Here is a 68,393-nt window from a genome sequence, read left to right on the forward strand (position 1 = left end):
GTTATATTGTTATAATTATGTACTTATGAGCTGCACAGCTTAAGGTCAATAAACAAATACAAATACAGTATCCATTGATGTACCCACTGATTGATTATAATCGATAATTGATCTGTTGAGCTCTACCGATGTGATGATTGATTATAAGCATCTTTAATCAATTGTGTGGGAAAATGTTAACTGTAATTGTTCCACCGGTCTTGGTGGTGTTGTGGTTAAGCCATCGGAGGACATAAGGCTGGTAGGTACTGGGTTCGCAGCCAGCTGGTGCCGGCTCCCACCCAGAGCGAGTTTTAAGGGCTCAATGTGTAGGTGTAAGGCCACTACACCCTCTTCTCTCTCACTAACCACTAACAATTAACAACTAACTCACTGTCCTGGGGCCTAATTCACAAAGCTCTCTTAGGCTCTGCTAGAAAACAAAGCATCCTCTTTGTAAGTCTTTTAGCATTGCACTGCGAGTTCACACAGTTGTGAGAGTTTAGTAAATTAGGCCCCTGGACAGATAGCCCAGATAGCTGAGGTGTGTGTCCAGGACAGCATGCTTAAACCTTAATTGGATATGAGCATGAAAATAAGTTGAAATAAAAGAATGCGTTCTAATAAGCTCAAGTGTTTTGCTTCGTGAAACATGACGTGATTATCTGTAAGATGTAAATATTTTGGGTTTGGTGTTTTTGTTCATGTGTATGAAACATAAAGAGAAAAAGATATTAAACAGTTATTAAAAGTAAAATTAGTAAATTGTCCTCTGCCGCTAATAAAGCTGGTCTGACCCACAGCACTAACTAACAACCGCCAGTAGTAGGGGTGCATAGTAGGTGGTTACAAGTGCCTTTTAACAATGCTAGAAGTAACTACTGAACACTTTCCGAAGTGGTCAGACTAAGCCCACAGCTAAAAGCTTATGGGGAATGACAGGTGTGTGGCACAGATAGCCACAAGAGACAAGCACCCGTCGCGGTTGGAGAGACAAGGACTGGGATGTGGAGGTGGACAGCGAAAGAAGCTGAAAGATAGGAGTTGCCAGATCGGGAAGAAATGAGATGGAATTGAAAGGAGAGAAAGAAAAGGGGGCAGAGAGATTTAAAAAAATAAAAATAAAAATAAATAAATAAAAATTGTAGGGTTTATCTCGGTGAACACAATACGTTCTTCTAACCTACATATACTTCTAGCCGATTGTGTAATCAAAAGTTGATCAGTTGGTGCAAACCGATTATAAGTTGAAATATAGCGGATAATCTGTAATAAAGGAAGGAAATGTTTTATTTATTTAACGACACATTCAACACATTTTATTTACGGTTATATGGCATCAAACATATGGTTAAGGACCACAGATATTAAGAGAGGAAACCCGCTGTCGCCACTTCATGGGCTACTCTTTTCGATTGGCAGCAAGGGATCTTTTATATGCACAATCCCACGGACAGGATAGTACATACCACAGCCTTTGTTACACCAGTTGTGGAGCACTGGCTGGGTCCACCGACGGGAATCGATCCTAGACCCACGCGCATCAAGTGAACGCTTTAGCACTGGGCTACGTCCCGCCACTAATCAATAATGAAATGCCAAGAGTTAAAAGTCTGTTTGGTACCAGTAGAGCACATTGATTTTTTTTAATCACTGGCTATAGATGTCAAACATTTGGTAATTCCAACAGTCTTAGAGAGGAAACCTGCTACATTTCTCTATTAGTAGCAAGGGATCTTTTATATGCTTCATCCCACATATACTACAGTCTTTGATATACCAGACATGGTGCACTGGCTGGAACCAGAAATAGCCCAATGGGCCCACCGACGGGGATCGATCCCAGACTGACCACGCATCAAGTGAGCATTTTACCACTGGGCTACATTGTGTACGTCCCGCCCACATTCCAACCGATTGCCAACATTAATTTGTAGTCCATGTATGATTATTTTGGTAATTAATAAATACTAGGCTGTATCCTTGATGGGAAACATTTTGTTCAGCATGGTGTAGCGATTCACTACACAAGTTTCAGATATTGCTACACAATTCTGTAATGTTAATACTAGTTGCTAATCACAGGCATGTCAGACATGCAGGGCAGGGCAGGGCAGGGCAGGGCAGAATGGAGATGAAACTTATAGTTAGTTTTGTTTAACGACACCACTAGAGAACATTGACTTATCAATCATCAGCTTTCGGATGTCAAACATTTGGTAATATTTGACATATTGTCTTAGAAAGGAAACCCGCTACATTATTTTTCATTAGTAGCCAGGATCTTTTATACACATTATCCCACATACAGGATAGCACATACCACAGCCTTTGATATATTGTACCAGTCGTGGTGTACTGGCTAGAGGAAGAAATAGCCAAATGGGCCCACCGACCAGGGATCGATCCTAAACGAACCTTGCACCAGGCAAGGGATTAACCACTGGGCTACGTCCTCATTACAAGAATGAGACGAGACGTAGCTCAGTGGTACAGCACTCGCTTGATGTGCGATCGATCTATTCCTGTCGGTGCGCCCATTGGGCTATTTCTCGTTCCAGCCAGTGCTCCACACCTAATGTAACAAAGGCTGTGGTATGTACTATTTTTCATTCCAGCTAATGCTCCACAATTGGTACATCAAAGGCTGGGCTATGTACTATCCCGTCTGTGGGATGGTGCATATAAAAGATGTCTTGCTGCTAATCGAAAAAGAGTAGCCCATGAAGTGGCGACAGCGGATTTCCTCTCTCAATATCCGAGTGGTCCTTAACCATATGTCTGATGCCATATAACCGTAAATAAAATGTGTTGAGTGCGTCGTTAAATAAACCATTACCTTCATTACAAGAATAGTATCATTCTTTAAAAATGTAATCATTTGATTAAATAATTTACCTTGTGTTTCTTTTTCAAAGTATCATTCTTTAAAAATGTAATCATTTGATTAAATAATTTACCGTGTGTGTCTTTTTCAAACTTGTTCACCATGTTGTTCTGCTAATCATGTAGGAAAGTCAGTGTTAAGAAACAAACATTTGTCGTGTCATGCACTATACACCCACAGCAGAAGCTACTCACTGCTGCAGCACATATTCCACTTAATGATCACACCGCACAGGTATATATATATATATATATATATATATATATATATATATATATATATATATATATATATATATATATATATATATATAACAAACATTTGTCGTGCACTATACACCCACAGCAGAAGCTACACACCGCTGCAGCACATATTCCACGTAATGATCACACCGCACAGGTATATATATATATATATAAATAAAAATGATAAAAGAAACAAGTGTACAGTATATATGTATTTTAAAAAACAATTTAAAGAAATAATGATCCTTTTACATGTTTCAATGTTATCTTCAGAAAGGATCTGCTATATAACTGCTAAATATGACGTCATACATATTATGACGTTACTGTAGTAGAAGGGGATTGATTTAATTACGTCATTGTTGCTTTTATCTAACGAAGAGCATTAAGAAGTGGACAAAACTTTCTAATAAAACACATTTCCTTTGTCTTTCTTTTCATTTCATCATTGGTATCTATGTGATAAAATGGGAAAATGGTGAATTTAATATCTTTTTGTGCCGCACATGTATTTAAATGTGAACTCAAGGGTATGTATCTTGTTTCAGGTTGTTTTATTTGCTGTTTGTGTACGCGTACTCTGGCTCTCAGCTGATTGGTATGACCAATGTATTGTTCTTTGCAACCTTGGCATGTAATTACATAAATAACATTGTTAACGGAACAATCCATATCCCTGTGTACCCAAAATAAACCTTTGTGGTTGAATTCTATATGTGTGCCTTCTAAAATATGTTGGCATGTACCACAGTTACTTCGGTTACACTTTTTGACACTGCATTTATGTTCTACTGTTGTAGATTCAAATCGTGCTTTTGTCAGTATCTGTTTCAAGTTTTTGCTTTGTCTCTTACTATTTATAATTGAAATAGAGTCTAGTATGGATGACATTTTTTCATTTTGTTTTAAAATGTGCAATTCTGACGAGATCTTTTTATATATATCGGGGTTCTGCGGGTTATGGGTGGATACAAATGCCAGCGGCCTTTTCGCTGAAACGATTTGTTTTGGTTTTAAAAGATATTTTCTATCTAATACTACCGCCTTTTCGATACTATCTGATATTAGCTGTTGTGGATAACCTCGCGTTTTAAGATACATGTTGAGTTCCCGGAGACGTTGGTCACGTGTTTGTATATTTGACACAATCATACAGATACGCCGTACTAGGTTATATGGTAGGCCTATACTTCTTCTCGTATGACTCGGATGACAGGATGAGAAAGAAAGGTACTGTTTGCTATCAGTTGGTTTGTAAAATATATCAGTTTCTATTATGCGTCCACATTTGATTACTAAAGTGTCTAGAAAAGGAATTTTCTTTGCGTCTGTTTCCATAGTAAAGTTTATGTTACTATTCAGTGTGTTAAGTAACTCGTGAAATATATATATAACAAACATTTGTCGTGTCATGCACTATACACCCACGGCAGAACCTACACACTGCTGCAGCACATATTCCACTTAATGATCACACCGCACAGATATATATATATATATATATATATATATATATATATATATATATCTACACACCTCCAGAAGAAACATTAATAAAAACAGATGGTTTTTGTCATGTTGAACATCCATCATTCCAAAGGCAATTTAATTAAAAACATGCGCCATGTGTCGTGTCATATTATGCACCCAGAGCAAAAGATATCATTAAAACAAATGTGTCATTTGTCAATTATGTCATATATCATTTATCCCGAAACAAAATTGATGAAAAACATGTTCCTTTTGTCATGGCATAAACTGTACATCCATTACTTTAGAAGAAAGGTTGAAAAAAACAAAAACATGTTCATTGTTTCGTGTCATGAACTAAAACTCCAGGAGGAATGTTATGACTAGAAATATATATCCGAGTTATAAAGATGTACGGTACATGGTGTATACAACCGGGTCTTGAAAAACGTAGCACAAAACACGCGTATGGTACACAGGTCTTAAATGTTGTAGCACAAAACAGTTATGTGCTTTTTGTGATCTCATATATCTATCATTCCAGAATAAAGTTATGCCATTTGTTGTGTCATAAACTACAACTCAATAAGGAATTCCTAAAACAATTATTTTCCCTGTTATCTGTACATCCAAATTTATAGAAAAGTTGTAGATAAAATGTCAGGTGTTGTTTGTTATGGCTTGTACTATAACTCATTAAGTTACTTCACTTGTGTTATTTCATTCCACGGGATAGAATAGAATAGGTGTTTAACGACACCCCAGTATGAATTCATTACACGGGATAGAATAGAATAGATGTTTAACGACACCCCAGTATGAATTCATTCCACGGGATAGAATAGAATAGGTGTTTAACGACACCCCAGTATGAATTCATTCCACGGGATAGAATAGAATAGGTGTTTAACGACACCCCAGTATGAATTCATTCCACGGGATAGAATAGAATAGATGTTTAACGACACCCCAGTATGAATTCATTCCACGGGATAGAATAGAATAGATGTTTAACGACACCCCAGTATGAATTCATTCCACGGGATAGAATAGAATAGGTGTTTAACGACACCCCAGTATGAATTCATTCCACGGGATAGAATAGAATAGGTGTTTAACGACACCCCAGTATGAATTCATTCCACGGGATAGAATAGAATAGGTGTTTAACGACACCCCAGTATGAATTCATTCCACGGGATAGAATAGAATAGGTGTTTAACGACACCACAGTATGAATTCATTCCACGGGATAGAATAGAATAGGTGTTTAACGACACCCCAGTATGAATTCATTCCACGGGATAGAATAGAATAGGTGTTTAACGACACCCCAGTATGAATTCATTCCACGGGATAGAATAGAATAGGTGTTTAACGACACCCCAGTATGAATTCATTACACGGGATAGAATAGAATAGGTGTTTAACGACACCCCAGTATGAATTCATTACACGGAGGAAGTTTAAAGTTTTTAAACGATACGTTGGGGTTTTGAGATAAGTTTTAAAACAATTTTTTAATTTTTTAATTTTTATAACTCAATAAAGAAAGCTAACCCTATTACTGTATCTTCCGTCTGTCATTCTAACGGCATACGACATCCAGTTTTATAAGAAAAGTGTAGCTAAAAACATTGTGTTGATCGTATACTATATACACATATATCCATTATTCCAGAATTAAAGTTGATAAAAACACATGTCATTTGTTGTGTCATAAACTATAACTCAATAAGTAAGCTATTCTTATCTTCCATTTGTCATGCTGTACAGTATATATATATATATATATATATATATATATATATATATATATATATATATATATATATATATATATATATATATCCAGTTTCATTAGACAATTAAGCTAAAAAAAAAATTGTTTGTGACGTCATACTTTTCACATACATAACTCCAGAATGAAAGTTTATAAAAGCATACACTGTACATGGATGTGCTATTTGTTGTGCCATGAACTATAGTTCAATAAGGACAGGTATTCCTTTAAATTTATTTTCCATTTGCCATGCTATATAGCACACATCCCGTTTTATAAGAAAATTGTCACTAAAAACTTGGGTTGTTTTTTGTGGTGTCATACATTATACATTCATCATTCCAGAACGAAAGTTGATGAAAAAAACATATGTGCCATTTGTTGTATCATAAACTATAATTCAATAAGAAAGCTATTCTTACAATAAGTATCTTCCACAGAATACATCCAGTTTTATAGGAAAGTTGTAGTTAAAACATGTCATTTGTGATGTCATACACTATACATGTAGATCCATTAAATTCCAAAATGAAAGTCGATGAAAACTTACGTGCCATTTGTTGTGTCATAAACCGTTGAAGAAAACTATATTTTTAAATTAAATACCTTCCATAGCATATATTCTGTTTTATCAGCAAATTGTCACCAAAATAAACCCATGTTTTGTTTGTGGTGTCATACATTATACATCCATTATTGCAGAATGAAAGTTGATGGAAACCATTTGTTGTCATAAACTGTAACTCATTACTTTAAACATTATCTTCCATTTGGTAAGCTATAGAATATACATCTATAAGTACCGTTTGTTGTGGCATACACTGTAACTTGGTGAAGAAAGTTAACAGTGCATTAAACATAATCTTCGTATTTGTTAATCTATAGAGTATCCATCCATAAACGTCATTTGTTATGTCTTTGGTTATACAGCAAACTCATGTTACTATGAAAACAGATCTATACTTAAGAGCTACATGTGTGGCTGTGAAATATATCTGTATCACGCAACTGTCACTGCAACAGTAATTATAATACCGGTGTGCAACCCGCCTGTAATAGGTCATACATACACTACACACCTGACCGTGCGCCAGGTGTTTCGATTCTCATAGCTTTGAAAATAATCAATAAAACATGTTAAATGTAGCCATAACAAAAACAAAAAAACCTCCAATATTATAGTGCCATAATAATAATTCATATAGTGGCCATTCTATGGTATTTGGTCCATGGGTGTGGAAATTTCAAAATGATCTGTTAAACTAAGTTTTTATTATAACTTAAAGTTAATACCCATAAGCATATAAAAATATATATTTATTGCCAATTTACTTACCAGTATGTCATATATGTCAGTGTAGATATCTTTGTTTTGCTGCATACGTTTTACAGGAATGTAGCAATAATTAAAAAAACAGAATGTTAAAAGTGCTATAATAATAATTAATTATTTCAATATAAATATTTTTGTTTTGTTATATAACTTTTACAGGAAAAGTAGCCATAACAAAGAAAAAAAAAGAAAAAAAAGAAGTTAAAAGTGGATGGATGGATAGATGGAAGGATGGACCGATATTGATAGATGGATATAGATGGATGGATGGATAGATGGATAGATGGAAGGATGGACCGACATTGATGGATGGATATAGATGGATGGATGGATGGATAGATGGAAGGATGGACCGACATTGATGGATGGATATAGATGGATGGATGGATGGATAGATGGAAGGATGGACCGACATTGATGGATGGATATAGATGGATGGATGGATGGATAGATGGAAGGATGGACCGATATTGATGGATGGATGGATAGATGGAAGGATGGACCGATATTGATAGATGGATATAGATGGATGGATGGATAGATGGATAGATGGAAGGATGGACCGACATTGATGGATGGATATAGATGGATGGATGGATAGATGGAAGGATGGACCGATATTGATAGATGGATATAGATGGATGGATGGATAGATGGATAGATGGAAGGATGGACCGACATTGATGGATGGATATAGATGGATGGATGGATAGATGGAAGGATGGACCGACATTGATGGATGGATATAGATGGATGGATGGATGGATAGATGGAAGGATGGACCGACATTGATGGATGGATATAGATGGATGGATGGATGGATAGATGGAAGGATGGACCGACATTGATGGATGGATATAGATGGATGGATGGATGGATAGATGGAAGGATGGACCGATATTGATGGATGGATGGATAGATGGAAGGATGGACCGATATTGATGGATGGATATAGATGGATGGATGGATAGATGGAAGGATGGACCGACATTGATGGATGGATATAGATGGATGGATGGATGGATAGATGGAAGGATGGACTGACATTGATGGATGTAGATGGATGGATGGATGGATAGATGGAAGGATGGACCGACATTAATGGATGGATATAGATGGATGGATAGATGGAAGGATGGACCGACATTGATGGATGGATATAGATGGATGGATGGATGGATAGATGGAAGGATGGACCGACATTGATGGATGGATATAGATGGATGGATGGATGGATAGATGGAAGGATGGACCGACATTGATGGATGGATATAGATGGATGGATGGATAGATGGAAGGATGGACTGATATTGATGGATGGATATAGATGGATGGATGGATGGATAGATGGAAGGATGGACCGATATTGATGGATGGATATAGATGGATGGATGGATGGATAGATGGAAGGATGGACCGATATTGATGGATGGATATAGATGGATGGATGGATAGATGGAAGGATGGACCGATATTGATGGATGAATATAGATGGATGGATGGATGGATAGATGGAAGGATGGACCGATATTGATGGATGGATATAGATGGATGATGGATGGATAGATGGAAGGATGGACCGACATTGATGGATGGATATAGATGAATATGGATGCATATGGATGAATGAATGAATGAATGAATGAATGAACAACATCCCAGTACAAAAACACACATTGGGTATTAGTTATATGTATATGAACATGATTATCTTAAAAATAAAACTTATTTAATTATATATAAGAAAGAAAAGTGTAGAGCTGTGGGGAAAAAGCACAATTTCAGAAGATCAGTTTATTGTTCAACCGATCAATTTTTGATTACACAATCGGTTAATATTGAAATATAATCACCATACATCTACTGTCGTCTTCACCACCTGGACTGACCCTAATTGCTAATTTACCTTTAATAACTATTTAAGATCTTTTTTTTTTTTTTTTTTTTTACAAACCCATAAAAATAAAACCACAACCACAACCTCAACATGTTTACATCAATCAGGGTTCATAGCCTTAACAACCAAACAAATTGAAAGACTTTCAAATACTTTTACCTACTGGTTCCATTTTCAAAGACTTTTACACAGCAGTCAAAGACAACAGAATGCAATAAAAATAGCAAATCAGTTCGTTTACATTGTTGTCCATGGCCATTTTTTTTTTTTTTACATGCATCATGACAGGTTAAACCTTGTAACTGGAAAATATCAAATGCATGCATCTGTAAAAGTTTCCGACACCATATAACCGTAAATAAAAGGTGTTGAGTGCGTCGTGTTAAATAAAACATTTCCTTCCTGTAGAAGTTTTTATCCTAGCTTTGGCTATGATTTGTGAGAATTTAAACAATTTTAAAGACTTTTATTACAATTCAAAGAGTTTTAAAGAATTTAAAGATCGCTATGAACCCTGTCAATTCCATCATTTAAATGTGGAGAAACACTTTGATTATAGATGTTTATAATCAATCGTCACATCAGTAGAGTCGCGGTGACCAATGTTCGTTAATAATCGATAACTGCAGCCATGCTTCCTACTGACCTGATAACCCCTACCTGATAATTCAAAGTGTTATCGTGTCACTAGGAAGTGTTATCATGTCACTAGGGAATGAGTTGTGCGCATGACGAATGTTTGCTCAATTTTCAGGTAGATGATTTTCTCATTTTTGAAACATCCATTTACAACTATAATTGTTGAACTGCATAAATAAATATAACATTTACACTTCCTGTAACGTCAAATTGCCTCTTATTTTTCAATTCTCCATTATTCGCTCCCATTCGAAACTAGCCAGCGTTTTTAATTAAACATTTTAAAACAAAAACGCAAGTAGCTTCCTGCAAAGAATGTTGACATTGGGAACAGCGTCCGACATCACAGTCACTAGCAGCCAGTGATGTAGATCTTCTTCAGGTCATACATAAACTTGAGTTTATTTTCATAGAAAAAAGTACAAAAATTGTAATGTGACACAAGAGACTTTGAAATATAATGAAAGTATTTTATTTAAAATTTGGAAACACTTAACTTTTAGGCTGGCTATGCCATTTCCAAGATGCTTTTGGGCACCTGCTATTGTTTTGATATCGCTCACTGAAGCTCACCTATTTCACCATTATCTAAACCTCGCCAAATAACTGCAATATCAAAACGTAGTAACCTGATCTCTCTCTCTCTCTCTCTCTCTCTCCTCTCTCTCTCTCTCTCTCTCTCTCTCTCTCTCTCTCTCTCTCTCTCTCTCTCTCTATATATATATATATATATATATATATGTAATTATGGCTCTAATGTGAGCTCTGTGGTTCAGTGGATAAGCTGCTGGACAATCAAGATGACGACAGCAGGTTCAAATCCCGTCAAGACCGGCTCACACTTTCATTCAGCTTTCTCATCTATCACCCTCTGTGGGACAGGATGTAGCCAGTGGTAAAGCTCATGCCTGATGCGTGGTCGGTCTAGGATCGATCTCTGTCAGTGGGCCCATTGGACTATTTCTCGTTCCAGCCAGTGCACCACGACTGGTATATCAAAGGCTGTAGTATGTGCTATTCTCTCTATGTGATGGTGCATATAAAAGATCCCTTGCTACTAATGAAAAAATGTAGCGGGTTTCCTCTCTATGGATGTGTCAAAAATGACCATATATTTGACATCCAAAAGCCGGTGATTAATAAATTAATGTTCTCTAGTGGTGTTGTTAAACAAAACAAACTTCTTCTTTTTTTATCACCCTCTGCCTATCATTGTCAAGGGACATGCCCGAGTTTGCTGCAATTTTTAAGATGTTATCGACTAACAGAGACTTTTTAACGATTGTAGTTAATATCAAATATATTTTTCTGCATAAAATATTAGTGGCTGTATATTAAACGTGTTTCCGATCGTTCTAATATTTGTACTAGGTTAAATTTCATTTTATTTCCAAAAAATATAATTTTTTCGTACGTACGAAATTATTTGAAGACAAAATCCAATTTGGGCTTCTTACAAATATTAATATGACCAGAAACACATTGAATATACAGACACTGATATTCTAAACAATAAAATATATTTAATATGTAAGTTTAATCATAGAAATATTTTATTTGTCAGAAACATATTACAATGCAGCAAACTCAGGAATGTCCCTTTAATATGAATTTGTTCGACCCTGTCTGTTAAGTTTCATCCAACTCTGTCTTCTTGAGTAGTGATATTTCTAGTCAAGTGAGAATTGATTAGCAACTGCTGTTTAATGTTTTAAAAATGGTGCAGCGTTATCTGAAACTTACGTAACAAATCGTGACGAGATACTGAACCAAATGTTCCCTGGTAGTGGGATAAGAAGGAAATGGTTTATTTAACGATGTACTCAACACATTTTATTTACAGTTATATGGTGTCGGACATATGGTTAAGGACCATACAGATATTGAGGGAGGAAACCCGCTGTCGCCACTTCATGGACTACTCTTTCTGATTAATAGCAAGGGATCTTTTATATGCACCATCTAACATACAGGATAGCACATACCACATCCTTTTCAATTAGCAGCAAGGGATCTTTTATGTGCACCATCCCATTGATAGAACAGCACATACTACAGCCTTTGATGTACCAGTCGTGGTGCACTGGCTGGAACGAAAAACAGCCCAATGGGCGCACTGATGGGGATCAATCCCAAACCAAGTGCGCATCGAGCGAGCACTTTACCATTAGGCTACGTCTCGCCCTTTATGTGACCGCGCATCAGCCTGGAACACGGTAACAATAGTATTTACAAATCAGGCCCACTGACGGGGATCGATCCTAAACACACCGTGCATCAAGCGAGTGCTGTACCACTATTTCTCGTAGGTACGTACATTTTTAACAGAAAAAAACATTAAACAAAAACAAAAAAACATGTGTGGTATTAGAAACAATAAAAAAAAAGAGAAAAAAGGAAATGTTTTATTTAACGATGCACTCAACACTTATTTACGGTTATATGGCGTCAGACATGGTTGAGGACCACACAGATATTGAGAGGAAACCCGCTGTCGCCACTTCATGAGCTACACTTTTCGATTAGCAGCAAGGTTGTTTTTTATATGCACCATCCCACAGACAGGGTAATACATACCATGACCTTTGATATACCAGTCGTGGTGCACTGGCTGGAACGAAATAGCCCAATAGGCCCACCGACAGGGATCGATCCCAGACCGATCGCGCATCGAGCGAGCGCTTTACCACTGGGCTACGTCCCGCCCCTAGAAACAACATAATGACCAGAAACAATTCAAATATATGGCAATGGATAATCTAAACAATAATATTTACGTAATGTCCGATTTCAAGTATCAAAAACTGGTCTAATAGTGAACAAATACGCCGTAGTGTTTAAAAGCTAGAGTCTATCGCTTTAAAATCTGCTGCGGTGTCAAACTAATATTCGTTTTCTCTTCTGATTAGCGATTATATAAAAGAAAAAAAGAAAACCTGAAAGTGTCAGGCATCGATACGATGTTTATTACATGCACTACATCAATATTGCATACTTAAATAATACAAAAGTACTAGAATTATTTACATGTACTTCCTATATACACACACACACACACACACATGTATATATATATACTGCAAACAGCATTGCATGGTGAGCTATTACATGCTAATAAGGTGGGTGTAAGATGGGTAATAATCAGAGAGGGGTAACAAAACGCTCTTTTTGTTAAATAACCACACAAAGCATAAAGGGACAGCTAAACATTGCAATATGTTTTCATTTACTTGTGAATTATAAAGATTATACCTCAAATTACATCCCCACAAAAAAAAACCCCACAATAACAATAATAACAATAATAATAATAAAACAAAAGTACCGGTGAGGCAAATGACACGCCCGTCAGGAGTTTGATGGAAAACCATATCTATATTAACGAATATGTTACACTTACGATTCTAATTATGTGACCTTTTTGCAATGGGATGGATGAACAGTTCAAAGGCTAAACAAGATTTTCCTATGATGTTCAGAATATAGACAAATTATTTGATTTATTTGTAGGACAGTGACCTAGTAATTGTATGTGACACACCACCATCCAAAGAGGTCTGATGGTCCTGTATGCAATATAATGATCCAGACAAGTATTTACTGTCCTGTGCAGTAGACCGTGAAAAGTAGGTCACAGTGACCTAGTAATAGTACGCGACAAACCACTATCCCAAGTTGTTTCTACCTGTGAGGTTTGATAGTCCTGTATGAAAGACTGGTCCAGACAAGGATTTACTGTCCTGTGCAGTAGACCGTGAAAAGTAGGTCACAGTGACCTAGTAATAGTACGCGACAAACCGCCATCCCAAGTTGTTTCTACCTGTGAGGGTTGATAGTTATCCCTAACAACTGGTATCGGTAAATCCCTACATGCATCTCCTGGGGCCTAATTCACTAAACTCTCGCAACTTTGCGATCTCGCGGTGCAACGCTAAACGACTTGCAAAGAGGATGCTTTGTTGTCTAGCAGAGCCTAAGAGACCTTTGTAAATTAGGCCCAGCCCTCTCCGTTGGAAATTGCATGAAAACAAGCCATTCCTCTCTGACAATTCCAGATGAGAAATTTGAAATAAGGAGACCAGTTTCACACTTTTAAAAATATAAGCACCAATAACAACACACACTGAAGCAAACTGATAAGTTGCGAGTGCAGAAACATTTGCCATTTTCCTTATTTGGGCGAGTATAAGGAGTGTATGCTTAACAATGCTTAACAATGCTTAACAGAGAATTGCAAAACCAATGATTGAATCAATACAAATGAAAACTGAAGTTATAATGCTGAAAGTTAATTTAGAACAATCAAAGGTATCCACACACAATCAAATCTAAAGTTCAGTTTGTATTTGTGCATTAACAATTAAAAGGACAATATTAGACTAGCCCAGGGTTAATTGAACAGTCGTTGCTATGCTTTGAACAATCGGGCTCGGGACTTAAATGTCTCATTACAATTTCAGCACATTGTAGAACTAAAAGAATCAAAGAAAGCGGTTCACCTGTAATGCTTTGACATGGATGACAATGGCTTGATATGACATACATTGAAGATTACTGCGAACACAACTGGCAAGAGTGGGTTATGTTATTAAATGCTGAGGGGAAGGTAGCTAAAAACGTCCAGTTTTATACTACATAATAATTGTTGGAAATCTTCCAAGCCATCGAAACAGACATTGATATACTTAATTTGCACACAATTAGCCATCGAAACAGACATTGATATACTTAATTTGCACACAATTAGCCATCGAAACAGGCATTGATATACTTAATTTGCACACAATTAGCCATCGAAACAGGCATTGATATACTTAATTTGCATACAATTAAATTATCTGGAAGTACAATGTATAGTAAAGCAAGGAGTTGGTGAATTAGGCAGTGCCTTAAAGTCTAAAAGTTACATACTGATCAAAATATTATCATCTTTTTTTCTTCTTTTTTGTTTGTTTGTTTGTTGAGAATTATAAACATTATACATGTGCCCTGATACATGCACACAGAACAAATTACATCCAAATAATCTCAATTGCAACTATTATAAAAGGTTAAGTATTGCAAAATCCAATAATGATGACCAACAGAAACCCGCTGAATCTTTGAGAAGTTATCTTTAAGACAAGTGACTTCTAATACGGCCAGGGACCTAATTCAATGAACTAACCTCCACCCACCCCCCCCCCCCCCCCACCCCCTCAAAAACAAATAATAACCTAAAAAAAAAAACCCAAACTAAAACAAAAATGAAAAAAACTTGCAGACAGAACATTAAAATTAGTTTGCTTTTGTTTTATAACGAGACACAACTAGAGCACACTGATTTATTTATCAAACGCTATTGGATATCAAAACATATAGTAATTTTCACATATTGTCTTGCCTCTAAAAACGATAGTTTCTTAAAGGGACATTCCTGAGCTTGGTGCAATTTTAAAGATGTTATAGACTAACAGACTTTTTAACGATTGTAAAGAAAGAAAGAAGTGTTTTTATTTAACGACGCACTCAACACATTTTATTTACGGTTATATGGCGTCAGACATATGGTTAAGGACCACACAGATTTTGAGAGGAAACCCGCTGTCGCCACTACATGGGCTACTCTTCCGACTGGCAGCAAGGGATCTTTTATTAACGATTGTAATTACATATCAAATATATTGTATATTAAAAGTTTTTCGGATCGTTCTAAAATTTGAACTAGGTTAAATTTCATTTTATTTCCTAAAATATATTTTTTCGTACCTATGAAATTATTTGAAGACAAAATCCAGATTGGGCTTCTTACAAATATTAAGACGACCAGAAACACATTGAATATACAGACACTGATATTCTAAACAAGAAAATATATTTAATATGTAAGTTTAATCGTAGAAATATTTTATTAGACGGAAACATCTTACAATGCAGCAAACTCAGGAATGTCCCTTTAAAATACACACCAGTATGTAATATATTACAGTATTTCTAAACAATGGCTTAGGTTAGGATTGTAATATATAACATACATGTATACAACATGGAGGGATGTGACTGTGGTGAGGGCATACCCCCCATATGTCCTGCCCCCACCCCCACCCCCCAAATGCCTATGCCAATGTTTTAAAGCCTAACCAGGCTGATTCTTAATCCATATAAAAAAGCAGTAACATATTGAACATCTCTTAGTTGAATGAGAAAACAAACATTAACAAATTGAAATTTAATCTTGAAAGGAAGTTTTGACAAGTTTGTGGATGCTCCCATGCAGCACTGTTAATGGTTTTATCAATACGACTGGAACTCCCAGCACCATGCATCCTTCTGTCCTACATCACAGGTGGACACAGTAAGAAGGCAGACAGGTGGCTGCTAAAGAGAGGTGACCCTTTGAGCAGGTTTACAATAACAACAAAGCACTATATACAACTCAGTGTTTTCTCTTTTCAATAATAACCCTTATCCTGGCATCATACACTGATGTTGTCCCCCCCCCCCCCCCCCCCCCCCCCCCCCCCAGTGTTTTAATAATGAATTGGTCCAAACATTTCAACAGCCAATCGCAAGACATGGAGGGGAGAGGAACTGCATTGTGGTATGATGTCAGGAGAAATATTATACTTAAAAAAAATATACACAGAAGAAACCACTGTCACTGTCAAAGAACAAAACCAATTCCAGTTCATGGCAGGAATATATGTTTGTTATGAGGTCTCACCTCACACTTTATCACAACTGATCTATTGGAGAACGAACTGGCCAAAGAGACAGAGGCACAGTATTTACTGCTGCACTACAGGGTGCTCTCACAGTTTGCAGAAGATACGATTTGCAAATCCAAATCACACAAATGTAAGTAGACTAAGGGTAAGCATGAAACTTACCAATTATTATTTTTTTATATCTTATTTTGAAAAAAATATCAGGATATCAAACATAAATATGAGTCAAGCTAACTACATGTATGATGTCCATGTCCATTATTACTGTTCTATTAATATGATATATAGATATATATATATATATATATATACAATGTATATATATATATATATATATATATATATATATATATATATATATATGCTATTCACTTATGTACAATGTAAATGACTGTAAAGTAGCGATACCAGGGCCCCAGCCCTGGCACTACTATATTTGTTTTCTGGGGTCATAAACTTTATTTAAAAACAAAACAACAAAAAAAAACATGATATCACCATGTTGACTGCTAGTGTAAAGAACTGGCATGTGATAAGTTGGAATTTTTAATGAGATTCCACAAAAAGCCATTTATAATGTGGGAGAACTACACATGTACAAGACTAGCTCTGGGTCCACCGAGAATGTCGCCACATTATCCATTAATCTTCACAAATTGCAGAAACCCAGTAATATTGTAACAAAATATCAATTATTACATGAAATTATTTTGCTAAATTAAAATAAATATCGCTAATTGTTTTTGAAATTCGCAAATGGCAAATTTGGCGAATGCCAGAGTTAGCCCTGATTTAAAAGGACTTAAGACACATGTTCCCCTGTTACAGGATTTTAAATCCCATAAAAATCTATTAATATAAAATTAAAATATAAATAATTCATCTGCCAGAAGACTTTTAACAATTTTTTCCTAAAGCTTGAGGGGTGTCGTTGGCATGATAATAAACTTAGTGGGTTGAATTTATAAACCTATACATTTATAATGCTAAAACAGCTGTTTGGGGGGGGGGGGGGGGGGGGAACGGGGGGGGGAGGGGGAAAGGCTTCATAAATTAGGTCCAGTAAATATTATAATCTAATGAATTTTAGTACAGCAAACTGCGAGAGCATCTGCAGCAATTAAAATGCAAATACTACAGCCCTGGGCCTCGTTCCAAGAACCGATCTTAGCACTAAGATCATCTTAAGTGCATACATTAGTTATGAACTTAAGGCGATCTTAGCGTTAAGATCGGTTCGTGGAACGGGACCCAGCACATTGGTTCAAGTATTCCTGTAATGTGAAATAATCCTAATAATTAATGAACATAGATCTGTACTATTGATTGAGGCCGACTAACATGATACACCATTGAAGACACTGTGGAAGGTTGTAACAATGGAAGCCAATTCGAAATGCACTCATTGATCTTTTGTCCCACTTCTGACTCTCTCTCTCTCTCTCTCTCTCTCTCTCTCTCTCTCTCTCTCTCTCTCTTCTCTCTCTCTCTCTCTCTCTCTCTCTCTCTCTCTCTCTCTCTCTCTGACACACTTTCTCTGACACACAACACTCTCTCTCTCACTTTCTCTGACACACTTTCTCTGTCACACAACACTCTCTCTCACTCACTCACACACTCTCTCTCTCTCTCTCTCTCTCTCTCTCTCTCTCTCTCTCTCTCTCTCTCTCTCTCTCTCTCTCTCTCTCTCTCTCTCTCTCTCTCTCTCTCTCTCTCTCTCTCTCTCTGACTTAGATACTGACTTCACGAAGATTTAAGGGTCACAGAACACAATTGCACACAGGTCTTCAGCTAAATCACTCTAGCCACAACACAGGAAAACTTCAAATCACAAAGTTGTGTCTTATTAAAACCAGAACGAGAGCGCCATTATCTTCTGGCATATTGAGATATATAGTCTTTTACTTTGGCCTTGAAGGATTCCTAGGAAAAAAAGGAAAAACAAAATCATGTACTGTAAACCATGAAATACAGAACAAGACAAAAATGTGTGCAGCATCAGAATTGGCGCATATAGACATTGCAGTTTTAAACACTTTTAAATGACCTTTTAAAGAATACAAACATCATCGTAACAAAAAATGGCTGATAAAAACTTCAAATATCTGCATGTATGCGCACACACACTTACATATACATGTACTTGTGAAAAAAAAAAAAAATAATAATAATAATAATATTAATAATATTATTATTATTATTATTATTATAATATTATTAATATTATTATTATTTATTATTGTTATTATTATTAATAAATGCATGATCCTATATGAATTGATAAGAAAGATATGGTCCGGACAAGGATTTTCTCTCATGTGCAGTAATGTGTAAAATATAGGTCGCAGTGACCTACATGTAGTTATGGTACACATTACACCTCATCCCAAGTTACATGCAAGGTTTGATTATCTTATATGAATTGGTAAGGAAGATATGGCCCGGACAATGATTTCCTTTAATGTACAGTAATGAAAATTCAGTGTTCGAAATAAGCACTTATCTGTTTGTCCTGACAAGTGATAATCTGCTGGGACAAGCAGAATGAACCTTAGTGGTTGTCCAGTGGACAAGTAAAAAATTATAATGCTGTTTCATTTTGAGCAATCAAAAACATTGTCCTTGCTCTTGAATAAAACTAACCATTTTTTTTTAACAAGTAAAAATATTGATGGACAAGTAGATTTGTAGATGTACTTGTCTGGTGGACTAGTGAAACATTCGGCTTATTTCTATCACTGAAATTATTTATGGCACATGACACACTGATATACCAAGTTGTATTTTCATGAATACTCAGGAAATTAATTATCCCATATCCTAGACAATCCCATACCATATTAAGACCCGTCAAAAATACAAATCCATAATAAAAAGACTAATAATCACTATAACAGTATTAGGTCTATACATGTGTGTACATATTTCAAACATATTCTTGAAAATAACAAATCATGGCTTGTCTAAAAATAATAACCCTTAACTGTCAGGGGCTCGGAGACAAGGACAAGAGAAGAGATATATTACATTACCTAAAAGGCAAAGCATTTAGCATATACTGTTTACAAGACACACACTTAACATTAGAATTAGAACCATTCATAGAGGCACATGCATATTTAGTTCTTATACTGGAAACGCACGAGGAGTAACTATAATGTTCAATAACAATTTTGAATATAAAATACATAATATGAAAAAAGATAACTTAGGAAACTATATTGTAATCGATATAACAATAAAGGGAGAGAGAATTACTTTGGTGAACATATATGGACCGAATGCAGATAACGATATTTTCTATCAATATATTTTAGACTGTATTGAAGAATTCCAAAATGAAAAATATATACACATGTACTTTGTGGAGATTTCAATTTAGTGTTAAACCAGGATCTCGATACCAAAAAATATAAACACATAAACCATCCAAAATGTCGGATTTTTTTTTACAAAAATATGGAAACATTTGATTTAATAGATCCTTTCAGAGAATTATACCCTAATCTCCGAAGATACACATGGAAGAAAAAAACTCCATTAAAACAAGCTAGAATTATACCCTAATCTCCGAAGATACACATGGAAGAAAAAAACTCCATTAAAACAAGCTAGATTAGATTTTTTCTTAATATCTAATAATCTGATGTCTATGGTGGAAAAGGTTATAATCGAAAATAGCTATCGTTCAGACCATTCAGGAGTAGTTTTAAATATAAAAATGAGTCATATAGAAAAAGGCAAAGGCTTGTGGAAATTCAGTAACTCTTTGTTACGTGATAAAAAATATGTTAACTTAGTCAAGGAAACTACTACTAAAATAACACGGCAATATGCTTTACCAGTTTATGATTTAGATAATATCGATGCAATACCGAAAGATGAAATCAATTTTTCAATAAATAGTCAACTCTTTCTAGAAACATTACTCATGGAAATAAGGGGGAAAAGTATATATTTTTCCGTGTATAAGAAAAAATTAAACACCGAATTAGAACAAACTATATGTGATGAAATAAAAGCTTTAGAGGAAAACGAACATGTAGTTGACTGGAAAAGAATCGAAAGCAAAAAGTCTGAATTATTAGAATTATGTAAAGAAAAACTCAAAGGTCATTATATTAGGTCAAGGTCACAATGGATAGAAGAAGGCGAAAAACCAACTACGTATTTTTGCAATTTAGAATCTCGTAATTATTTCAGTAAATTAATATCAAAAATTCAGTTAGATAATGGAATAGAAATTAAGGATCAGAAGCAAATTTTAAAAGAAACAAAGAAATTTTACCAAAATCTTTATTCCGCACCATCATGGCAAAATGATGATATTATTAAAAAACTATCTCACTTTAGTTTTAATAAATTAACTGATAAAGAAGCTGAAGAATTAGAGGGTGAAATAAAATATACGGAGGTATTAACATTTCTTAAAGCTATGAAAAATGACAAGAGCCCGGGGTCTGATGGATTTACGGCTGAATTCTTTAAAATGTTTTGGATGGATTTAGGACACTATATAATTAGATCTATCAACTATAGTTACACTATTAAAGAAATGTCTCATGTACAAAAGCTAGGTATTATAACATGTATCCCAAAACCTAATAAATCAAAAGAATTCTTTAAAAATTGGCGACCTTTAACCCTTTTAAACTGTCAGAATGTATCGCGAATAGAATTAAAACCGTTTTGGATAAATTAATAGACAAAGACCAAACTGGTTTCGTTAAAGGAAGATACATTGGGGAAAATACTAGATTAATCTATGACATTTTGTTATACACAGAAGAACATGATATTCCTGGATTACTGCTACTAATTGATTTTGAAAAAGCATTCGATTCTTTATCTTGGTTGTTTATATATAAAGTGTTAGATATATTTAACTTTAAAACATCCATTAAAAACTGGATAAAAACGTTTTACAATAATTCTTTATCTAGTGTAATACAGAATGGATTTTTATCTTAAGCTTTCAAATTAGAAAGGGGTTGTAGACAAGGAGATCCTCTGTCTCCTTATATATTTATTCTGTGTGCTGAAGTACTTGCAATTATAATAAGAAACTCTAGCAATATTAAGGGAATCAGTATTGATGGCGAAGAATATTTAATTTCGCAATATGCAGAAGACACAAGTTTCATTCTTGATGGTTCTCCCGAGTCTCTGTACAATACATTGAAGGTTTTAGATTATTATGCATATATATCAGGCCTAAAAATTAATTTTTCTAAATCAAAAGCTATATGGATCCGAAAGAAAAAGTTTTCTAAGGATGTGTTCCATCGTACGCGGTGGAAGTTAGAATGGGGCGCAACACAATTTAATTTGCTCGGTATCAACTTCGCAGTTAACATGGAACAAATAATTGCACTGAACTATGATTCTAAAATAATAGAAATGCAAAAATTAATGAGGATATGGTCTGTTAGAAGATTAACAGTTTTAGGAAGAATAACAGTACTGAAAACTTTAATAATGCCAAAGCTAACCCATCTGTTAATAGCGCTACCAAAGCCAAATGACAAATTGATAAAAAATGTAAATACATTATTTTTTAAATTTATCTGGCAGAGCAATACTGAAAAACTGAAACGGAATCTAATAATACAAAATTACAAAACAGGTGGTATTAAAATGATAAACATATCAACTTTTATAACAGCCTTAAAATGCACGTGGATTCGAAGAATGTTTTTAAATAACTCAAAGTGGATAACTTTGTTTAAATCGGTTACAAACATATCTTTAAAAGACTTGATTATACAAGGCGATTATTTCCTAATGCGAAATATTGAACATGTCCGAAATACGTTTTGGAGAGACACCTTGAGACACCTTGGTTAGAGATACACAAATATTAAAAACCAAAAAATTTTGAGGATATTTTAAGCATTAATATTTGGTATAATAGCAAAATATGTATAGGTAACAAACCATTTATATAAAAAATTTATATAGATAACGGTATTATATTTATAAATGATTTATTAAATGAACAAGGCGATTTTTATACATACGAACAGTTTGCAACAAAATATCATATAAATACAAACTTCTTAGAATATGCTTCACTTACAAGTGCTATTAAATCATTTATAAACAAGCTTGGAACAATAAGGGATGACACGTTCACAATTCTAAAAAAAAACGGTTTTTCCGTTTAAACTAAAATGTTTATTAAAAGACAAAAAAGGTTGTAAAGATATTTATGATATGATAACTTCACAAACTACATGTATAACCCCCAAAGCACAATTAAAATATGCGAATGAAGGATTTATGTACGATACCAGGCAATGGGAAAAATATTATGCTATTCCTTTTCAATGTGTAAAAGATTCAACCTTATCATGGTTTCAATACAGAATACTGCATAGAATCTTAACTACAAATAAAGTTTTACACATGATACATTATGTTGATTCAAATGCTTGTGACTTCTGTCAAAATTCTCCAGAAACGATACCATATCTATTTTTTGACTGCAATAAGGTTAACCACATTTGGGGAGCTACAAAACATTGGATACAGACTGAAACTGGAAATGATATTTGTTTTAACTGAGATATTGTTATGTTTGAACACAGCAACTTTGTAAATTGGTTAATTATCAATATTAAATATTATATCTATAGTATGAAAGTACAGAAAAAAGTATTAAATATAAATGGAGTTAAAAATATATTGCGAAACAAATTTGAAATCGAAAGGTTTATTTCATACAAAAATTGTGAACATGAAATTTTCAATAATCAATGGACACAGTGGCTTAATCTTTTTAACTGAAACTTCTTATAAATAGCTCGTTTCGAATTACAGGTCTTTTCGTTTGTAATTGCAAGTTTTTTCGTTTCGAAATATAAGTCTCTTTTCGTAGCATAGATTTTAGGTCCCCCCCCTCCCCCATTATTTATTTATTTATTTATCTATCTATCTATCTATTCATTCATTCATTAATTTCTTTCTATTCTATTGTATTTTCTTTCTTTCCTTCTACTTTTCTCAACTCTTTCCAAGATATGAATCATAGCATCTTGGCTTTCTTTGCCAATCCCCAACCATATGGGAACACTAAAAATATATTTATATGTTAAATTACTATAATATTATGCATTTTCACCTATATAGCAACTCTATTGTAAGGCCATGAAATCAAGGCTCTCCAACCTTGACATGGTCAAACTTGGCTGGGGATAATAAATGATTAAAAAAAAAAAAAAAAAAAAAAAAAAATAATAAAAAAAAAAGATAAAAAAAAAGACCCGTCAAACACAGGCAGGTAATAATAATTGTACTGCCAATAGAAACAGGAAGGAAGGAAATGTTTTATTTAACGATGCACTCAACACATTTTATTTACAGTTATATAGCGCCAGATGGTTAAGGACTACACAGATACTGAGAGAGGAAACCTGCTATACCTGTATGTACTATCCTGTCTGTGGGATGGTGCATATAAAAGATCCCTTGCTGCTAATCGAAAAGAGTAGCCCATGAAGCGGCGACAGCAGGTTTCCTCTCTCTATATCTGTGTGGTCCTTAACCATATGTCTGACGCCATATAACCGTAAATAAAATATGTTGAGTGCATTGTTAAATAAAACATTTCCTTCCTTCCTGGTTATGCTATACAAACTCACCTTGTCTCTTGAGTAATGTTCAGCAGCATCCACGTTCAACGGATCATCAAAATTGACTAAATCCTGAAGAAGGAGAAGAAGAAGAAGAAAAGAGGCAATAAGCAACTACAAGGTGTTCGCGTAACCTTGATTAACCCAGTGGGATCATTCACATAATACACAAATGGCAATCATTGCTCTTTCTTTTAATTCAGCAACAGTTCACCCAGAATTGGGAATTTTCAGTTCATCTTCAGATACAGGTCAGGGATTTAATCATTTATCCAGGTGTTCTGTTCTAAAAATTCCCAATATATATATTTAATTATGTCTGTTGTAATGAATTAAGGTAACAGGACCTCAGGGTTTCTGCCAGTGGGTAAAACGGGTATGGCGCCATACTCCAAAAAAAATTGCAGATATTATTAACCTTTTGACAAAATTAATTACTCTTATTATTATTGTATGATTTTCTTAACCCTAACCCTAAAATTAACCCATTTTCTTTCGGGGGGAGCCCCCCGCCACTAGCCCCTGTTGTTTGTGGATGCATTCAATTCCATAGCGCCATACCTAAAAATTTCTTTCTGGCAGAAACACTGCCCATTACTCAGGTATATGTATATGTTATTTAATTACAGCAATAATTACCCACCCCAACCCACATATACTATGACCTAACCAACTACCAAATTTCAGCCAAATCGGCCCAGAACATTAGTTACAAAGAACAATAATACGTTTATATAAAAAACACCTTACCGACCCTTTATGGGACAGTGCTAGCTGTTGGTGGCTGACCTCTGATTGACCTCTTATTATTGCCCATGGTTTTACAGTTCTCGGCCGTACAAAAAGTAGCCACGCATGCAGAAGTATTTTGGCTAGGCAGTTTCATTAAATGTCTTGCCATATTAACAAAAACAATTGCACTTGTTTCATATTTTACACATTAATACAGCAGTAAATGATTAATCCTAACATATAAATTCAATTTTTATCACCGTAATAGATTTAAAGACACAAACTGCAGAAATATGTGCAGTTTTCATTTACAAAATCAATCTGAAATTTTTAAAAATGTAAATCAAAAGTTTATTACGCTCTAAGGTGCAGATTACAACAGTGAAAACAATACTGTCGTAACGTCAGAACTTCTCCACTTTCATGTTTTAAAAATGAAAATATTTGTCTGAAACGGGCTGGACTTAACATTAGACATCCCATTTCCCCCGGAAGCAAGCAGCGGATTAATTAAATATTTTGACACTTTTATGTAGATAGGCAGTAGAAATTAAATCTAAAATTTCAAGTTTTTACCTGTAAATTTCATGAAACTGACATACAGTATGAAATTCGTGATAGAGGCCAATACATATAACCAATACACATTATTTTTTAATACAATAAATCTCCCTGGTGGGCATAACTATCTACTAAATTTCACTTAAATGGGCCCAGAATGTTTCTTTAAAAAGGACAACACAGATGGCACAAAAATATTTTTTTATACAAAAAACAACAAAATTTGTGATTAAGTCCAATACACATAACCAATACACATCATTTTCTAATACAATCAATCCCCCCCCCCCCCCAAGTAACCAACTACCTACCAAATTTCAGCTAAATCGGCCTAGAACCGTTCTTACAAGATAACACAACAACAAAAATGTTTTTAATAATAATAATAATCCCATCCAAAAACAGCAGGTTCCTCAGCCTTAGCTTGGGAAGCTAAAAATAATACAAATAAAAACACCAGCCTTTTGCAGGCTTACAAACTGATATTAAATATGAGAATTTATCAAGACCGATGTGAAAAAAGGGGTACATTGTATACTTACTGAGAAGAGAGAGTTCAAACCCCATACTACATCTTTTAGAGCTCTTGTTGGTGCCCATCCTGAAAAACACACGAACACACCAACAATAACAAGTAGAAATTGGTGTATGTCAATTATGCATTAACATGACTTTATTCATCCAAGACAAATAAATTTGGGTTTTTGAGTATAATAAGCACACAAAAGCATTTATAATTTAACAAATAAAGCAAATCCAGGTGACACCATGTTTAAATCTTACTTTGATACTTATTGACAAATAAACAAAAATGTACATGTATATTGTTTTTCATTTGTATGTAAAAAAAACCCTGAACTTCTGTCAAAGGTGGGCGATCACTACATCTAACAGACTACCAAGATCCTGGGAAAAACTATTTTCAAAACAAAAAAATTGTTTTGTTTAACAACACCAATGGAGCACACTGATTAATTAATCATCGACTATTGAATGTCAAACATTTGGTAATTCTGACTCATAGTCATCAGAGGAAACCCGCTAAAAAAATTCCTTATGCAGCAAGGGATCTTTTATATGCACCATCCCACAGAAAGGATAACACATACCACGGCATTTAATATACCAGTCAGGATTCACTGGCTGGAACGAGAAATAGCTCAATGGGCCCACCGAAACTATTTTCAAATTGCAGGGCACAACTGAATATTGATCAATACCATCAGTCCCATCTGTTCCATTTACAACAAATAGTTTGTCCAGTATCTACAACACTAAACAGTATATGTAGCTGGTGATTTACGTGCAATTATTAGCAGCTGTCGCTAATGAAAATTTTGAAAAACAAACGTTCCCAGCAAGAGTTGACAGATGCAGAATTTTGCATAGGAGGAGCAACGTTAGAGGGCATCTATAATATTCCATAGATTATGATTTTGTAGTATTACCATATCTCAGTGGTACAGTGCTTACCTGATTGATCCCACAAATGCAGCGCCCTCAATAGTTTAAGAAGTAGCAGGCTACAACAGTGATGATAGCAGGGGGCAAAGCGGGGGGTCTGGGGGCCCTCAGTCACGTGTAACGACGAACCAACCACATCACCCGAAACGGTAACGCTGCTTGATAAAAATTTCGATGTGAACTAATCATGTTTCAAGACAAATAGACAACTATTTTGGCACCTTGTTTGGATCCCTTTTGTAGGAGACTTTATTAAAGAAGAGAAAGCACTTTTTTTTTACCATCAACGAAAAGTAGGCGGCGGCAAAAGCTGTTTCAGGCGGCGATTTGCCGCCGGAGACCGGGTACTTTTGAGAGCTCTGCAAATGGTGATACAAAGGCTGTGGTATGTACTGTCCTGTTTGCTTAGGAGGACATGTAGATTATGATTTTGTAGATTATGAGTTTGTAGTATTACCAGTGACCGAGTGTGGGGGTGGGACATATGTCAGTGGTACAGCTGATGCGCAATCGATCTAGGATTGATCCCCATCGGTGGGCCCATTGCACTATTTCTCACTCCAGCCAATGCTCCACAAATGGTGTTACAAAGGCTGTGGTATGTACTGTCCTGTCTGTGGGATGGCAAGCATGCACGTATAAAAGATCCCTTGCTGCTAATCAAAAAGAGTAGCCAATGATGTGGCGATAGCGGGTTTCCGCCCTCAATATCTGTGTGGTCCTTAACCATACATGTATGTCTGACACCATATAACCGAAAATGAAATGTGTTGAGCACGTTGTTTAAAAAAATTTCTCCTTCCTTCCAATTACCGGTGTAAAATGACTTCTGTCGCAGCAAGCTAAGACAACCATCTCCATTTTCAGCACTGTAGTCTGGTTTACATAGAGGACCTGTTTAGGCAGAGTTCATCCAGAGTTATGGTTCTTGAATGATCGACAACTCGCGATCAACAATGACATTTGAACCCATGGATGGTTAGGAAACAGTCATACAAGCCAGACTTGCAATCGATTATTTCACAGACTTAAAAAATATACCTAAAGGGACATTCCTGAGTTTGCTGCAGTTTTTAAGATGTTATCCACCAACAGAGACTTTTTAACGATTGTAATTAGTATTACATATCAAATATATTTTTCTCCATAAAATATTAGTGGCTGCATATTAAACATGTTTCTAGTCATTCTAATATATGTACTAGGTTAAATTTCATTTTATTTCCGAAAACATTATTTATTCGTACATACGAAATTATTTGAATACAAAATCCAAATCTAACGACCTACCGCACGCAATAAGAGTAAACTTCACATGAGTGTGATTACATTTTGTATTTGATCTTGCGACGGCGTCCTGATTATTCGGCAAGTGGCGCTCATTGTTCAACTAATTAAGCAGCCTGTCGTTCAGTCAAATCCCAATCAGGTGTAGACAGAGGTAATTAATGCATGAACGGTTCTTTCGTTCTTGATTTTTGATCCGGAGTCCGGAGTAGACAGAGTACGGATTAGGCAGAGATTTATACCTAAGAGATAAACGGTAGCTGGATGGGGCTTTAAAAATGGACCGGTTTACGCAGAGATCCGGATTACACAGAGTCCACTGTACATGTAAAAGATCCCTTGCTGCATTAGAAAAAAATGTAGCGGGTTTCATCTGATGACTACGAGTCAGAATTACCAAATGTTTGACATCCAATAGCCAATGATTAATTAATCAATGTGCTCCAGTGGTGTCATTAAACAAAATAAACTTCTTCTTACAGATAATGATGTTGTATTTCATGTATGATTTCACAGTGCAAAATAATTGTGATTGATTGCATAGTGTGTGTGTGTGTGTGTATATATATTCACACACACACACACACACACATATATAGATATATTAAATTTAAGTAATAAAACAATTATGGCACTGTGATGAAACCAATATGATGCTTTATGGAGCTCAGAAAAGAAACATCTAGTTGGACAACATATTACATCTCCACCCCCCCCCCCCCCCCCCCCCCCCCCCCCCCCCCCCCCCCCCCCCCAGTAAAAAATAAGTAAATTAGTAATGTTAAATCACTACATATAGGGGAACTTCAGGGGAGAGGTGTACACCCGTCACCCCCAACAACCTCTTCTGGATCCATGCTTTCAGGTAACATATATAAAGAAACTGTATCTTACCCATTCCATCATATGACTTCTGTCGCAGCAAGCTAAGACAAACTTCTCCATTTTCAGTGATGTTGGGATGCCAGATCTTTGTCTGACATATAACTGATGGAGGCTGAAAGTAAATTTATACATTGATCATAAATTACATTTCCTTTTTACCAATACAGTTTACACTTTACCGGATCCAAGTACATGTATATGTAATGATTGATAGGCGTAATGCAAAAAACTCCTGAAGTAGACAGACCAGTTATGACTGGTCTTCCTGGTCTCAAGAATTCATGTGAGTAAAACCAGTGAAAATGTTAGAAGAAATATGCAGAACTTCAAATATGTTGGTTTTAGCTTCCTATTTATTGCACGAGTTTATTTTGCGCAAGAATATGTATATACCACGAGTGGTATGTTCTTGGGCAAAATAAACGAAAACAACGTATGTGAGGTTCTGTATTTATTATATACCTTCTTTTACTTTTTACAAATCGGTATTTAATTTAACGTCATAAATACACTTTCTTAAATCTATGTTCAATCCTCCTTTCATGGATTTACTTAAAGTTAAGAATTATACTTTGCGGCAGTCTAGTGTAATGTTTCAAATACAATGTGACGTAACTTGTAAATCATACATGACGTCAGTAACAAAACGGCACTAACTTCTGTAAAACTAAAAAGGGAATTCCCCATTTACAAGTTGCGGTCCAGGTTGCACATATGTGTGATATAAGATAAATTTATCACACGGTTTCAAAATGTCTTTATCACTGAAGTAAGATTGAATAGGCATGTAATAAAAGTGGGTGATAGTACTACTGCCAAATGACCATGCACTTAAACAACAAGGACTTTCAGTGGACAGATTGTGTTGTTCCTTACGTACAAAACACAACTGTCGTCCACATCGTACCCCTATTGTCAAAAAAACATGGATTGATGTCCAGTGTCAAACGTCAGAAAAAAAAGAAAAGAGTCTCGTACGGCATAGTCAAAGCACCAACCACAAGGCAGCAGTGTCAAGAGACATGACAATAACACTGTCAAAGAAGGACGGAGGTATTCTTCAAAGTTTTGAACCCGCCGTAAATTCACAACGTGAAGCCATTATTGCTCACATGAAATTGATGTACTTTTTGGAAAAAAATGAAATCGCGCACACCACTAATTTCGATGAGCTTGTAACTGTTGTCAAAGATATGGGTCTTCAATATATGGACGATGTAAATTTAGGAAAGAATGCCAACTACACAAGCCACAGGGTGCAAGATTTAGATTTATTTATTTAGATTGTTTAAGTGGGCAGATAAGGAAAGACATTCACGATGGAATTAGAAAATAATCAGTGTCATAATTGACGAAACAACCGATGTCTCCATACAGAAACTCTTAATATCTATTCCAAATGGAACAGCTGAAATAACCTTTGACGCCGTGAAGAAATATTTCGAAAGAAAGAAATGTTTTATTTAACGATGCACTCAACACATTGTATTTACGGTTATATGGCGTCAGACATATGGTTAAGGACCACACAGATATTGAGAGAGGAAACCCGCTGTCGCCACTTCATGGGCTACTCTTTTCGATTAGCAGCAAGGTGTCTTTTATATGCATCACCCCACAGACAGGGTAGTACATACCACGGCCTTTGATATACCAGTCGTGGTGCACTGGCTAGAACGAGAAATAGCCCAATGTTCCCAGTGACAGGGATCGATCCCACACCGACCGCGCATCGAGCGAGCGCTGTACCACTGGGCTACGTCCCGCCCGGAGATAACTAAAAAGCTTTTAGCAGTGTAGGGCTTCTAGAATGTTTATAAAATTCACTAGCCTTGGGATCAGTGACTTTAAAAATGTACTAGCCATGGGATCAGTGACTTTAAAAATGTACTAGCCATGGGATCAGTGATTTTAAAAATGTACTAGCCATGGGATCAGTGATTTTAAAAATGTACTAGCCATGGGATCAGTGATTTTAAAAATGTACTAGCCATGGGATCAGTGATTTTAAAAATGTACTAGCCATGGGATCAGTGATTTTAAAAATGTACTAGCCATGGGATCAGTGATTTTAAAAATGTACTAGCCATGGGATCAGTGATTTTAAAAATGTACTAGCCATGGGATCAGTGACTTTAAAAATGTACTAGCCATGGGATCAGTGACTTTAAAAATGTACTAGCCATGGGATCAGTGACTTTAAAAATGTACTAGCCATGGGATCAGTGACTTTAAAAATGTACTAGCCATGGGATCAGTGACTTTAAAAATGTACTAGCCATGGGATCAGTGACTTTAAAAATGTACTAGCCATGGGATCAGTGACTTTAAAAATGTACTAGCCATGATTAAAAATTCACTAGCCCTAAATAAATTATACAATTTTACTCATAGTAATAATCTATTAATCGAATATGTCAGCTAAAGAGGAAACTAGAGCTTAAAAACACTTAGATTTGAGGAGATGATGTTCATATTTACTAAATAAACTTAAATACAGCATCTGTTTTTTCACTAGCCGTCGGCCATGGCAATAGCAGTTATTTACTAGCCCAACATTGAATATCACTAGCCATGGGAGTGGGGCTACCATAATCTAGAAGCCTGCAGTGGGAAGTGATGGAGCCATTGTCATGTCTGGCCAGAAAAATGGAGTAGTTAGAAAATTCAAAGATCAGGTACAAACTGTTGTCGGGAATCACTGTGTTAACCACAGGTTAGCTCTTGATACAGGTCAGGTAAGCAAAGAGATTGCTCGTGTAGAAAAAGTATCATCAACTCTTTCTATAGTGAAACCCCTCAAAACCCCTCAGTATTGAGGTAAACCGTTTGTTGGTTGGTGTTCGCTACAAAACAACAACAAAAAGGGTTCAAACAATTGGAAAAATTAATTAAATTCCTAGTTGCTTTGCCATTCATTGCGGTAATCGTGAGACGTACATGTAGGCTATGAAAAGGAGCTCAATCAAATTCGTAAGTTAATCTAACTTTGTAACAATCGAGCTCAGAATAAAGGGAGTATATGTGTTTCCTCCAGTTTAAACATCAGAGTTGTTAATTAATCCCTTATTTTGTTATTTGTCAACTGCACAACAGTGACACTGAAGCACGCGCACATGTAATTAGCTCTGCATACGCAATCACGTTATCAGCTGAGTAGGTATTCAAAGCATAAGTAATGCAGTAATGATTGACGTCGGTGTAACCGTCCGGTTTTCTGAGGTAAAATTTGCATTAAAGGAACACAATGGGACCAGATAATTTCGTCCGGTGCAGTTTAGAGGGGTTCCGGTTTAGAGGGGTAAATTTTAGTGTTAAAAGATACGCAAATCACGGGACCATGTATAACGTCCGGTTTTGAAGGAATTGCGGTTTACTGAGGGTCTGGTTTTGAGGGGTTTCACTGTACAACTGTCCCAGTTCTTTGAAAACTCAGCAGTATAAGGACAGCGGGACATATGGATAAGGACCACACAAATATTGAAGGAGGAAACCCGCTGTTGCCACTTCATGGGCTACTCTTTTCGACTGGCAGCAAGGGACCTTTTATATGCACCATCCCACAGACAGGATAGCACATACCACGGCCTTTGATGTACCAGTCGTGGTGCACTGGCTGGAACGAGAAATAGCCCAATGGGCTAGTGCACCACGACTGGTATATCAAAGGCTGTGGTATGTGCTATCCTGTCTGTGGGATGGTGCATATAAAAGATGCCTTACTACTAATGGAAATTTGTTTTAACTGTAGCGGGTTTCCTCTCTATAACTGTGTCAAAATGACCATATGTTTGACATCCAAAAGCCAATGATTAACAAATCAATGTGCTCTAGTGTTGTCATTAAACAAAACGAACTTCTATGTGTTTGTGGCCTTGGGCCACATGTCATTGGTGTGATATAATGAACTTTAGTAGCTTCAGATAATCGCTAATTTATAATTACTATTCACGAATGCGTGGATGTGATGGTTGCATCATGGTCGCCCATCTTCAAATGTATACCGTCTGTTTGTCGTAATTAAATAGCAGTATTTTAATAGTTATAATGACTCCGTTATCATTACAATTGGGGCCAAACTAAATGAATTTTTTGGATCCGCCACTGAAATGTGGAAATGAAAATGAAAATGTTTTACTTAACGACGCACTTAACACATTTTATTTTCTGTTATATGGCGTCGGAAACAGTAAAGTAAAGTTTGTTTTATTTAACGACGCCACTAGAGCACATTGATTTTTAATCTTATCATCGGCTATTGGACGTCAAACATATGGTCATTCTGACACTGTTTTTAGAGGAAACCCGCTGTCGCCACATAGGCTACTCTTCTTTACGACAGGCAGCAAGGGATCTTTTATTTGCGCTTCCCACAGGCAGGATAGCACAAACCATGGCCTTTGTTGAACCAGTTATGGATCACTGGTCGGTGCAAGTGGTTTACACCTACCCATTGAGCCTTACGGAGCACTCACTCAGGGTTTGGAGTCGGTATCTGGATTAAAAATCCCATGCCTCGACTGGGATCCGAACCCAGTACCTACCAGCCTGTAGACCGATGGCCTGCCACGACGCCACCGAGGCCGGTCCGCGTCGGAAACAGATATATAGAGAGAGGAAACCTGCTGTCACCACTTCATGGGCTACTCTTTTCGATTAGAAGCAAGGGGTCTTTTATATGCACCATCCCACAGACAGGATAACACATACCATGGCCTTTGATATACCAGTCGTGGAACACTGGCTGGAGCGAGAAATAGCCCACTGGGCCCACCGAGGGGTATCGCTCCCACACTGACCGCACATCAAGCGAGCACTGTACCACTGGGCTACGACCCACCCCTACCACTGATATGTATGCAATATTTATGCACAATGTACCTCAATGTTATAGTCTTCTGGAACTTCTATGAGGAACTTGAACTTTCCTCCGAGCCAGTAGCCCTCGTCGGGTGTGATTATCAGCAGGAAGTTGGACAGCCTGTTCACATCGTCGAAATGGGTTCGGCAAGTTCTCGGCAAGTTCTCGGCCATGTCTTGAACCTCTGTAAAATCAGTTCACAATTTAAAAAAAAAAAAAGAAGTTAGTTTGTGTTTAAAGGCATACTGTCACTGATTATTATTTCTTTAAAAAAATGGATAATAAATAAAAATTACATTAATTGTTGGAAACCAAATCTAGCTATCGCATCACCGTAACTGAACCATGATGGAGTGAAATCAATGTCAATCCTCTCAGCAATTTTAGTTTTTGAATTATGGACCATTGCCATAATTCAATTATTTTTACAAAATATCATTAATAAACGGAGTATGGTGGTTATGAAGATGGTTAAATAAAGTACATTTAGGAACAAATCAAATTATTTTTGTCCCAGTAATACTTTGTTAGACCATAAAATAGGTCAGTCATCTGTGACAATATGCCTTTAACGCACGACACCACTAGAAAAAAAGTTTGTTCTTGTTTAACAACACCACTAGAGCACACTGATTTAATTAATCATCGGCTATTTGGATGCTGCACTGGTTTGGAACGAGAGAAAACCCAGACCTGTGTAAATGCTGTGCACAGTAAAATTATTTTACAATTACAAGAAACCTACAGGTGTATGCCTAGCCTAAATGTTGTGCAATTAGGAAGAAGGAAGTGTTTTATTTAATGACACACTCAACACATTTTATTTACAGTTATATGGGTCAGATATATGGAGAGGAAACCTGCTGTTGCCACTTCATGGACTACTCTTTTATGTGCACCATTCCACAGACAGGATAGTACGTACCATGGCCTTTGTTACACCAGTTGTGGAGCACTGGCTGGAACGAGAAATAGCCCAATGGATCTACCGACAGGTATCAATCCTAGACTGACCGCACATCAAGCCAACGCTTTACCACTGGGCTACGTCCCAACAACTGTTGTGCAATCAGTTCACAGTTATAGAGACCTACAGACCCTGTGTAAATGTTGCAGTAAAATCAGTTCACAGTTATAGACACCTACAGACCCTGTGTAAATGTTGCAGTAAAATCAGTTCACAGTTATAGAGACCTACAGACCCTGTGTAAATGTTGCAGTAAAATCAGTTCACAGTTATAGACACCTACAGACCCTGTGTAAATGTTGCAGTAAAATCAGTTCACAGTTATAAGACACCTACAGACCCTGTGTAAATGTTGCAGTAAAATCAGTTCACAGTTATAGACACCTACAGACCCTGTGTAAATGTTGCAGTAAAATCAGTTCACAGTTATAGACACCTACAGACCCTGTGTAAATGTTGCAGTAAAATCAGTTCACAGTTATAGAGACCTACAGACCCTGTGTAAATGTTGCAGTAAAATCAGTTCACAGTTATAGTGACATACAGGTGCAAATGTTGTAGTGAAATCAGTTCACAATTATAGACCTACGGATGCAAATGTTGTAGTAAAATTGGTTCACAATTATAGAGACCTACAGGTGCAAATGTTGTAAAATTGGTTCACAATTATAGAGACCTACAGGTGCAACTGTTGCAATTATCAAGAAACCAAGCAATGTTAATGTAGCTACTCACAAATTCGCTAATATTTATATATAAAAAAAAAAAAAAAAAAAAAAAAAAAAAAAAAAAATTTCCTCAGTTCAAGGGCCATAACTCTGCCAAAACTTGGAAAATCGAAATTCAAACTTCATCTGTAAGGCTACTCAAATCTCCCACACTGTAACTCTCGAAAATAGGTAAATCACCATAAAAGTAAAATTTTATCTGTAACATACAGTACAAAATTTCAGCTCAATATCTTGAGGTATTACAGAAAAATGTTTGGAAAACTAGTCAAGATTGGTCTAACGGCCACCTGACCACAAAGGCCACCATACAACCCGCCCAATGCATTTCATTCTTTATTTTACCTGTATATAATGGTCATCTGTTCAAATGCAGCCAACGGCCATTATTTTTGCCCTTACAGGTACTTGTATATATTTGACTCGTCAACACTGACAGGTATTGTATTCCAGTTTATCAGGGAACAGTATATCAGGGAACATTTTATTTTTAAAATCTTGATTAGCAATATTTCTAGTCAACTGAAAATTCATTTGCAACTACTGTTTAAATGTTTTAATATCATGGGACAATATATCGAAATCTCAGGTAAGCGGAAGTCGATTCACGTGGTTTTTACCTCTATAGGTAACCAATTGTTCGGTTATGTGAATTATATTTGCATAACCCGTGGGTTACCTGATCGGTTACCTCAAAGTTACGTTGAAATTATATTTTAAATACATAATTTTTAGCTCAACTATAAAATTAAAACAAAATACAAAAGAAAACATTTTACAAAACAGTTTCTTTAATGCTTTCTAAAGTTAACAATATTGTTAAACGATTAAATATCCGCCCTAGTAGTGAAAAAAATACATACATAATCATTTGGACGGATTTCTTTTTCCGTTTTGCTGTGGCTATGCTACTTTCACTTTATATACTTCTATACTACAGTAGCGTTCCAAATGTTGTTGTTTTTTAATCTTATTATATGCGATGTTAGTATTTTTCCATTTTTTTGACACTTTTGGATTCCTGTTTACGTTAAAACTGTTTTCAACATATGTAAAATCATAGGCAATCCAAGATTATGTCAACATATATTTCTTTACAGATAAAATAGCACCAGATAATTCAGCCATTTAGCTTTGAAACTTTTGGCTCGACTCTATACTGAGCATTTAGTTTAGACTGGTCGCAAGTTACAACTGTTACAGGGCTAGCTCTGGCACACGTTAAATTCGCCAATTGCGAATTTTAAAAGCAGTTTGCAAATTTTATTTTAGTTTGACGAAATAATTTCATGTAATAGTTGACATTTTTTAGAAAAATTTTTAAGTTAAATAGACATGGTTCACAATTATAGAAACCTACAGGTATGTACAGTGTAAACAAAAGCAGTAATGTTCGACAAAGTGCTTCTCTTTGATCAGCTTGACTTGTAAAACAGCATAAAAGAAGTAATAATATAATAAACTATTTAACTAAATATATTTCAAGTTGCATTAACGGAACAAAATGGGGTTATAATATTTTTCTGTTAAATAATCCAAAGGAAAAATGTACACTATTAGGCCTATTGATATGCTACGTTGGAGCAAAAACGACAACCCACGATACCCAAGTGATAATTTTCTTTTCTCTGGGACTACGTAATTGGTCAGTTCTGTGGTTTTAGATGGAAAAGTCTACTTAATCAATAGTTTTACAGAACTATTTACAGTAATAAACCATGTCCATTACAATTTTAGGGGCGACAGGTAATATTCCACAATACCGGTATGTATTTCTGTGTCTAGACAGCATCAATTAATTGGCTCGTCTGGTTACCAATCAAATACACACCTGTCAATCAGGAATCGCAGGTAGAAGCAACTAACAGCAAAGACCAATTAACTAAGAAAATACTCTGTGTATCATTTCAGTACGTAGGTTAATGCATGGGCAAAACATTGTTAATTGTTTCGACTTGTTGTGTAGCCACTTTGACAATGGTATTTTATTTTGTATTGAAAAATAATATATATAGTGCTGGATATACTTATTGCTGGCTTACTGGGATGTGTATTATTACAGAACATTGCAATGTATGACTATTTATCATCCCGCAAAAACCAGGTAGATTGTGTTTCTCTAGTTCTAAGGCTCATTCCTGATGTTACGCGTTAAGTATTATGTAAACACCAGCTCGCCAGAGGGCGTACTCACTGAGATGGTACAAAATGGCTGTGCCCGTTATATATAATAGCCGTCACATTTAACCGTTTTATTAATTAACTATACGATTATACGTGTTGATATTAAGCAATAATGTGCATTATATATCGTTGAATATGCAGGCCAAATGCCTTAATTGTCCTCTCCTTTAAATTAACCACATTTTAATAATTTTCAAGAAAATACTCTACATATCTGAAAATTGGCTAAACCAAAACAATTTCCAGTGTATGTGAGCCCTGTTGCAATATAACGTTGTCTACTAGCTGGTTTGCTGCGCATCAAGTATTTAAAAATCAGTCTGAAACATTTGTCAGAATACTAGTAGTATGTCTGTGTAAATAAATTTCATGTAATGGGCGTTCGAGATGTGCCAACTCCTCAATAGGTGGCGTTACGCAACAACAGGGTCCCATTTGACACTATGAAAAACAAGGAAGTAAACGACTTTGCGTCTGTAACATTTTGTAAAACATTCTATAAATAATGCCTTCTTTGTGTTTTTGTGTTCCTCAATACCACGGAAGAAGGAAACTTTCCAAGTGACAAGATATTGTAAAACAAAAGACGGATTGTTGCTATGAGATAAGACAAATGACACTTGAAAGTCGACCATCATTGTTAATTGTTTGTTTTTAATGTTGTTTTTACTATTTCCTCCTGTAGATTCTGTTAGAATATAGTTTAGGTAATGCTAAAATATAAAATATTAATAACACGATGATATGAATTTTTTCTTTTTGCTGAAAGGCACACCATCTCTATCACTAATATTAGCAGTTTGCATGTGCTATTTTTTCACCACTTTTACATTATTTAGGCCTAGCCTACTTGTCCATTATAAGTACACATTTAATTAATCAATCCTACAATTAATCTTTGCATAATTAATGCAAGGATATCAAATTGTAATGTGCAGCCAATCAAATTGTAATACGAAGCCTCTCAATATTTTATATGGAGCCAGGACATAGATCAGTGGTAAGGCAATCACCTAATGTGCGGTAGGTTTAATATTGATTTCCGCAATGGGTCCATTGGGCTATTTTTCATTCTATCCAATGCTCCACAACTGGTGTAACAAAGGCTGTGGTATGTACCATCCTATCTGTGGGATACTGCATATATAAAAGATTGCTCGCTGCCCATCAGAAAGAATAGCCCATTGTGTGGTGGAAGCAGGTTTCCCCTCTTATTATCTGTGTTGTCCTTAACCATATAACCTTACATACATGTGTACCATGCATATAATAATAAAAAGTTTGCACAGAATCATCCCCCCACCTCCCGGCATCTTTATACTGATTCCAGTAATAGTATTATACTATATAAATTATAACGTTATATTTTTATAACATCTTTTATGATGTTGTTTTGCCCTTGTTACCAGTTTGCCCGAGTCATTTCACATTTTTTAAAGATTTATAAATAATGAAAGAAAAGGAACAATAACCCAATAACACCCCTCCACCCAAATATTATTTTAATATTATTTTGTGTATATTTGATAGATGTTTGGCTGTGTAAAAGCTGCAAGTTTCTTTTCTCACTAGTCCAAGTGCCAAAAATACCTAGGATACATGTACATGTATGTCAAATACTAAGTACTAAAGTACCTATACTATAGGATCTGCTGAGGCTCTTTAAACAGACATTCCTGTTGTTTCCTATTTGTTGATTTAAAAATAAGTGGAAAACATATTAAGCTTAGCTACAGGAATACATTTGTATTATAATTGAATTTTGCATTTCAGGTACAAACTAGTACGGTTCCTTAAAGACTGAAGCTAGAAGCCATTCCATGCTTGTTTTTATGGATAGAACCTGATTTAGTGTCTTGTTGGGACAGGACAAGCAGACTACAAAATGGAAACAATAAGAAAAGTGACAGATTGTTCCTCAGTAAAAAAAAAAGTAATAAGTGTCAATGTGCCAGATGTTGGAAGTTGTGAGATACAAGTGAATATCAGACTGTACTTGGAACATTGGGTACTGGAATTTTTGTTATGCTTTGAATGACTAAAAATTAGTCCACTGAAAGTTATCATCCAATGTAAGCCATGAAATAATGATAATAAAATTGATATGAAACAGGCTTTTTCCACCTAGACTATTATTCAGTAACATTTCACATGTTATTTGTATGAGTAAAGCCTACATGAATTGGGTTCTGGATAGTTTTTTTTTTTTTTTTTTTAATTAATTGCCCTAGATCAAACAGACAATGTCATCGTTGGGGATACTCGAATCATTGCCTTACATTACAATGGTAATACATATTGTAAGGATGTGTCATGAATGAAAATCAAGTACATACACAACTTCCTATAATATAAAAATATACATTTCCAATGTTCTGCAATAGGTCATGTGATCACTAACACCCATGTATATTAATCAATGTCATCTTTGGGTGGGGAGAACCGACAAATAGTTGGGGGCGAACTGGCTTGGAAAGGAAATGTCTGGTACCCAAGCCATTGACGATAATTTGTTTAAAAAAGTCATGATAAAGTTTTATGTAAATTCACAGACGTACTCCACAATGATTATCACTTCTGAACAAAATATTAATACAAAATAATAATTTTACTCCCATTTTGCAGTTGGTCCGAATTAATGTTAGTCACGAAAAACACGTACACACCTTACCTACGTATATTAAGCCTACGGTACAACAAACAAAACAAAATTCTGATCTGCACATCAGTTTCTACTTATTTTTATTTCGTTTCATAATTAATGCAAGTTGAATACACTGTATTTTGATGTTATTTGTTTATTTTTAATTATGTACGAAAACGACTTGCTAGACTGGTTTCATTTTTCACGTAGGACCCTATTTTCGTGTGGCGTCACCTGACGTTGACTTCACCTCAAAGCCTCATTGTGAAGTTTGCAATTTTTTATTTCTGAACATTTAAAGGGCATGACATAACCGATTTGCGGTTCACGTAAATTTAATTTTTCGTAACTGACACACGAACAGAATGGCGGTTTGTGTGAAATAATGTGCCCTGTAAAACTGTGTAATGATCTCTGAAACTTACTTTGCAAATTGCAACACAATACAGAACAAAATGTAACCTGTATGTACATGAGTGACCATGCAATGTAAACATGACAAAAAAATGAAATATATTATAATATTCAATATCTGTACATGTATGTATGTATCTATGTATGTACAGTAAAACTTCTAGACTGAACACCATTTTGACCAAATAACATGTTCTATTTAGAGGGGTGTTCGGTTTACTCATGTTTTAAAAATAAAATAGTCTTTTCAGGAATTTGTTTTCTTACAATTTTTATAACCAACATGAAAATGTGTGCTAAATTATATTTAAAGACCAACATTACTTACAAATTAAAGTGAGCATTTAAGAACACATGATACAAATAGAATTACATGTAACACAACAGACACACACACACACATCCCTATTATACTAAACAAAACCTTTTATCAAGAGTTTATCTCGGACAGAAATGCGCTTTGGACTAGCAGTCTCCGCGACATCCTTCTTTACTTGACTTTGTTGTCTCAGCTTCTTGGAGAGAGTAATCATGTTTTAACTGAAAGAGAATAAAGTTAAAAGTTTGTTTTGTTTAATGACACCACTAGAACACATTGATTAATTAATCATCTGCTATTGGATGTCAAACATTTAGTAATTCTACCTCGTAGTTATCAACGGAAACCCGTTATATTTTACCTAATGCATCAAGGGATCTTTTATATGCACTTTCCCACAGACAGGAAGGCAGATACCATGGTGTTTGACCAGTTGTGGTGCACTGGCTGGAACGAGAGAACAAATATATCAGTTGAATGGATGCATCGAGGTGGTTCGATCTTGCAATGCAAGCACCTCAAGCAAGCACTCAGCCAACTGAGTTGAAAGTGAAACTTGTTTGTATTAATTGATCACATTATTTCTGTGAAACTTGTTCAAAACGTCTTGGTGTCTCTTCTGTTTTTGTTAGCAAATACAACGGTTGAAGCGCGGTTGAATTTCACGTAAATCGGCGAGTCTCACACTTAGAATACTCTCGATTTTAAAATATGATGATACAGTTACTGTCATTAATTGACCACACGAAGTATGTCGATCTCGCCCTGGCAAAGTCGCCCCGGGTGAGTTCGCCAAGACTTATTTTCATCGTTAGGCGAAGTTATCATACATATTAGACTTGCTAAAAGACATATATTCCAACATATATTATAGTATATATCTACTGTCATTATCAGCATGTTTTTGTGCCAAAACTACAGGATTATACCACTTATACTATTTTTGTGTTGGGACACGCTGTGGCAAGATCGCCATATTTACTTCCGTGTTGCATGTCTGTTTAGTGAAGTCGCCAGTACATTATAACTCAACAATATTCAACTTCAAGTTACAAGCAGTTTTATGTTTACTTCATTAAGTAAATTTATACATGTGCAGTAGTCATGTTTTGATTTTTTTTTTGTAAAATGTAATACATTGGTAGTTTACATTTCTGACGATTTCACTTGCAAGCCGGGTTTGTTTTCATCATGTAATGTAACATTTTTTAAGTTTACATTTCTTATTATTTCACTTTTTCAGGCTGTGGCGAGATCGCCAGGATTTTCTCAGTGTAGCATTTTTATGTTGGGTGAAGTTGTCACACGTTACTACGCAACTATTTGTCATAAGTGCACACTTTGATGTTCAATTTGGTATAATAAATATATGAACAAGACAACATTCATTTATCGCCGAGCTTTGCAATTGTTTCGACGGAGTGTCACGAAGCGTAGCTGAATGTGGGTGCTGTCGGGTTTCTTTCTGTAGTAAGTGTATTAGTGATTAATATGTGGATTTTTTTGTATCACTTAACTCGAAAATGATTGATGTAAAGGTATTTGACGTCAAACATAGGATTATTGTGGTATTAGAGCGGGATTCGTTGCCTACCGTTTGGTAGTCAGGAATTGCCAAAAAAAGACATAGGTTGGTCTCTGACTGTAATGAGAGCGTGTTTATGTCCAAATGTCCGTCTAGCTCTCTTACAGTCAGAGTACTCGGGCTACAGACTACAGTGCTGACCCTAGCAACAAGTTACAAAATGATGCAAGAAGCTATCAATCTAAATCATTTTATGGATACAGGGTACACAAACAAAGTTATTTTGTCATTGTGACTAACATTATTACTCAACCGATTTCTTGGCCTGGCAGTAGCACTGTCATTGCCAGTGATTATGTTGCAACTTGGAACTTGCTGTGGTCAGGATATGAAACTTCTAAAAGATACTAACACAACGATCAGTATCAAACAAAGTAATTAAGTGTACATGCTGGAACAAAAACATTTCCATGTACAGGCGTACATGTAATGTGGTAAAGGTTGTACTTACATCAATCTTTAGAATAACACGTACAAAAATGAACAAACATAATACATTTTATTATTATTCTTTTTTAATATACCGGAACTGGAAATGTTCGACCATTTCCGGTTAGTCTAAGGTCTCACTACACAGATGTCATCTGCCATTGAAACCCATGTTAAATTGTCCAACTTCAAATGAAGATTGCAAATAAAACGGGTTCTCGTTGGCACTAACAACATACACCTTTGCGAACATACATTATATAAGCATTTACTTTCTCTCCACAATTGAGAACATTTTCGTCTCAGTTGTTTGCCATACAACCGCATCTGGCTGTAATACTAGTAATACCGGTCCAATACACAGGTGGTTCAGTAACCGATTCACTCGAGCTGTCTCTATATGCCCATGTCCCAAAAGGACAATGCACAATATTACAAAATAGCATGGGCAAAATACAGCCAGAAGGCTTACCATTAAACACACATATTGTTTTAATTCTTCACCATTTCCTAGAAGTGAATACCAATCTCGTTTCCGTAATCGGGATTTCTCGCCCGATTTTACGAATCACACCTGGGGCATATGACAGTCGGCGCTTCGACATAATCGTATGCCAGGCACGTAACCAATATGATTAAAATCAGCTCCACTGGGTCTTCAATTTCCACACACTATAGTATAGGCCAGTGGAGCTGATTTTAATCAGATTGGCAAGTGACCAGCATGTTAAGTATGAGGCGCGGGCAGGGGGGGGGGGGGGGGGCTTTGAATCAGACAGAACGTGTGTGTAGGGCGTAGTCCATGATGGTGTTATGGGGGTCTTCGATCAATTTTTACTTAGAATATTGATCCTGAGAGAGAGAGAGAGAGAGAGAGAGAGAGAGAGAGAGAGAGAGAGAGAGAGAGAGAGAGAGAGAGAGAGAGAGAGAGAGAGAGAGAAAGGGAGAGCGAGGGGGGGGGGGGGCAGACAGGCATACACATCTGCGTGTGTTTTTTTAATATATACTGACAAACAATGAAAACGCAAAAACAACTTTTCAATGTAACTAACGACAAACTATTAATGAATTGATGGATAATGTAATATGATATTAATGACTGGTATTCATGAGATACATTCACATGGAAACATGGCCAGTTATCATCAGTAATCAAGTTGCATTCGTAATCGAAAAGTTTAAGCCCCTCATATCAAGGTCAGTATCTGGTGTGTCCACCATTGGCCCGTGACGGGGAAAGGATTGGCACAAACATCTCAAATAAGCCACAGGAATGTTCCTCCACTCCTCCTGCAACGCCTATGCAAGCTCAGCGACGTTACGCGATGGTGGCTGGCGGTTACGTACACGACGTCCTCACTCATCCCACATGTGTTCAATTGGGTTCAAATCCGGTGAAACGGCGGGCTAGTTCATAACGGTGATACCGGCTTGTTGCAGGAATGCCTGGGTAATTCTTGCAGTATGTGGACGGACATTGTCTTGTTGAAACAGAAGGGGACCTCCTGGTCTTCGGTGACGGCGCAAAAATGGCTGGAGAACTGGTCTTAGAATAATGTCAACACAACGCTGGACTGTTAGGGCATCGTGGACAATGATGAGATCACTCCTGAAATCACAGTTGATTGGCCCCCATACCATCAGACGCCAAACCGATCACGTTCCCTCACACATCCGTCAGCGTACCGTTCATGGAGTCTCCTGTACACACGTGTACTTCCATCGGCAAAGGAGACAGAGAAACGGGACTCATCTGAGAAAATAATGCTCCGGTAAAAGGCTGGTGGACGATTACCATTCTGGAGAGCAAACTGTAGTCTCGCAACACGATGTCGCGGTGTCATGATGTTACCGTTGTTCGGGCGTCAGCATCTGAGTCCAGCCATTCTGAGTCGACGGATGACCGTCATCGGATGGATAGGCCTTCCATGACGTCCTATCGTGTTGCTTGCTGTCATCGTCGCAGTTCTGAACCGGTCACGGAGGTGGTCTCGTCGAAGTCGAATCTGCCGATCTTTGCGTGGGGTCGTAGCATTCTTAATGTGACGAGGAATATGACACCGTTACGTGACTTTTATGTGTCCACATATTGGCTTTTAACGTGCATTGCATGCAGCATGATTGAGCATGTAGTGAACGCATTTCACACCATTTTGTATGTTTCTGCTATTGTATGTGTAACGAGAAAAAACCCAGGATTAAAACCCAGACAAAAGTACCAATCAATGGCTTCCTCTCATAAATTGTTATTTTAAGTCCAATAAATATATTTTTCATTAATCACAACAAAATATTTCATTGCGTGTCAGTATATACATAAAATAAACAGTAGCATTTACTGACCATTCAACATTAATAGTTATTTTCTTGGTTTTAAACAAAGATATAAAACGATCAATAACAATTTTGAGCATAGGAGAGAGAGGGGAGATACGGAGGCAGCCAGACATATATATACATACGCACACACAGACACGCGTGTGCACTTAAACACAGATAGAGAGAGAGAGAGGGGGGGGGGGGGGGGCAGCAGGAGGAGTGAGAGAGATACGGAGGCAGCCAGACATACATAGGCACACACAGACATGCGCGCGCACGCACACACACAGAGAGAGAGAGAGAGAGAGAGAGAGAGAGAGAGAGAGAGAGAGAGAGGAGAGAGGAGGAGGGAGGGAGGGGGGGGAGGGAGGGAGAGAGAGAGAGGAGAGAGAGAGAGAGAGAGAGAGAGAGAGAGAGAGCAGAGAGAGGAGGGAGAGGAGGGAGGGAGGGAGGGAGGGAGGGAGAGAGAGAGAGAGAGAGGAGAGAGAGAGAGAGAGAGAGAGAGAGAGAGAGAGAGAGGAGGAGGAGGAAGAGAGAGAGAGAGAGAGAGAGAGAGAGAGAGAGAGAGAGAGGAGGAGAGAGAGAGAGAGAGAGAGAGAGAGAGAGAGAGAGAGAGACGGGGGCAGACAGGCATACACGTATTTAAATAAAATAAACAGAATCATTTACTGACAAGTCAACATTAATTGTTATTTTGTTGGTTTTAGACAAAGATATAAAACGATCAATAAATTTTTTGAGCATACTATAATTTGAATAAACATGAAAAGAGGGTTAATAATAATAATATCTAATCTTAGTTATCTACTTCTAACATTACCACATCCATCGAGAACATTTTAGAAAGAATTGCACATATTGTTTAAATATGTATGAAATAAAAAACCAGATAGGATTAAAAACAAATTAATAATAACTTTTTGTAAACATGCACTGGAGTAGGAAGCGGAGGAGGGCACTTTGTGGCACCAGCGATGGATTCTATATATTTATAAAATGTGTGTGTGTGTGGTGGGGATTGGGGGGGGGGGGGGGGGGCGGCACACACACACACACACACACACACACACACACACTTTTGGCACTTTCCTACGCCCGTGGCCTGTTAATGAGGGATGTCTCAGAATGATAGATATATTTAACTATGTTAAAGCTTTGATATTTATTGGAAACCAAAAGTCAAAAATCGAAACCTATTCTTTGTGCATGATATCCACAACGCCGTAACACATCTCTACTCAATAATGATTTCCCGCTATTGTGCTTTAAAAATACTTTTACAATTATTTTGGAAGGATTGTAGTATTGCATTCCGTGACTTCTCGTCATTAATTATAGTTTCATCTTTCGAAGACTTCTTATCAAAAGCAATGTTTTATAATTCCACGAGGTGGGACGTAGCCCAGTGGTAAAGCGCTCGCTTGATGCGTGGTCGGTTTGGGATCAATCCCCGTCGGTGGGCCATTGGGCTATTTCTCGTTCCAGCCAGTGCACCACGACTGGTAATCAAAGGTTGTGGTATGTACTATCTTGTCCGTGTGATGATATCAGGGAGTTATCCCATAGTTAGACCACGGGCGTATCTGACCTAAATTTTAGCGATTGCTGAATGGCCGAAGAAAGTTACGCCTACAGGTCACATATAGTTCAGCAGGAAGTAAATTAGAATCTTTAAAAATAAAGGTAGTAGTTCATCCCCTGAAAACTATCGACCAATTACATTACTATGTTGCTGTTCAAAGTTATTGACAACAGTATTAAATAACCGGTTAACTACTTTTATTGAAGAAAACGATGTTATGAACGAAGCCCAGGCTGCTTTCCGCAGAAGTTATTCGACTATAGATCACTTATTTACACTTCATTCACTAATTGATATCCTGAAAAAAAGGAAAAAGAAACTATATTGCGCATTTGTGGATTTTGAAAAAGCTTTCGATATGATTCCTAGAGCACATCTATGGCACAAGTTACTAGAAAATAACATAAATGGTAAATTCTTTAGAATCATATATCAAATGTATCAAGGTATAAAATCATTAATATTTGTAAATAACAAGAAATCACCATTATTCGCATGCCATAATGGTATACGTCAAGGTGAAAATTTATCCCCTATTTTATTTTCCCTGTATCTAAATGATCTAGAAAACTATTTACTTAACCACGGTTGTGAAGGTGTTTCTTCCATTGCAGATAATAAAAATAACACGATAGACACTGGAATACATCTTATTTGCTTATTGTACGCTGACGATACTGCTTTACTAGCAACAAGTGCGGTCAATTTACAACACACGTTAAATATATTCGATCAATATTGTAATAATTGGAAACTTAAAATAAATACTACAAAAACAAAAGTCTTAATTTTTAATGGAAATTCTAAAGATTATAAATATACTTTTAATACAAATATTTAGGTGCCATTTTTACTAAACTAAATAAATTCAAAAATACTAAGATTAGACTTAAACAATAGGCGACAAAGGCTATGTATTTCGTTCTGGAAAAAAACAAAAGATCGTCATCTATCAATAGAATGTAAACTCAAAATGTTTGACTCGATGGTTCTGCCAATATTATTATATGGATGTGAAATTCAAATCAATTTTATTCGACATATTCTCCCTGTGAAAAAAGCTACCCCAATTTGCATGTTATATGGTGAACTTGGTAGAATGCCAGTCGAGTTGACTATCCACAAAAGATTAATTTGTTATTGAGCACGAGTTATCTCGAGGAAACAATCTAAACTATCTCTATTATTATACAAATCAATGATAAGAGACCATATTAGCAATGGAACTAACTATAACTGGATTACTGTTGTTAAAAATATTTTAGATTATCTAGAAATGAGTAATATATGGCTATTACAAACCTTTCTATCGGTAAAATGGCTATCACAACAAATTAGCATACGACAAAACGACCAGTAGTTACAAACATGGAAAAATAATATTTCAGAATCATCGAGAGGTAAAACCTACGAATATTTCAAAGATCAATTAAAATTTGAAAATTATCTTAATATTATTCCTGAAAAGTTATGGACTGTTATGATAAAATTTAGGACTTCTAACCATTATTTACCTGTTGAGATTGGACGTTGGAATACAGTTCTATTAGAAGATAGACTTTGTACTATTTGTGATGAAAACGACATAGGAGACGAATTTCATTATTTATTTGTATGTAGTTTTTTCATTAATACCCAGAAAGAATGTTTACGTCCATATTATTATATACGACCAAATATATATAAATTTAGAAAACTTATGAGCAGTAAAAGAATAAGCACACTATTTTTTTTTAGCCAAATTCATGAATATAATTTTTTAAGTATTTAAACGCCCATAACAACAATACCCAACAACAACCAAAATTACCATACGTTAACCAGTTAATGAAACTAAAGGTCAACATCAACTATACTTGATATATTTTAAATCGCATTACATTATTTTATGTCTCATTGTTATTTTATGAAAATTTAATTTTTATTATTATTATTATTTATTTATTTTATTTATATCTATATATTGTAATACCAATAATTATAAAGTACACAGTTGTAACTAAAATTTTCTGAATAATTATATTTTACAATATACCTCTACTCTGTTACATCGCAGAATGCATCTATATGGTTAATACACATATCTCTATAATGTAATATCATGTATTTATATTATTAATACACATATCTTTATAATGTAATGTAATGTAATGTCATGTATTTGTATTTGTATTTGTATTCATATATGTACCAAACAATGTATTCCTATTATTTGTATCCTCCTGTTAACCATCTTGTCAAAATCAAAATATGTATGTTCCTCTTACGCCGTTGCATAACGGCCTGAGTGTAATAAAGTTCTGTTCTGTTCTGTTCTGTTACTAATAAAGCTACAATATAATTCTGTAATGGGGGCGTGGTACAAGCTAGTTACATAATCCTTTTCCGAGAGATTTGTCCAGATAGACACGGTTATTGCGGCCGTTGAGTGATTGGTGTAATAGATCTCGGGCTACGCCCTCGATCATTACACTCGTCACTCAACGGCCGCAAAATACCGTGGTACAAATCTCTCGGGAAAAGGATGAAAAGAAATGTTTTATTTAATGACGCACTCAGCACATTTTAATTACGGTTATATGGCGTCAGACATATGGTTAAGGACCACACAGATTTTGAGAGGAAACCCGCTGTCACCACTAGATTAAAAATCCCATGCCTCGACTGGGATCCGAACCCAGTACCTACCAGCCTGCATACCGATGGCCTAACCACGACGCCGCCGAAGGTGGTGGAAAAGGATGATGTAACTATAAGTTAAACGGCAGTATAGAGCCCTTTGTGTACGTGCAAACATATTGTTGCGGGGATTTGCAAAATGTTCAGAATCTGTTAAGACACAATTATTTGTGTGTTATTGTAGTAATTTAATTTGTACGCGGGTGCATTATGGGTGAAATTTACACAGGATACCATGAAGGATCTTAACATATGTTATAATAATGCATACCGATGGATGATCGGACAACGACGACTATACAGTACCAGAAAGGTGTTGGTCAGTCATCGAGTAAAAAACTTTGGCGCTGTACTTCGCTCAACAGCATATTCGCTGAAGAGCATAATCGAAACAACCTCAAACGACCTACTTGCCCACCCGCGGTGTACAAATGTGTACGTCAAATCAGTATGTGTAAATCGCTGGCACAAGCTACTGTATATTATGTAATCAGTTTGGCATGTGATGTTTAAATATGTTCTATGGATCACTGATCTGAAATAAAAATCTATTATTATTATTATTATTATTATTATTATTATAGCTTGCCAAGAGAAATTGTGTTATACTTTGATTACCAGTACAGATTTTTGTAAGGAATTTGGGTTTGTGGCTTACATTGGTGAACATGTGCACTTTAGTTGTTGATATAAGCTGGCAGAGTAGAAAATTGACAATGTTTCTTGCAGCACAAAAGAAGCATCGATATTGGACAGGCCTTTTTCAAATCCATATAGATGACACTAGCTGTGGCATTAGTGATTCTAAAACTTTCTCAAAAATCGTAAAGACTGTATGAATCTGGACTTAATTTGGACTTATTATGTCCTTTGTAAATGCATACTAAGAAGCTGCGAGATGCCATTCATCAGGAATACAACCATTGTTAATAATTAGTGAAAATAACCGTGATAGACAGAAGAAGAGATATTCGCCTCCATATTTAATATGTTCATAAAATATTCCATCTAGGTCATGTGACTTATTATTTGGGACTTTAAAGTATATATTGCTAACTACATTGTGTGAAATATCAACATTTTCATCCGATCTTAACGCATCCGCTTTAAATGCCAACACCTTGGTTTCCAAGCTTGATTTAAAGTTATTATCAAAATTCGCGTCTGTTGTGTCACTAAACACTTTACTGAAGTGATCAGCCATAGAGTTACAAATGTCTACTGGATGAGTAATAACTTTCGTATTAACCATGAGGGACATTATTGAGTTACTTGGTTTTTTTTAGTACGAAGTGTGGTCCATAAAGTCTTGTGGTCAACACCACAGGCTTCGTCTAAGGAATTATAAAAATTCCTTTCATATTTCAAAAATGCGTTTTGGTAAGTCATACGAAATGCATCTTTTGCTTTTTTGTACAACCTAAACGTGTCGCATTGCGTACCACGTGCTTTACCTTCAGCTAATTTACCACTTCCTCTTACTTCTGTAAACAGATAACAGTTTTAAATGGGTTGTTTTGAATGAAAATATTAATGATATATTAATGCTTCTCTTTGCTGATGATGGTGTACTTAATGATGATATGGTAATAGGTTTGCAAAAAAAACCGTAATGTATTAAATAAGATTTGTGTAAAATGGGGATTAGAAGTTAATGTTGATAAATCTAATATAATTGTATTTAGAAATGGTGGGTACTTAAGACGTAATGAGAAGTAGTTTTATAAGGGCAGTCAATTAACAACTGTGTCATATTATAAGTATCTTGGTATAATATTCTCTTCTCGTTTGAAATGGTCCAAGGCTTGCGAGACTTTATCTATTCAAGCGAGAAAAACCTGTTTTCCTATTTTTACTTTATTCAAGAAATACCCTACAATATCATATAGTATTGTCCAGAATATATTTGATACTAAAATAGCTCCTATTTTATCATATGGCTCTGAAATATGGGGATTTACTTACCAAGAATCTATTGAAAAAGTACAAAGAGAGTATCACCAAATGCTGTACTTGGGGAAATAGGTAGAGATCATTTGTGTGTGAAATACTTTAGCCGTTGCTCCAGAATGTGGCAGTATCAAATTATTTATGTCCAGCTTTGTACAGAGATGTAAAGATATTCATTTTCAACACACTTCTTATTTTTTAAAGACATATTCTTCTTATAAATCTCTTTTAGAAACAGAAAAGTATATATTATATTATTGTTTCTAAATTTAGGTGTTTGTCACATAAATTAAAAGTACAGAAAAGCAGATATAATCCAGTAATAGAAACAAATGAAACTATCTGTTTAAAGTGTAATCTTAATCAAGTGGAAGATGAATATCATTTTTTTTTAGTATGTCCATATTATGCTTTGAGCAGGAAATATTTCATATCAGAACACACTTTATAGTAAATCCTTCAAGATAAAAATTTAATCAATTGATTTCTACCCAAAATATAAAGTGTATTAAAAGAATAGCCTTGTTTTTAAAAAGAAATCTGCCAGTTTAAATTGATTATACTTGTATTGTAAATTTGTACATGCGTAGCGCACACTTAATTTGTTTTAAAAGTAGTTATCTTGGTCGTGTGGCCTCAATATCTGAATAAATATCTTGTCTTGTGTGTGTGTGTATATATATATATATATATATATATATATATATATATATATATATAATATATAATATATTATACAGTCGAACTTGGTCTAACTGGCACCTCTATATAACAGCCACCTGCCCATAACGGTCAGCCTGAATCCCCTCCAAACGCATTTCTTACTTTAATTGACCTCTATAGAACGGCCACCTGCCCAAAGCGGCCAGTGGACATTATGTTTCAGCAAAAATAATGTCTGAACCTGCGTTAGTGGCCAAAATATTATTTCGAAAACCTTTTTTTTTCAAATTCTTCCCACCATATAAGATCGTACAGCGATTTAGTTCCCAGTAAATCTCTTTTTTTTCTGCAATGCCGCCATTGTTGTGTCACGTCACCGGAAAGTTTGGCGATTTGATTCGACTTGACAAAGAACAAGCTTATTTTTATGTTGTCATATGATGTTATTGTCGTAAACAAATATATGTTCAGCTCGAATTGTTACTCAATAACAAGGCGACTTCTCACTGGCTGTAGCCTATGAAAGCAGAATGTATTACAGTATCTGATTGTTACGGTAGGCAATTATAACCAAGGTGCCTGCGTAGTCCCTGCTGTTGCATAATGATAACGAAGGAACTGATCCGTTGTTAAATACACCGGTTACAACAGAAGAAATACTGATCATAGTTAAAAATCTTAAAAACAATAAAGCACCTGGAATAGATGGAATAATAAATGAATATATTAAATATATTAAACAATTAATATTATGATTGATATATATGTTAAACTTTTTAATATCGTTTTTGATAAGGGTATTTTTCCAGAGTCCTGGTTAGTTGGTATTATTAGATCTATCTATAAAAATAGAGACAGAGATAACCCAGAAAATTACAGACCTATAATCCTACTTAGTTGCCTTGGAAAGTTGTTTACTGCTGTTATAAACAAACGTATTACTTTATTTCTAGAAACAAGTGAGCTATTATCTGAAGCTCAAGCCGGTTTTAGAAAAGACTATTCCACAGCTAACCACATTTTTACATTATATGGCCTTATTGAACTGCTAAAAACTAGAAAGAAAAATTATACTGTACTTTTATCGACTTTAAAAAAGCTTTTGATTCTGTGTGGAGAGTTGGACTATGGGATAAATTAATGAACAATGGTATAACAGGTAAATGCTTTAATGTTATCCACAGTATGTATCAACATATTAAATCATGTGTGACTGTTCACGGTGTTTATACAGATTATTTTTCATGTTGTATAGGCGTGAGACAAGGTGAAAACTTATCACCTCTTCTGTTTTCATTATTTCTTAATGACATTGAAGATACTTTCAACGCGCATGGCTGCAATAGACTTAGTCTTGACAAAAAAACATACCTGGCGATGTGCTACATTTGTGTACTGTTTTATTTGTTTTATTATATGTTGATGACATGGTACTCCTCGTAGACAATTATGATCATATCAACATTTATTAGATGTCTTTGATGTGTATTGTACTACATGGAAATTGCACGAAGACCAAGGTTTTAATTTTTGGTGGTAGCAAGAAGGACTATAAAAAAACCTATTTAATGTAGGAAACATAATTTTAGAGAATGTAGAGATCTACAAGTACCTTGGAATAGTCTAACAAGTTTACTAATACTAGAAAAGCTTTGTTTTCACAAGCCGAAAAAGCTATGTATTTTATCTTAAAACAAGGAAGGCGGTATGACCTTTCTGTACAAGTCCTTTTGAAATTGTTTGATTGTATGGTACAACCTATTTTGTTATATGGTTGCGAGATTTGGGCTTTTGAAAACTTGTCTTATTTAGAAACGTTACAAAATAAATTCATGAAGTTTCTGTTGTCAGTTAAGAAGTCAACGCCTGTGAATATGTTATATGGAGAACTGGGGCGTTACCCAGTCTCCCTTGGTGTCAAATTAAGAATGATCACTTTTTGGTTTAAACTAATAACTGGAAAACACACAAAGTTATCATTCTTGATATAATATTATGAATTATTGCTGAATGATTATAAAAATGGAATATGTGATCATAAATGGTTAAAGTTTATCAAATCTGTTTTGGATGACGTTGGATATAGTAATGTATGGACTGCACAGTGTAACCAGTTACCATATGTAAATCTATTAAAACAAAGAATTGTTTTAAGATTACAGGATCAGTACTTACAAACATGGAACAATAAAATTGTTAACTCATCTAAAGCATTTTGTTACAGACTGTTTAAATCAAATATTGTGTTCGAGACATATTTAACCAATTTAGAGAAAAAATATTGGTTACCACTATTACATTTTCGACTCTCAAATTATTATCTTCCCATTGAAAAAGGCAGATGGAAAAAAATAACTTTAACAAATAGAACATGCTTTCTGTGTACAAATAACGAAATTGGTGATGAATTTCATTATATAATGTGTTGTCCTTTTTTAAAGATGAAAGAACAAGACTTCTGCCAAAGTGTTGCCAGTCTAAACAAAATGTTTATAAATTTAGAATGCTATTTGACAGTAAAAAAAACCTGGTGTTCTCAGAAAGCTAGCAGTTTTCTGTAAACAAATTATGCATATTCTTAAGTCCCATGGCTGAAATCTGTTTTTACAATTTCATTTTATTTGTATATGCAATGTATGTCTTCAAATGCAAGTATGATTTATCTGATGTACATTATTATGACGAATGTGCCATCTTGTCATTTATTTATTTAATTATATTTTTACAATGTACCTCATATGCCGTTGAATTACGGCCAGAGTGTAAATAAAGTTCAGTTCAGTTCAGTCGACCGGGCATGATTGTTGTTCACAAGCAGTTTGCACCAAGCGGCAAACATTAATGAATTTAGTTAAGCCGGTATGCTTTGTATGTATGCCAACAAATGACTGTCAGGCCAGATGTCGGGAATTAACGTGCTTATATCAATTTAACGCTCGTTTCGATAGTAGGGTCAAAATATGAAATAAATGGGCAAACCCCCCAAAAAATTCCTAGAAAACGTTTTATGGTGTTTTCCTATAGTATTTGGTCCAGAGAACAACATACCGAAAGTAGGCCAAAATAGAATTACCACAAAGGGTACAAATTTGACGTCAAAACAAGATGGCCGCCTCTGTTAAAAAGTGCCTTATATCTGCTCATATCCTATCAATATCCTATCAATGTATCTGTTTTTACCCATTTATGTGTGGAAACAAACTGGTCAAACCAGTATATCAATGAATTCATAATTCAATAGTATTGCCCAATGTACCCAAGTGACGTCATGACGTCATCAATGGTGTCATGACGGAGCTTTTAATTATTTCAAGTTTGTGGCAAATTAAAGATTGTTATTAAATTGTGTGTAGGAAACATGCCAGTAAAACAGTAAGCAGGTGAGTGCATTAGCATCTTTTCCCCAGGTGAGGCAGTCCGTAAGTGTAGTGCTGCCATCTACAAATATCTCTTCTCCAGAATAAGACAAAAGATTCCAATCAGATTCACATTTCTCCAGATTTTACCTAAGGTCGACGACTGTCACTTTTCGCACCCTTGTTTTGGCTTCGTACACAGTAAATAAAACATATCCAACGGTAATGTTTTGATATGATATATTTGATAAAAGGTACAGACCTGAAATTGGAGTCCACTCTTGAGTATGTTCCCCAGAGCTTGCGTTACATGCTTCAAAATCTTCTTGTCAGAAAGGACACTCGGAGAAAAGAAACAAGTATAGGCCACTCAATCATTCAGGCAGTTCGTCCAAGGACAGTTATAGCAACCTACACCTAGGACTTGCAGCACAAATGCACCACCACTTTCGATCTAGATTCCTTATAAACAGTCTTTCTGCAATGGGTTATTGCGCATCATATTCCGAAGTACAACGATTTGAAGAAAATGCTGCGTCTTCAGTTGCTCCAGATATTTTAGGTGGTCAAACAGCCATAAGCGACATGATGCTGTTATTCGCTGCAGATAATGTGGACCACAACATTGTGACTCTTGATGGGAAGGGTACATTCCATGGAATGGGAATGATTGCCGCTGCAACTCCTGGTAGTCAAGTCAGCTACACAATTCTTAGGCAGAAATTGTGTGAACTAAACGTCATGAATGAGACTAAAATTCCAATCAAAGAATACTGCTTCTCAAAGCACATCCGTTGCAGCATCAAATTCCAACCGCTACCATTGCTGAATAACGATGACCATAAAATTGATCTGCTTTGGGAGATGTCCTTCAGATTTCATGTACAATGCCCAAATTGGCAAGGAATGATGCACACGCTGACCAGTGAGCGTGGCCACCCAGGACAATCATCTGTGCTGTTCCTGCCAATGATTGATATGTACCCTAGAGACAGGACGTGCATCCTGTCCACTCTTGAGTTCATATGCAAGCTCGCGTCAAAGCACATTTCACCTGTAGTCACTTTCGACTAGCCTCTCTTTGGAAAGTTTCTGAAATAGTGAACAAGGTTGAAGACAATAGCCCAGTAAAAGATGTTGTCTTGTTACTCGGGAGCTTCCATACATTAATGAACCTGTTGGATGGTATTGGGACATTGATGGAATGCAGTAGACCCAAAGACATACTGGAGGCAATCTATGGGGAAAATGCAGTCGTACACATGATGACTGGAAAGGCTGTGCAGCGTGCGCTTCGTGGACATCTCCTAGTTGGCCAGTGTCTCAACAACCAAATCATATCCAAGATCATTGAAAGTGAGAGCCTCATACAGGAACTTGAGGAATTATACTGTCAAGTAGAGAAAGGTGAAATGGATGTCGACAGAGTGATTGGATGTGATTGTATGGACAAGTTTGTTTGTGTAGTAACCTCAAAAAAGGCTGAATTGTCTGACAATTCCAAAACAAGCAAACTGTGGTTGAACTATCTGCGAATGTTGGGAGTTGTGCGGGAGCTTATTGAAGCTGATCGCACGGGATCATGACAAATGCATCTCCATGCTGTCTCAGATTGTTTGCCTATATTTGCCGCCGTGGGTCACCCAAATTACCTCAAGTCTGCCAATATGTATCTCCAAAAGATGACGTCTTTGGAGATTGAAAACCCAGAAGTGTTTCAGAAATTCTTGCATGGAAACCATGTCATCCGGTGAAGCAACAAATTCTGGGCTGGTATTGGATGTGACTTGGTCATTGAACAGAGTCTTATGAGGTCACTCAAAAATACAGGGGGTTTCACAAGGGGTAGTGGGATGTCAGAACACCAAAGGGCCATCTGGACAATGTCTTCTCCCGTATCATGTACGTAAAACTATGCCATGCAGGAATTTTGTGACATGCAATCTACAACTAGCGAACAGCACAAAGAAGCAACTGCTGCAAGAATAGTCAGGGATATAAAGAGGATCTGACCAAACTTGCCACAATGCTTCGACTCTATACCCCATTCTCAGGTGAAACGACATCGCGGAACATTATAACAGGTATAAACGCTGATGACGACGTAAACGTGCATGACCTTTCAACTGTTGGCAGTGACACTGTCAGCAAAATGGAAAGTCAGTTGATATTTTCGTATTCACGTCATGACATAACTTAGAGACACTTCTGTCAACTGCAGGACTTTTAAGGTAATAAGCTTTATGAATAATTTTCACTTTTATAGTGGTCTAGTACTGCTTGTTTCAAAAGATATGTGAAAATATTAGGATTTTTGATCAAATGGCGGCCATTTTGTTTGACGTCACATTTAGACCCTTTGCGGTTCTAATATTTTGGCCTACTTTTGATATGCTGTTCTCTGAACACAATTTTACCAAAAAACACCATAAAACGTTTTCTAGGAATTATTTTGGGTTAGTCTGCATAATGATCCTACTACGAGCACGATTTCTGACTGGAGCCAGAAACTGTACTCGGAACGAAAGGGGTGAGGGAGTGTTTTTTTTTTTTTAAGTTTTAAAAGTTAAATAAATACAGATGATTAACTAAAAATACTTAATTGATGGTTAAATAAACTGTATTTACAAAGAAGTTAAAAGGGTTTAAACATAGGGTTAAAAAAGGTTTCTAAAAGCCGGTATGCTTTGGTAAATCACGACCTTTCTTTACCAAAATTGTTTTTTGACCGGCCTCGTTGGCGTCGTGGTTAGGCTATCGGTCTACAGGCTGGTAGGTACTTGGTTCGGATCCCAGTCGAGGCATGGGATTTTAATCCAGATACCGACTGCAAACCCTGAGTGAGTGCTCCGCAAGGCTCAATGGGTAGGTATAAACCACTTGCACCGACCTGTGATCCATAACTGGTTCAACAAAGGCCATGGTTTGTGCTATCTTGCCTGTGGGAAGTGCAAATAAAAGATCCCTTGCTGCTAATCGGAAAGAGTAGCCCATGAAGTGGCGACAGCTGGTTTCCTCTCAATCTGTGTGGTCCTTAACCATATGTCTGACGCCATATAACCGTAAATAAAATGTGTTGAGCGTCGTTAAATAAAACATTTCTTTGTTTTGTTTGCAGTTCGCGACATAATCCCATTAATATTAAAGTATCTGATTGCTGCGGTATTAGCGGCAACATTAAAGTAAGACGCAATGTTACGACGTCACAATGAATAAACCTCAAGGGACAGCTTATTAAGACAAATAAAATACTCACATACTTGATACTGAGATTTTATTGTAAAATATTGTTAGGGTCTCGATGGAATATTTTGGGACCTCTATATAACGGCCACTTTCTGTTGGTCCCTTGAGTGGTTGTTATATATATAGATATAACTTCAGTGGTTCGTTTTTAATATCGTGTTGGAACGCAGATTACCCTTTCTAACCATGTAACTCATCCGATGAAATATTAAACCAATCCAATTTTACATTTAAAAGCAACCCGCATAACTCAGCGTAACAAGGAAGTGGAGGGGGAAGGGGGGGGGGGATGGGGGTGAAGATGAAATCCAATACTCCTAACTCGGGCCAATACCAGCGTTTTAAAATGCGCTTCTTTGTTGCGTCTTTTCTCCGCCCAAGTAGATTATTATTTTAGACGAAATAAATACCATCCATGTACGAGCGTAGCGATAGAAAACGCAAAGTATACTGGCGTTATTACTTACAAAGACAAACGTGAACCAAACACCACTGCGCGTTAAGCATGGAAAAGTGGGATACTAAGATATTCAATTTATATCCAGGGACGGTGAGTAAAAATTATAAATAACGTTAAGAGCTTTCGAACGTTAAATATTCAATGGTCTCTGGTGACTCGTCTGTCAAAGAGTAATGGGTGTACATAAAAGAACTTGTAATTATTTTATTTATAGCTAATTGGGAGGATTTCTGCTTGCCGTTATAAGAAAAATGCGAATTTTTAAATATTGGCGAAATTTTGGTAGCACCAGTGACTGCATTTTAAAAACTATATATGAAGAAATGTATCAGTTTGGAGATAGTTGGTTAATGAATATTAAAAAGAGAATTAGATACGCTTGGACTACGTTATATATGGCAGTCGACCGATATCCACGTTAGTTATTATCATATAATTAAAGAAAGAAAGAATGAAAGAAAGAAAGACATGTTTTATTTAACCAGACATATGGTTAAGGACCACACAGATTTTGAGAGGAAACCCGCTGTCGCCACTACATGGGCTACTCTTCCGATTAACAGCAAGGTATCTTTTATTTGCGCTTCCCACAAACAGGATAGCACAAACCATGGCCTTTGTTGAACCAGTTATGGATCACTGGTCGGTGCAAGTGGTTTACACCTACCCATTAAGCCTTGCGAAGCACTCACTCATGGTTTGGAGTCGGTATCTGGATTAAAAATTCCATGCCTCGACTGGGATCCGAACCCAGTACCTACCAGCCTGTAGACCGATGGCCTGCCACGACGCCACCGAGGCCGGTATATCATATAATTAAAGAAAGAATATGTGATGCATTTAAGCAAAAGTGCAATAATACAATAACGGCATCGCCAAAGGGATTACTGTATCAGCATTTATTAAAAGGATATAAATTACAAACATATCTAACAAAACCAGTTGACTCACGTAATTTAAAATAAATAACTAAAATGACAATTTGTGCACATAGATTAAATATTGAAGCTGGCAGATACAACACTACCGAGAGGACACAACGGATATGTACATCATTATGTAACATTAATGAGATTGAGGATGAGTTTCGTTTTATCCTTTCGTGTCCACGATATGAAATATTAAGAAACAAATTTATTAAAACATACTATTTCAACCACCCAAGTGATAACAATAAGGAGATACATAATCTTGGCAAATTCTTACAACAGGCCTCGTTGACACAGTGGTAAAGCGATCTGACTACAGGCTGGTAGGTACAGGGTTCGCAGCCCGGTACCGACTCCTATCCAGAACAAGTTCTTAAGGTCTCAATGGGTAGGCGTAAGACCACTACACCCTCTTCTCTCTCACTAACCACTAACCAATTAACAATTAACTCATTGCCTTGGGCAGACAGCTCAGATAGCTGAAGTGTGTACCCAGGACATCGTGCTTGAACCTTAATTGGATATAAGCACGAAAATAAGTTGAAATCAAACAACAAACGAACAGATTTAGAGAACAATTACTTGTACAAGCAAATAAATGATATGTACATATATAATGCTTCTTATATTAGTTGTTTGTATGTATTTGACTGCAAGTCAATCACCACTATTGTTTCGCAATATTGTATATATTGATGTTTTTCATTGTTATAATGCTGATAAGTTGTAAAAACTTAGCGCGCTAAAAGAACTTGAACTTGTCACTGTAACACTTTTCAGGTGAAGGAAACCTTTCATGGATCTTCTGCTCTCTTATAAATCCAACTCCAATATTTGCCCCCATTATACTTCTCAAAATATATTCATGTGAATATCTATATATGGTATGTATGTATGCATGCATGTATGTATGTTAATAGTACGATTATTATTGCCATAAAATCATCATCATCAAACTGTTTTTAAATTTGTGTTGTGTGTTTTAATTAATTAATTTTATGTTATGTTATGTTATGTTATGTTATGTTATGTTATGTTATGTTATGTTATGTTATGTTATGTTATTTTATTTTATTTTATTTTATTTATTTATTAATTATTATTTATTTATTTATTTATTTATTTATTTATTTATTATTTTGTAATCGAATGCATGCATGCATAGGAATGGATGTTTAACATTTACACAAATTCGAAATGTATTCTAGAATTATCAGCAAATTCAGCATTATAATATTATTGTTATTGTGGGACATTTGACCTATGGATTAGTTTTTAAATTTCATAATGTTAACATTGTTTCTATACTTTCTTTTGCATTAATTCTTCTCCGCTTCTATGTAGAAATTAATACCTCTGTTGATGTCAAGTGTTTGTTACTATGAAAATCACATTGTTCGTGAAATTAATACCTCTGTTGATGTCAAGCGTTTGTTACTATTGAAATCACATTGTTCATGAAATTAATAGGTTATTAGGTTTGCATTTATTTACATCATGTTGATACTAATGCGCGCCATGTCTCTAATGTAATCGAATTATGTATATATTTTACGTTATATTTTTTGTTTACAATAATATATATATTATGTCCTCAAGGGCTATTAGGCCTAATGCGAATAAAGTTACTATTGTAATGTCTTATTTGTCAGATAATATAATTATCGATTACATGAACTTAGTAATGACGTCACTACAAATCATAACAGTTAATTGTCAGGGTTTGGGAGATCCAGAGAAAAGAAGAAGTGTGTTAAATACATTATTAAAATAAAATTGTCATATTTATTGTCTACAAGATACACACTTCATTTGTGAACTAGAGCAATATATTCAAACTCCGTGGGGATATAAATGTTTATTTAGCTCGTATAAGGTAAACACTAGGGGAGAAGCTATTTTGTTCAATAATACTTTTGAATACGAATACATCAGATGAAACCTGACCACTCTGTTAACTTTATAATATTAGATAGCCCGACCATCGGTGGCGTCGTGGTTAGGCCATCGGTCTACAGGCTGGTAGATACTGGGTTCGGATCCCAGTCGAGGCATGGATTTTTAATCCAAATACCGACTCCAAACCCTGAATGAGTGTTCCGCAAGGCTCATTGGGTTAGTGTAAACCACTTGCACCGACCAGTGATCCATAACTGGTTCAACAAAGGTCATGGTTTGTGCTATCCTGCCTGTGGGAAACGCAAATAAAAGATCCCTTGCTGCCTGTTGTAAAAGAGTAGCCTATGTGGCGACAGCGGGTTTCTTCTAAAAAAACCAGTGTCAGAATGACCATATGTTTGACGTCCAATAGCCGATGATAAGATAAAAAAATCAATGTGCTCTAGTGGCGTCGTTAAATAAAATAAACTTTACTTTTTATAATATTAGATATAACTGTATAAAGGTGAGGATTACGTTTATCAATGTCTATGAACCATATGAAGACCGTTCTAAGTTTTATCCAAATATATTTGACTATATAGAAATTTCGAATAGTAAAACAATTAGGTGTGGTAACTTGTATACTAAAGCCAAATAACCCAAAACAGTTTCATAAGAATTGGAGACATATTACTTTGTTGAATTGCACATATAAAATCGCGTCTGGGTGTATTGCAGACCGAATAAAACATGTATTAGACAAAATTATTTCAAGTCATTAAACTGATTTCATAAAAGGTAGATATATAGGAGAAAACATAAGATTAATATATGATATAATGCAGTACACGGAAGAACACAATATTCCTGGAATGTATTCATAGATTTTGAAAAGACGTTTGACTATCTTTTTTTAAATCTTAATTTTAAAATATCTGTAACAAATTGGATAAAACGTTATATAATACTTCAGTACCAAGAGTACTCTAAAAGTATCTGAAGGTTTCAAATTAGAACGTGGATGTTGGCAAATTATTCCCTCTTGCCATATGTGTTTTATTATATAGGCAGAAATTCTCGCAATATCAGTTAGAAATTTCGACAAAGTAAGTGGTCTAAAAATAGGTGGAGAGGAATTTCTCTTATAATAATATGCAGGCGACACAGCTTTTATACTAGATGGATCTCCTAAATCTTTTGAACACACCTTAAAGGGACATTCCTGAGTTTGCTGCAATTTTTAAGATGTTATCGACTAACCGAGACTTTTTAACGATTGTAATTACAAATCAAATATATTTTTATGCACAAAATATTAGTGGCTGTATATTAAACGTGTTTATGGCCGTTCTAATATTTGTACTAGGTTAAATTTCATTTTATTTCCTAAAAACTATTTTTTCGTACGTACGAAATTATTTGAAGACAAAATCCAGTTTGGGCTTGTAACAAATACTGAGATGACCAGAAACATATTGAATATACAGACACTGATATTCTAAACAAGAAACTATATATAATATGTAAGTTTAATTGTAGAAATATTTTATTACTCTGAAACATCTTACAATGCAGCAAACTCAGGAATGTCCCTTTAATAATCTTATATTTATACGAGAATGTCTCTGGCTTAAAGATACACTACATATATTTCAAACTGATAGTCATATGGATAGGCAGCACAAAATACCCAAAAGATGTCTATCATCATGTAAGATGAAAATTATAATGGGGTGCAAGACATTTTGAAATGTTGGAAGTAAAGTTCTTAGATTGCTTTAAACAAATTACTGCAATCAGTTTTGAAATACAAATTCATGAGCAGGGCTTTAGATCTCACTAATTTAGGCACAACAGGCTTTTATTGTCTGTTCCGAGCATAGCAAGGTCATTTTAGTGCAGTAATGTTAAAGGGACATTCCTGAGTTTGCTGCAATTTTTAAGATGTTATCGACTAACAGAGACTTTTTAAAGGGACATTCCTGAGTTTTCTGCCATTTTTAAGATGTTATCGACTAACGGAGACTTTTTAACGATTATAATTATATATCAAATATATTTTTCTGCATAAAATATTAGTCGCTACATATCAAACGTGTTTCTGATCGTTCTAATATTTGTACTAGGTTATATTTCATTTTATTTCATAAAATATTGTTTTTTCGTACGTACGAAATTATTTGAAGACAAAATCCAGTTTGGGCTTCTTACAAATATTAAGACGACCAGAAACACATTGAATATACAGAAACTGATATTCTAAACAAGAAAATATATTTAATATATATATATTTAATCGTACACATATTTTATTAGTCTGAAACATCTTACAATGCAGCATACTTAGGAATGTCCCTTTAATAACAGCTGGTAAACAATTGTGCATATTCATAAATGCATTTCAAGTTATTTTAATCTAATTGCAGCTTAACATTCCACTGATTTTGATGTGAAATGTTTAGAGGTTAGCATATTTGTACTTAATTTCGGCTTGCTTATTTCGGACATATTTATTTTAGAAACACACTTTGTCACCTCAGCGTTGGAGCAATCTAAAGCCATGATGAATTGAAAAATTTAATAAAGATCTGGAGACAATAAGAAATTTAACAGTTTTAGGAAGAATAGTCGTTTTTAAATCATTAATAATTTCTAAAATAACTCCCCTATTAATTTCATTGCCTAACCCGCCAGAACAAATAATAAAACACATAAATAAAATAGCGTTTAATTTTATCTGGCAAAATAAACCAGATAGAATAAAACGGGAAATTTTAACTCAAGGCTATCCAAACTGCGGCATTAAAATGCTAAATATTTATAATTCTATGACAGCGTTAAAATGTACATGGATCAGCAGACTCTTTTCATCTAATGCAGAATGTGAAATATTGTTTGAAGTTACTACAAAATTATCTGTACAAACATGTATTACGAGCGGAGATTAGTTCATCAAAATACAAATTAAGAAATTAAAAAGCTATTGTGGGGAAAATGTCTTTCATAACTGGTGGTTATTTCAACAACAACAAAAAATCCAGAAAGCATAAATAAAATAATCAGAATCAATATTTGGTATAACAGTAAAATACCTATTCACCAGAAACCCATTTATTATATACATAGCAATGAAATATATAGATCTATAGAAACCATAATGTATTTTAGTTACAGTGAAAATATGGAAATCATATTTATATTTTTGTGAACAAGTTCATGATTCAGTTATCTCCCTTGTAACTTATTGTGATCTGATTATTGAGGTCAGTGTGGCTTCATCGTTTCTACTTTGTGATTACCAATGCAAATGATCGTATTTGAAAAATAAAATTAATTAATTTAAATAACAGTAGCTATAAAAATGGATGTGAAGTGTAATGTCGGTAACATATCTGAAACTGGGCACGAAGCCAAATAATGATGACACGATATGTTGTCATTGACTGTAAGATAAAATTTTACTTCGCGTTGGATACAAGTTTGTTGTTGGTGTTTTTTTGTTGTTGTTTTTTCTTATTTTTTTTTTGACGATCGCTTTATCAGATATATTTTTACACTCGGCAATAATCTTAATATTAATATTATTAAAAATACACTGCAACATAAATTTCATATTGACAGATATATTTACTTCAAAAACTGCGAGTATGACAAATTTAATGAACGTTGTGGGAAAATGGCTTCACCTTTTTAATGATGATACATAAAATTATATTCTATATATTTGTATGCCTATGTGTCTATCTATAAAATGACATAGCTTGTTTGGAAATAAAAAAACAAACATATTTTTGCTATATCTCTTTTTAAACATCATACTTTTACTTTCATACTTTATCTTGTCTTTTCTCTGTTAGATACCAAATGTCATTATTATTATATTAAATACTCAATAACAATCAGTTTTAAAGTTGACCCGGTATCAAACGAATCTCTTCTTGAATTCTTTTCCTTATCTTCCCTTACCCTTTCCTTCTCTTCTCTCTTTGTTTTTTATTTTATTCCCTTTTGACCCTCAGATTACAATTTGGAAACTAATTGTATGAGGAAGCCTATATAGATTCATATTTGTAAACAGAAAATCTTAAACATCACATATAATATATATTTTTATAATTTTGTATGTCATACTATTTGTATATGACTTTTATGTGATACTGTAAGACAATGATTCAAGACTCCCCAACCTTGACATTGCCTATGATCTGGGGGTAATAAAAAAACAACAAAAAAAAAACAAAAAAAAAAAAAAATATATATATATATATATATATATATATATATATATATATATATATATATATGATAAAAGAAAACAAGTGTACAGTATATATGTATTTAAAAAATAATTTAAAGAAATAATTATCCTTTTACATGTTTCGATCTTATCTTCAGAAAGGAACTGCCAAATAACTGCTAAATATGACGTCATGCATATTATGACGTTACTGCAGTAGAAGGGGATTGATTTAATTACGTCATTGTTGCTTTTATCTAACGAAGAGCATTAAAAAGTGGACAAAACTTTCTAATAAAATACATTTCCTTTGTCTTTCTTTTCATTTCATCATTGGTATCTATGTGATAAAATGGGAAAATGGTGAATTTAATATCTTTTTGTGCCGCACATGTATTTAAATGTGAACTCAAGGGTATGCAGCTTGTTTCAGGTTGTTTTATTTGCTGTTTGTGTACGCGTACTCTGGCTCTCAGCTGAGTGGTATGACCAATGTATTGTTCTTTCCAACCTTGGCATGTAATTACATAAATAACATTGTTAACCGAACAATCCATATCCCTGTGTACCCAAAATAAACCTTTGTGATTGAATTCTATATGTGTGCCTTCTAAAATATGTTGGCATGTACCACAGTTACTTGGTTACACGTTTTGACACTGCATTTATGTTCTACTGTTGTAGATTCAAATCGTGCTTTTGTCAGTATCTGTTTCAAGTTTTTGCTTTGTCTCTTACTATTTATAATTGAAATAGAGTCTAGTATGGATGACATTTTTTCATTTTGTTTTTAAATGTGCAATTCTGAGAAGATCTTTTTATATATATCGGGGTTCTGCGGGTTATGGGTGGATACAAATGCCAGCGGCCTTTTCGCTGAAACGATTTGTTTTGGTTTTAAAAGATATTTTCTATCTAATACTACCGCCTTTTCGATACTATCTGATATTAGCTGTTTTGGATAACCTCGCGTTTTAAGATACATGTTTAGTTCCCGGAGACGTTGATCATGTGTTTGTATATTTGACACAATCATACAGATACGCCGTGCTAGGTTATATGGTATACTTCTTCTCGTATGACTCGGATGAAAGGATGAGAAAGAAAGGTACTGTTTGCTATCAGTTGGTTTGTAAAATATATCAGTTTCTATTATGCGTCCACACTTGATTACTAAAGTGTCTAGAAAAAGGAATTTTCTTTGCGTCTGTTTCCATAGTAAAGTTTATGTTACTATTCAGTGTGTTAAGTAACTCGTGAAATAATTCCAAACAGTGTTTGGACAAAGGCCGCAGTATGAAACAATCATCAAGAAAACGTTTCCAGTTCTTCTTGAAATATAGCTGAAAGTCTGATCCAAATATACTTGTAAGTTTAGTTTCTAATATTTGTTCTAGGTAACCTAAAGTCAGTGTGGCATAGCTTGGTGCCATTTTGGTACCCATTGCCGTCCCTTT

The 68,393-nt window shown here is 35.4% G+C and overlaps 1 protein-coding gene across 1 annotated transcript; it reads right to left on the reverse strand.

Moving 5' to 3' along the window:
* Positions 1–18,555: 18,555 nt before the first annotated feature.
* On the reverse strand, positions 18,556–43,740 carry LOC121387554 (NEDD8-conjugating enzyme UBE2F-like). Its single transcript, XM_041518710.1, has 7 exons — positions 43,657–43,740; positions 41,726–41,841; positions 34,385–34,548; positions 29,513–29,615; positions 26,410–26,468; positions 24,584–24,646; positions 18,556–18,863 (listed from the first exon to the last, which is right to left on the reverse strand). Exons 2-7 carry the CDS (start codon positions 41,832–41,834, stop codon positions 18,810–18,812), a joined length of 552 nt encoding a protein of 183 aa, XP_041374644.1. The 5' UTR covers positions 41,835–41,841; positions 43,657–43,740; the 3' UTR covers positions 18,556–18,809.
* Between the last annotated feature and the right edge of the window lie 24,653 nt (positions 43,741–68,393).

This window comes from Gigantopelta aegis, chromosome 13 (genome assembly GCF_016097555.1).
Source record: "Gigantopelta aegis isolate Gae_Host chromosome 13, Gae_host_genome, whole genome shotgun sequence".
Lineage (NCBI taxonomy): Eukaryota > Metazoa > Mollusca > Gastropoda > Neomphalida > Peltospiridae > Gigantopelta > Gigantopelta aegis.

Excerpts from the sequence above, each read along its gene's own strand:
- LOC121387554 (XM_041518710.1), bottom strand. The coding sequence starts at position 41,834 with ATGATTACTCTCTCCAAGAAGCTGAGACAACAAAGTCAAGTAAAGAAG. Across the intron at positions 34,549-41,725 it reads AGATAAACTCTTGATAAAAG|AGGTTCAAGACATGGCCGAG; the intron begins GTTTTGTTTAGT and ends CTGATTTTACAG. Across the intron at positions 24,647-26,409 it reads GTTTGAACTCTCTCTTCTCA|GATTTAGTCAATTTTGATGA; the intron begins GTAAGTATACAA and ends CTCCTTCTTCAG.